Source organism: Hibiscus syriacus, unplaced genomic scaffold, assembly GCF_006381635.1.
Source record: "Hibiscus syriacus cultivar Baekdansim isolate YM2019G1 unplaced genomic scaffold, ASM638163v2 tig00113719_pilon, whole genome shotgun sequence".
In the NCBI taxonomy this organism is placed as follows: domain Eukaryota; kingdom Viridiplantae; phylum Streptophyta; class Magnoliopsida; order Malvales; family Malvaceae; genus Hibiscus; species Hibiscus syriacus.
Window position 1 is genome coordinate 1,066,677 of NW_024063467.1, and position 71,613 is coordinate 1,138,289.

Here is a 71,613-nt window from a genome sequence, read left to right on the forward strand (position 1 = left end):
TAATAAGGATTTATTGTTAATATTTAATTATTTGATACTAATGATTTAAAATAGTTGATTTACTAAATATTTAATTATTTGATACTAGTAATGATTTGATACTAAAAATCATTGTTAAGGTTTAAAAAAACTAGTCTAATTTCAATAATAATTTGTAATAAATAGCAAACGAGTTTACAATTGTTGTCGATGCCGGGGTGTTGTTGAATGATAATGTCGGGGCGGACGTCTGATACGTTGTGGTCGTTGTGGCTCAGGAGTATTGTACCCATCCCCCTCATTCATTGGGGGTATTTGAACTGTCATGTGTTCAAAGTCATACGTCGACGAAAACGTAGGAGAATAGATGGGTGCCTCAGGCTGCACAAACTCTGGTATGTATGCCGGGACAGTAGAATCATCAACTGCGTGATGCAACGATTGTGGTGCGCTATTATCCACATCGGTCATTTCCGCTTCAGGTTGTAGAGATGAACTCCCACTCCCACTCGGTAGAGAGTATTCAGCTTTACCAAATCTTTTCTTAAACCTCAAAAATTATCGCCTCTCTACTATTGTTGTGAGGAACGACTTTCCATTATCCAAAAAATAAGCAAGATAAGCCGAAGTCTCAAAATTAAAGTCGTCGTCTTGAATGGCGTCAAGAGTTGGCATGAATGAAGCCCTATTATTCCAAGCATTAATGTAGGTTGCATGCTTCTCAACCCAATTAACGCTTTCTTTACGACGACCATCAAATCTGTGCAGGTCGTCATGCGTCTCAACCCAATTCACTGGACGACGACCATCTAAGTTTTGGAGGAGGTCATGATCCCATGGACTCCGCGGAATAGGTTGGTGGAAGTGGAATTGCCTCAGCACTCTATCCCCAAATTGGATCTCAACAAAGCAAAATTGATCAATGGTGTAACAGCACACCAATATTGAAACCATCTAAAATATCGTGCGGTATCAACGCAAATAATTCTTCATTCATGTATGGTCTCCAATTAAACTGTAAAATTACAAAAACAATAAATTTATTTAAATCAAATATATAGTTAATTTAAATAATAATTAAAAATACAGATTATGCATACCTCCTTTTTGGCCTTAATGTCGATCTTCAACCTGAACTCTTTAATGTTGTTGTGCACCAACCTGTGCCTTCAATTTTATGCCTCCATCTGTATATCAATCAAAACAAAAATAGAGACATTTTGTTCAATAATTTTAATCAAAATAAATATTTTTTAATTAATATTTTATATTAAAATAGAGGATTCATATTACCTTCCGGCAAGTGGAAAGTCAACCGCAGTCCGACTAATCGGTGTCAAAAACGGAAGTTTATGCCAAGCCCATGATTGTAGCAGCAACAGACATCCACCGATTTCTACTGTATTATTATCATTCACGACTAATGACGCCTTGCACATCTCACGATACAAGAATGCCAATATCGTCGAACCCCAGCTATGCCTACAATTCTCAAAATTTGTTAAAAAAAGAAGATATTGAGTGTGAACATAACTACCGGATTTATCAGGCATCAAAATTCCCCCAATCAATTGTAATATATATGCTCGTGTTGCATATATAATTTCGTGCTCCGTACTATTTGATTGAAGTTGAAATTCATTCTTCAACCATGACAACCTCACCCGCCACCCTTTACACTCTGGTGGTACGGGAGCTTTCCCAAGAAACAAGTTGAAAAGTTGTTCCACCTTATTAAACTCATGTGACATTACCACTGGCATCCCATTAGTTTGGACCCCGAGTTGCATTGCCACATCCTCCAAAGTTATCGTGCATTCGCCACACGGCAAATGAAACGTGTGCGTTTCTGGTCTCCAACGTTCAATCAACGCACTGATCAAACCTGGGACCAACTTGTAATCTCGCACAAATGTTATATACCAAAATCCAGCCTCTTGCAAATTTTCTTCTATCAGTGGGTGTGGCTTGGGCACTTTATGTAGTCGAAGACGAAGGACTCGCTGCTCGTCCTCCTACAATTAAATATTCAAAAAAATTATCACAATCATAAAATAATATTCAAATATTTATTAATTATAATTCATTAAACAAATATTTTATTCACCATTATTCCCAAATGACTTGAAATATGTTCATTGTCAAGCCTCAACAGTGGAATTTGGTCAGCCATTGGAATGAATCTGTAAAAAAATTAAACAACAATATTTAAAAAATCATTTAATATAATCTAATATAAACTAACTAACTAATTTACAACACTAAACTTTAATATAATAACTTATAATATAATAAACTAATAAACTAACAAACCCTAAACCCTTAAACAACTAATAAAATATTTTTTTATATAACTAAAACTAACTAATAAACTATTTTTTTCATTATAATATACTACTAATAAACTTACTAACTAATTTTTTATATAATATATATTCAATAAACAAATATAACTTAACTATTTAACTAACACAAACTAATTAAATAATTTTTTTTATATAACTAACTATTAACAAAACAAACTAATTAATTATTTTTTAACTATATAACTATCAAACATATACTAATTAAATAATTTTTAATTTATGTATACTATAACTTAAACTAACAATCATATAACCCTAAACTAATAAACTAATTAACATTTATAATAATAAACTAATTTAAATATAAAAAAATTTACCTTATCTCCCTTTCTTCTTCTTACTTTCCTTTCTCCCTTTCTTTCTTTCTCGGCTGCAATCTCTTCTCCCTTTCTTTCTTTCTTTTATGTTAGATCTTTCTTTTATGTTCTTGCGATTTGCACACCCCATATATAACCGGCTGCCTCAATTATTTCACCAACAGCAATGGTTCAATTATTGTACCAATCACGACTCAAATGGTTCACATGCATGCATCAATAGCTGTAGGCATGCAGCGGGGAGCAGGAGGGGAGCACGTGAAGGAATCTTGGCTGCAAGTGCATGCATGGTCTCGTGATCTAGGAGCGACCTAAGGTCGCCGGGACAGCGGGGAGCAGGAGGGGAGCACGTGAAGGAATCTTGGCTGCAAGTGCATGCATGGTCTCGTGAGCTAGGAGACCTAAGGTCGCCGGGACTACATGGCGACCTACAAGGTCGCCGGGACTGCATGGCGACCTACAAGGTCGCCCAGACTGCATGGCGACCTCTCGATTGGCTGGCTCGTCTGCATGGCGACCTCTCCTCGTATAAGACTGCATGGCGACCTCTCCATTGGCTCGTATGGCTCGTATATGCCTTGTATGGCTCGTATGTCACCCCGTATGGCTCGTATGTCACCCCGTATGTCACCTGGATTGCATGGCGTCCTACAAGATCGCCTGGATTGCATGGCGTCCTACGAGATCACTGTAGAATTCACCCCATTTCAGCAATTAATCTGGGATGTGCATTATATCGTGAATAAAAAAGTTCGAGAACATTATCTCGTGAATTTACCCGCGGTTAATACTTAAATAGTCCCATCACTTTGAAAATGATTTCTTTATCGTCCTATAAATGGGCCTACAAAGAGAAACGACAAACAAAATGTCAATAAAATTAAAGATCCAACAACAAAGGCCCAAGGCACAAGAGTAGGCTTATACCATTCACAAAAGAGTGGAAGAAGTAATCAACAATGAGTTAATTTAGTAGGAGGATCCAATTTTGTTTTATAAGCCAAGTAAATTGGATTAGAAGATGGTAAAATACACTAATAGTCCCCAAACTATAGGTACGACTTTGTTAAGTCCATTAACTATTAAAAGTTATAAAACGGTCCACAGACTATAGAGTATTGCTTTGTTGAGTCTCTCGACTATTAAAAGTTACAGAATGATCACCCAACTATTCATTATATTTCAAACTCGTCATTTTTCGTTAAAAAGTTGACGATATTCTGAGCTGAATATTAAGTTGGTGACTGTGATATGGTAAAATTTGATCATAGAATCTCAAACGACTATCATATCTCAGTCATCATGTTAACGTTCTCCTTAGAATACCGTCAGTTTTTTAACAAAAATGACGAGTTTGGAACATTATGAATAGTCATGTGACCATTTTGTAACTTTTAATAGTTGATGGACTTAATACAATAACATTTTATAGTCAGAATATCATTTTATAACTTTTGATAATAGAATTACTTAATAAAATAATATCGTATAATCAATAGACTATTTGCGTACTTTACCCATTAAAAAATTGTTTACAGAAATGAGTTTATATAATATCTTATCCATGAATAAGATATTAATAATTAAATAATGACAGAAAAAGTAACATGAATAAAAAGAAAGTTAAGTAACAAAATATTAACAGTTTATTTATAATTTGGTATTTGATTTATTGATAAGTAATGTAAACTGAATACTAACATATTTCTTTATAAGAATGATTATTCTGATTTAATTTTCTCCACTCCTAACCTTTATTTTATAATTAGAAAAGATGATAAATTTCAAACTCTAAATAAAAAGTATCAAATTCACCTAATTACTAAAATAACAAAACTATCGTAAAATTGATTGGGTTGAGAAGATCATCTTTATCTCTACAGTACCCGATTCAGATTAATCGATTCAATCCAATTTCAGTAACTATATGTAGAATAGTTCAAAACTCGAAGCTGTCTGTCAAATCTGGCCAGCTCCTTACATCTATTTCGTTCATTTTCCGTGTAGCTTGAAATTAAGAGGCAACTTCTATCTGGTGTAGGTTGTAAATGACGAGTTTCTTTGTTAGTTTTGAGAAGATAAAACAAAACTAGAATTGAAAGAGTAAACCGCAATTAGATACATGAAATTTCAATGCAAGTTCTTTATCAGGTAAAAGCCATATATCCAATAAAAAACAAAAATAAAAATATTTGCACGAACCAAATTACCTCAATATTTAAAGGTGTATTAAAAAATTCATGACTTGGTTGACCCAACATGCCGGCTCGTCAACCCAGTTAGAAAATATCGGGTATTTGTAATGAAAATACCCGATTTTTCGGACGGTATCTCGCCCGCTATTTTTTTAGGTTTTTAAGGTTCGGGTCACAACATGTTGCTTAACCGGTTACCCACTAACCTGAAACCCGATTTCTTATATATATATATATATTATTAAATTTTTTATTCATAATTATCAAATTATTTCACTATAATATTTTAAATCTCTAATTTCTTAAATTTTGCCACAACAACATTATAATGAAGACCGAGGTGGATAATTTGCGTTGCGTTACTTTGTCCTTCCCTTCCCTATAAGCTACCATTTAAATCTGAACACCGAGGTGGATAATTTGGAAAATTTGCATTGAACTCCTTTAACTTTTAAAATAATTTCAACAAGGTGCCCTAAATTCATATAAAACAAAATCTTGTAATTATTTAAATTTGCGTATAACGAGTCAAGCTCACGCCATACGTGCATTCACAAACTTTACGCGAATGTATCTTTATGAAGATTTGATTCTTCAGTGCAATTTGCCATGGAAAATCCATAACAGACCAAATCGTGTAATTATTATAATTTTCTGGGCAGAGAAAAAGGAGCGGCAGACGTGAGATTCCTTGTCGAGAAAGGCAATTGTTGATAAGGAAATAAAAATGAAAGTTCCTTGTGGAAGAAAGAAGGTCGAGTCTCTGAATAATTAAGAGAGTGCAGTGGCCACTACGCCACAAGCTTCAGGTTTTATATTCATAATCTTATGGATATGTTTTAATAATTTGATCCCAAATCCAGGATGGTTAGGGACAGTGTAATCTCACATGTGTCCTTGTTCTTGGTGCCATAAGAAAGTGGGAGTTTTCTTACTTGCAATTTGCAAGCCATTTAATTTTGGTTTAAGGGTTTAGGATATAAATTTTTTGTTATTGTAGGTAATTCGATTTATCATTTTTGTTCTTATGTTTTTTTTGTATAAATTTAACCTTCGAAGTTGTTTGGGGGCATAAACCTAGCTCTCGAAGTATGTTAATTATTTTAGCTAACAGAATTGTGAGTCTTCTGCATTTGTCGATTAAGGGATTAAATTAATATATTTACTAAACACAACAATTAGGAAAATAACTCAAAATTTTATTATTTATTTCAAACATAGTATGATTCTCTCAAAATATTTTGGATTTGAACAATTTTTTTTATGTGAAGTGCGTGTGCATTATCAATTAAAAAATTATGAAGATATATTATTTTATATTCATCTCAAATTATTTAATAATTAATTACCTTTAATCACTTTCTAAAATTAGTGAAATTAAATTTTAAAAAATAAATTTATAAAATTAAAATGGATGTAATAGATTTGTGGTAAAAATATATCATATGTCTCTGTAATTTTAAAAAAATCAATGTGACTCTCGTATTATTTTTTCTTTCAATGTGACCCCCAACTCAAAAAATAAACCAATGTTTTCTTTTGAAAAACATTTTTCGTTATATGACTATTACGATACTAATGTGGTAGTTTTCGATGCTGGCATGATAATTTACGGTACTGATGTGATAATACATCTGTTATATTTGAATTACCAATTTAATTTATTTGTCATGTTATTTATCAAGTTATCAATCACCGTAGACTATCACATGAACATAGTGAACTGTCATATCAAAACTGTAATATCAGAACTGTGATAATTAACAAAAAAATATTGATCAAAGATCGCAATAAATTTATTTTTTAAATTAAAAAATCACATTAAAAAATAATAAGACAATCACGTTAATTTTATTTTTTAAAATGCACCGGCCTCTAATATTCTTTTTCATATATTTTTTTTTACAGACTTGTTAAAGTCAAACTAAAAAGAAGCTAAGAAAGCTTCCTACAGGCTGGATCAATCGCACCAAAAAGAAGCGTTGACCATAAATTACAATAATAGCCCTATTAGACTATATCTAAAAAAGCCGACACAGGAAGCATTAAAAAAATGGTCAAAAAAACAATAGACACCAAACTTCTCCGAAACAGAGGCTGTGTTCTGCAAGAATCAAAGCCGACCGCCAATAAAAGTCGTGTTCCTCTGCCGTCACTCGATGGTAAAACATAACCCAACCCCAATCCACTTTCCAAGAAAACCCTCCTCCTCCTCCTCCTCCTTCTTCAGCCTGTATAAATAACCAACAGGCGATTCGCTTTATTCAAAACAGCCCAACCCACAACAAAAAGCTTTCTTTTACGGAATCACAAGGATATTTGTTTTTCTAATGGCTGGTGTTGGTAAAGCGGTTCCGGAATTCCAGGACCTGTTGCCGGTGATGGCGGAGAGGCTTGGCGGAGAAGGGCTGATGAGGGAGCTGTGTAACGGGTTCCAACTGTTGATGGACAAGGAGAAAGGGGTGATCACGGTGGAGAGCTTGAAGAGTAACGCGGCGGTGCTGGGGTTGCAGGATTTGAGACACGATGAGCTCGTCAGCATGGTGGAAGAAGGCGACACCGACGGCGACGGAGCCCTCAGTGAGATGGAGTTCTGCGTGTTGATGTTCAGATTAAGCCCTGAATTGATGCAAGAGTCGCAGTTATTGCTGGAGGAGTTTCTTCAAGAAGAGCTCAAATCCGCTGCCTTCTATTAGGATTTTCTCTTCTCCCTCTTTTTCTTTCTGATTTATTATCAATAATAATTCATTGCAATGTCATCTATTGATTTTAATATATCTTATTTAAATTTTCCCCTTTCGTTTTTTAATCTTTAATCGGATTTAAATTTATTGGAATTCGTAATTTTAAAATTTTAATAATTTAATTAAATCTTAACTAATAAGAACACTTAAGTCCCATTAAAATAAAGAATAAACCATTTGGAATAAAACTGTTTGATAACATTATTTTTGCAATTTAAATGATTTGTATTATTGAGTTATTCGATTATTTAAAATTATAAAATGATTGTTTGATTATAGATGTATTTTGTTGAGTCTTCCGACTATTAATAGTTTTATAATAGTCACCCAACTATTCATGAGTTATAACTTTATTATTTTTTTGTTAAAATTTTACTGTTGTTTAAGTTGAACGTTAACAAGTAATTAAGATATGATAAAATATTTTCAATAAAACACTAAACAACTTCGAAGGTTAAATTTGCTATCACGTGTTTAGTGTTTTATTGAAATATTTCTTTCCAAATTTAAAATTGTCAAAATTTTAGTATTCAACACTCACATTAAATCAATTTGATAGCAAATTATTTAATTTTTATTATTGAATATTGACTTTTGTTTTAAGCTTTTTGGTCATAATTTTTTTAAGTGTAATTTGACTCTTAATTTTGACTTTGATCTACAACTTAATTCTTAGTTTTTTTATAATTTTAAAATAAGGATTAAAAATTTTGTTTATAAAATAAAAACATTTTAAGAGTTAAGATTTACATTTCAATAAATTTAATACATTCAAATATTTAATTTAAGTATAAATTCAGGAGACAAATTACAAATAAGAGTCTAATGCCAAATTAAAGATAAAAGCTAAAGTCAGGGACTAAAAGATACATTAACCCAAAAGATTCGACAAATTGGTATCCCGTTACATAGAGGTGGCAAACGAGTCATTCGGATCGGATTTTGGGTCGGGCCATTTTCGGGTGGGTAATTTCCGATCTAAGATTAAATTCGATTTAATTTTGTTCAGATCGGATTGGATCTAGTTCAGGTGAACGATGAATCGGATTGGGTTGGGTGATTATTGGATCGACTATTTTCCGGTTTGGATCAATATCAGATCAATTGATTTTTCGATCGAGTCAATATCGGGTCGGGTCAATACCAGGTCGGTTGATTTTTGGGTCAGGTTAATCTAAATCAGTTAGATTTTGGGTCGGATCAATATCAAATCGGTTGATTTTTGATTTAGGTTAACTTTTAAATCAGGTCAATTCGGGTTGAATTGGTTACGAGTCTAATCAAAATCAAGTATATATAGAATAATTGATATATACTTGTAAAAGCATGTCTTCTTATCTGTTAATTTTATCATTTAAGTTTAATTTCAATTATCAATTATTCAATATTTTGAATTAAATCATCATTTAGAGACGATAAATCGATAATTTGACACAAATATGATACTATAATACGTGTTAGAATTTGTTATCAAAATTTTATATTGATCTCGTACGAAAAAGTTTATAATGAGAATTATTTGATAAAGAAATAATTTTTATTAAATTTTTTATTTCCAATTATAAATTTAATATTTTTTATTAACTTTTAAAAAATAATACATAACTTTATTTGTTAAGTTTTATTCGTAACATAAGTAATTTTTATATTATTTTTATTATAAACATAATATTATTTCCTTTGTTTTAGTTATTTTCTATTATTTTTATTATAAATCTAATATTTTTATAACAAGTAAGATAAGTAAAATTTATTTATTATTGTTTTCAATCTTACAATTAGATTCTTAATTTTATATTTCTCTTAAACTTTCTATTATTTTATTATAAATCTAACATTTTTAATAAATTATCAATTTTATTTAAATTAATTTATTATTGAAAATACCTTTTAACGTTTAATAATTTTTATTAATTTCAATTTGTTCAGGTTACTTTCGGGTCCGGTTGTTTTCGGACCGAGTTTCTTTCAGTTAGGTTTAATTTCGGTTCGGGTTAATTTCGATTCTGATTGATTTCGGTTTTGGTAAATTTTGGATCGAGTTTGACTCGGATGAGTATAGGCAGACTATCAAATCAAATTTAATTATCATTTTCGGGTTAATATTGAATATTAGATCAAGTAAATCAATTAGGAGGTTTGGGTCAAATTTACCAGGTCTATCATTACATTGCCTTCGCTAGTGTGGACATACCATGTTCTGTACAACTTCAACTTTATTTAAATATTTGAGCTTGGTCTGTCGAGTTTGAGGCAGTCTTCATTAAAAGTAGGATAAATTATGTGTTTATTACCTAAGTTATTAGTTTTGGTCAATTTGAGTATTTAAATTTTTACTTTTATTTTTAATTTTTTAGTTTTTGTTTAATTTTAGTACTACACTGTTAAAGATTTAACGGATAAACTCGTCGATCGATGCGTCTAAATTCGTCGGTCATTGCATCCATCGACCGATGAAGCTTAAACTTTCTAATTCACTCCTTTTAGACCCCTAAATTTATTTCTTCGGAAAATACCTTCATCTCCCCAAATGAATGATGGATTTTTCGATTTCTTCATCTTTTGATCTCCATCGCCAATCGTTCGATGGACCTGAAACTGGACTATGTTGATCGACTCCTCATTCTCTCATGGTCCACCGTTCGAATTGGTCGTCCATCTATCGAAACTATACCCCGTCAATCTATCTGTCAAGTTTTTAACGACAGGGTATTAAAATGAAACAAAAACGAAATATTATATATGGTTTTAAAAAAAATTAAGTGCTAACACGGATCAAAACTGATAATTTAAGTACTAAACACGTAGTTACCCTTAAAAATATAAGAACTAGTTGAACTGATCAGCTAGGTCACCTTTTATTTTGATATATTAATTTCAGCGGCTCTCTCTATTGTAGAATATATGCTGTAAATCAAGTCACCTACTTGAGGCAGTCCACGATATATATATATATATATATTATAAAAGATTGGGAGAGATCATCTAGAATCGAATTCGGGATTATTTACTATATTCGATATGTTCATGTTTTACTATAGAATAAAATGGCATTTAGTTTCGACATAAATAAGATTAATAAATAGGGACAGAGCATAATTTTATGCATACACGAGATTTGGCACGACCATCTTTCTCATACGGAGTTGTTGAAAGTTGTCAAAACGTCAGGCAAGAACATGCATGCATGCACTACTTGTACTCATGCAGCTCGGACTGACCATCGAAACTCGGATCCCACCACTGTTGAATCCCATGAGCTCGTTTGAAATCCGGGGACTTGCTCGAGTTTATAGTGAGATTGGCGGACAGAAGCAGATGCAGAGGTTCCGAATCCCTTTTCAGTAAGGAATTCAGTGTTGCAATCCTCTCGATTTTTCCGGCACGGAACTCCTCCATCTTCTTCCTGTGTTCGAAATAGCCGATATAGCCGGAGCATATGGGATCTGCAGGGTTCACAAACAGGTATGGTACCCATTTAGAGAGTAACATAAATGGACCATCTGGTGGAAGACTCCTATAGTGACCCTTTGCAGTTGCGAGTCCGGCTTTAAGTAAGCTGGTCGTAATGCGAATCCCGTCCTTCAGCTTTCCGTCCTTGATTATTTCGATCGAGGCAGGGAACGGTGGATTGAAGAGGTAAGCTTCAACACTGTAACCCATCTTAGTCACATTCTTCCCAACAAGCAATGAAATAGCTGATCCAAGCGAATGGCCAGCTAACCAAATACGTGAAGTACCCGCAGCAGCATCGATTATACTCCACACAGCCTGCATTGCGAGCTGATAACGAGAGGTTTCATGAAGCCGATTTCGAACACACCGGATATCCAACCTGAGATCACGAGACATAGTGTCGGGCTTATTTATGGTGCCCCGAAACGCAACAACATAATCAGGAGCATTTTGGACCGAATGGTTGCAATCGGAAGTAAAAGGCATGAGTTCATAAACGGCACCGAAAATGGAGTTATCAGCATCATCAACAAGAGGACGGATCAACCGGAAATTGAAGGAGTCCCACCAAGGCGGCGCATGAGCTTGGGAACCTCGGCGATTCAGCTGGCGATCATACTCTAGAATGTACACTCCCCGGACCAAGCTAGCAGCAACTGATCTTCGGTGATTAAAGTTATTCCTACCAAAAGTAACACAAAAGAACATCTCATATATCACTATCAAATGCCCCCAATTCGACAAGGAATCTATCCAATAAAACCTTATCCCAATCGTGTAATGTTCATTCATAGCTACAAGAAGTGATTACCAGTCAACAGTAGTGAGATGTGTAGGCCCCGAGAGGCAAAAAATGTGCCTTTCAGATAACGGTTTCCCTTCCTCTTTCACTTTGTTCTCTTCCATAAATCCTCAAACAAGGGTAATGAATTGCTCTGCATCGAAGTAAAAGAATATTCCCATGGTTAATTCAGTAACCCAGATTCTTTTCTTTTCCCAAAAATAAAGGAAACCCCAAGCTTGAATCTGGTAAGTTTATGAAAAACCCAATCTTTATTTCCCTTTTCTGGGAAAAATCAAATGGAATCCAAGAAAGAACAAGAAGAAAGAGAAGACCCACAATTGGAAAATGGGAATCGTCGAACTTCCGAGACCGATGATTCGAATTCAATTGCATTAAAACACTAAAGTAAACAGAGAGAGAAGGAGGAGTTCGAGAAATTGAAGGGAAATCAATTTACCTCGATGAAAATCAGTGAAGAAATCCAAATTCACCCATTTCTCCTAAGAAATAGAGAGAGTTGGCGTGCCGTTCTTCGATGTTTTCAACATACAAATTGTCAAACTTCCCTTTATATGGCAGAATGTATCCAAGAGCTGAAATAGTCACGGCCTCTAATTAAATTATACTCCAAGAGGAAGTTGCACCGAAAATAACAATTAAAATAAATTATAAAATATTTTGATCTAATTTTGAAAAATAAAATAAAGGACTGTTCAATTTTATAAAATCAAAGTTATTTTTTTATTTATTTAGAAAATAAAAGATGTTGAAGTGAACGTCCTTTGTTATATAAAATTAGAAAATGAAACAAAAAGAAGTTAAAATTTGTAAAACTATGGAATGAAGCGAAAAGAAGTTAAATTTTGAAAAAAATATAAAATAAATTATTTTTAGTATTTTTTTAAAAAACTATCTTAATATTTTAAAAACAAAAATGATAAAATTTAAGTTTTTAGCCCATTTTACACCGTTCAAACCTGTTAACTTTTTTAAAAAAATTTAAGGGTAAACTACAGAATATACTACTAAACTTTAAGCGCTAACTTATCTAGATAATCAAAATTTAAAATTTTGACAATTTAAGTACTAAAGTTTACCTTTAAGTGTAATTATATCATTTCGTTGTTAATGATCTAACGGGACGATGACATGGCAGTCGTGTGTCGTGACACTTCTAACGTGGCTACCTCACCAAAACGAGTTATTTTGGCATGATTGTGTTTGGTGTTTAAAAAAAAACTCAAAATGACGTAGTTTTATTAGTGAAAATTTGGTAAAATTCACCAAAAAAATCTTAAATTCCATAAAATCTCAAAGAAAACTCAAATTCTTGAAAAACCTAAAAAGACCATAAACTCTAAATTGTAATCCCTAAATTCACCCACCATCATTGTCGATAGCATGCTATTGTCGTCGGACAGAAGCCTCCTCCTCTTACTGTAGACGTTATTCTCCATTTTTTCATTGATCAATCGTCGTTCATGGTTCGATTAGAATATTTTACATTCGACGTTTAACGATCAATTAGCACATCGTTCACCAATTTCCAGTGACAACAGAGTGGGGTAACTAGTTGTAAGGGTCCGACAACTAATGGTGGGCAGTGGGCGTTTATTTATTGACGATAATTGGTGAAATTAAGGATTCAATACTTAGGGATTTGGGTTTTGGGGAAATTTAAGAATTTTAGGGGTTTTGAAAATTTATTTATTTATTTATTATAAATCATATATATTATAAAATAATATTAAATAAATGATGTTAATTCAAAATGTTATTTAATATATATATATATATTAGTTTTGTTAAAATTATAATAAGTTTTTAAGTTAGTTTAGGGTTGGTTGCTTTTTATTATGTCCAATAGATCTCTAGTTCAAATATCATGGAAACATTTTGTCCATTAATAAAATAATGTCGTTTTGGCCTTATGAGCATCAAAATAGTCGTGTCAAAATTATGTCATTTTTACAGAGGTAATCATGTCAGCAATATCACGATGCACACTTTTCGTGTCATCGTCCTGTTAAATCGTTAACGGCAGAATGATATAATTGTACTTAAAAGTTAACGTTAATGCTAAAATTGACAAAATTAAAAGTTTGATGGTATAAACGAGTTAGCGCTTAAAGTTTAGCGGTATCTAGGATAGTTTACCATAAATTTCAATGATATTTTATTTTGAAAATAATCGAAATCAACACTGCTCAACTAGATCAAGCTACAAATTGAGGGACATAATACATTAAAAAAACGTTTTTTGTATTTTTTTTATAAATACAAGGTGAATAAAAGATAATATATATTTAAAAAAATTTAATCATTTGAAAACAAATTAATGTGCATATTCCTATATACAAGATGTTTGAACCCAAAACTTCAAGTGATAATAACAAATCTCTTAATTATGAATGTCGAGATAATACCAAAAAATCATAATTAATATTTTATCATATCGTTGTCATCGTTATCAAATATTATATTTTAAAATATTAGTAATAACTGGTAAAATTAAAATTAAATAAGATGTAAGAAATAAAGAGATTTACTACATTTTTATATAAATTTAAAATAGTTAAATCAAAATGAAACCAAAACGTAATATTAGATATGGTTTTGAGAAAGAAACAATAATTGAATGACCAAAATACAATAAAAGTAATAATTGAAATACTAAACATGTAGTTTATCCTTTTTCTTTATAAGAGTATCATAATGATATAATCGTCATTTTCTCTCTTAATGTAAAACGACCAGATTCGAATGAATATAACTTAAAAGGATAAGTTGATATGTTCAAAGCTCTAGACCTCATCATCGAAGAATCGATGAGGTCCTATTCGTTTCTCCTTGATTCATTCTCGACTCCCATTATGAGCATGAATCCACACATAAATTTACGAGGTGCGAAATTAATGAGATATAAAATAAGATAATTAATAAAAATTATATATAAAAAATTTTAAAATTTTCAAAGAATACGATCGCACTCCCTTGATCCATTCCTGACCGGAAGCTTACATTGAACCCAAGTTGTTTTTAGTCGCTAATTAAATTAATAAACATGGTTTTAGCCACACAATCAATCAACTTTATACAATGTTCCAACAAAACATTAATCAATCAATCAACCCCTTCACTCAAATCGCTGGGATTATTCATGGTGTAATGTACCCTCAATAATTCAATTAAAAAAATACTTATATCTCTGAAGATCTCTTCGTATTTAAAAATATTTTTCGAAGGTGAACACACATATTAATTATTAAAATATTTTATGAGTTGGATATAAATAAAATTTCATGATAGACTCTCATAGTAAAATGAACGACTAATATAAAATAATTCAGATTCCAAGATGAACATGTAGCCACCCTAAGTATGCTTTGCATCCGCCACTGTCAATGATTCCTCAAATTAGATACATATTTCAATAGTATTTAAAATATTTTTATTAATATTATGTTTATAATATCTCTAATATTATATTTTAAAGATGATATCTAACAATCTAGCTCATGAGATAAATTTAATCGAGAACATTTGATTAAGATAATGTAAATTTAATTCGAGTTCGAACTTTATTCTTATATGAGAGTTTAAGTTGCGAGCTCATGACAATGGAACTATCATAAATTATTTAAACTCACTCAAATTATGATACTTTGATTATCTAAAAAAAAATGGTTGTCCCTTGTTCCCATATGTAATGGGGTAAGGGGGAGGTAAGATAATAGGCTGCCCCCAACCTTCCGTAAGAGACCTCCGAATTATGAAATACCCTCCATGAGACTCGATCCCACGACCTCAAGGTTAAGAACCTTGTGCCCTACCAACTAAACTGGATGGTCATTTCATCTTACTTTGATTATCTAGAAGTTGAAAAAAAACAAAACTATTATTGATGCTTGCTATAAAATTTGATCATCATATGAGAGTGAGTTTCTAACCCTAAACAAATTTCTTAAAATATATTAAACATTTATTTTTAATAATTAAAAAATTAATTTAAAGTCCAATTATATATTACGATAATAATAAAATACAAGATATATTTTCTTATAACAATAATATTAGAAAAAGAGTTCTATGAATTTTTATACAAATAGGTTTAATTAAATATTAAAAACCTAACTTGTTAAAAAATAGTAGATATTTAAGATAATTTATTAAAATTTGTTTTTAGATAATGTTGTACATCAACCAAATGATATAATTTTATATTTTTATCGAATAAATAAAATAAAATAAATAAAATATTACAATATCTGTTATAACATGTCAAGTAGTATTATATTTTAAAATTTATTAATTTTTTTAAAGGTTTTATAATAAATTTATAGCACATTTCGATAACTGATTTAGAGTTCTTGAATTTAATTTCAGGAAAAGGGTGAAGAAGGGATAGAGAGGGAAAGACTGCTTAGGGTAATCAGATTTTTACAACAATTAATTTTTTAATTAATTTTTAAATATTAAAAAATATGTCAGGTAACATTTTTAATAGATTAACGGTTAAACTTAACTGTCCGTCATGGCTTAACCCATTTTGAATAATAGAATGCAACATTACAACACCAAACTGTAACAAAATAAATATGTCAACCTAGACGTCTAACATTTACAACATTACATTTTTAGGTATCCCGATCATTCTGTTAAGTGACACATGTCACGCTCAAATAGAAAAAAAAGTATAATGTTAGAAACATTATACACTTAAATCGATCGAAACATGTGCCTATCTAAACATAATCTTACTTAAACATTTGACATTGATCTTAGAAAAAAACTAAGAAATTAATGCAACACCAGCAAAACTAACAGAAGGACAATGTAGTGCTGTTATTTAACTCCAATCTCGTGGAAATGAAAGAGAAGAAGCTGATGACAACACATAACTGTACGAGTTTTTCAGACCCTAAACCACATTTAATTAGTAAAAGGTTTAGGGTATAGTTAAACTCAATCAAAACCAAACGATGGAAACAATTATAGGCAAAGATATCATAAACAATACATGAAAACCTCAGCTAAATCCAATAGTTTCGTAGAATTGCAGCTTCAACCAAGTAGGTTCATTCTTAGCTCCACTGCACCTCATCCAAAACTGGATTATATCATCATCGGCTCATCCAGTAATTTCATGTCAATTAAATTAAATTATGTAAAATAGAAAGGCTGAGAGGTTAATCAGCTTCTCAATCAAGAATTCTCTGAAGCAGAACTGACATATTAAGCTGTGTTGTAAATCTTAATAGCCCAAACGTTATTTAGAAAGTACCACTAATAGAAAATGATAAACATAAAACAAAGTACTTAAAACATATCAGCCATACAAATTATCATATCATGTATAAAATATTCTAGCATATTAACATGAATGTCAATGTGGAATACCAAGTATCTATCTATTATCCATCTATCAAATCACCTCTAATAATCGGGGCAAACCTTAAGCCTCAAATCATAAAATCAACTCCTCTATGATGTAGAACTATTGTATAACCGAACAACCTCTCAATGGTTAAAGACTGGTTGTTATTCATAGACTAATAAAAAGAATTATAAGCATACAAAAGAATGACCAAATCTTCAATATAAACAACCATTATATAGCACGAACATAAAGGGCACGAATAACATAATGATTTCACATTTGAAAGAAGCAGTAATGAAACTAGTGTTGTAAATTCAATCAAGCCCCAGGACTAACCATTCGTCATCTTCTAAAACAATCTACCAAGACTACCATCCCCATGAACATGAATTAAGATAAAGAATAAATCAATCTACAGAGTCAGCTGAATTGTGGAAAAATGAATTCATATTAGTGTATGGAGAATTAATCAGGGAAGCAACAATCTATCTACACAATTTACAACAATCTTAGAAAAACGTAAGAAATCCATGCAACACCTGCAAAAATTATCAAAAGAGGAACAATTTAGTGCTGTTATTTAACTCCAATCTCCTGAATATGCAAGAGAAAAAGCTGACGACAACACATAAACTGTACGAGTTTTTCAGACCCTAAACCACATTTAATTAGTAAAAGGTTTACTTTATAGTTAAACTCAATGGAAATGAAAAAATAAAAACAAATCCGGGTGAAAAAAAATCTTGAACAATACTCGAAAACCTCAGCTAAATCCATTAATATCGTAGTATTGCAGCTTCAACCAAGTAGGTTCATTCTTGGCTACACTACACCTCATCCGAAACGGGATTATATCATCATTGGCCCATCCAGTAAAAACAATTAAAACAAATGATGTAAAACAGAAAAGCTCGGAAGTTAAATCAGCTTCTCAATCAAGAATTCTCTGAAGCAGAACCGGCATATTAAGCTGTGTTGTAAATCATCATAGCCCAAAACATTATTAAAATTAAAAAATTGAATCAATCTATTTTGTGTAATTAAAAAATTGTTTTGGATTGGCTCATATCAAGAAATTCAACCATTTTTATCTTCGATATGCTTCATGGATTGCTCTCAGAAGCGCGGATAAAACAAACTTAATCATCGCCAACACCAATTTGAAAAATCAAATCGAAAGAAAAAAAAAGATTTAGCGGGTGATTTTAGAGAATATACCATTATAGGAAACGTCCCCACGTGTAACACCGCCGGATCAAATATACGCCTCGATGACTGGCCTAGTTTCCGGTGGATTCGTCGAGAACAAGCTAAAGGTGTAGTGAGGCAAGAATAAAGTTGGAGATTTAGCCGCCGATTTGACACAGAAGAGCCGGTCGATAAGCGAAAGCTATTCCGCAACACGTGAAACGGCATGAATCTAGCACCAACATTGGGGCTTTGATCTTCACTGATAGAGATTCAGATAAGCCCGGGAGAGTTCGTGCAGATGAAAAATCAAACAGTATCACAAACTATAACATAAATGCTTACAACTTCTAATCTAACGAATACGAAACAATTGAGTGGAGAACAACAAGACGATGAAGCAAAGTACGTGGCTTTGGGAGCTGCTTGTTGAAAGTTGATAGTGTTAAGTGAAGAGGTGAGCTCGAATCATTTATATAGAGAAAAATTTCTTTAGAAACCCTAGATACGTGATTAAAAGTTAAAGACCCTAAACCATTAGTTCGTTTGTGATCTGGGCCTTAAACTTTAGGCCCATAACCTTTATATTTGGGCTCTTCAGCCCAGATAAAGTATAAGTGATAATTCATACATGATTTATACGCAATGCGATTCGTATAAGGAATTTATTTATTTTTTAAAAAAATTGACAATAATTTTATCCGTTTATTAGTTTTTACATTGAGAATTAAAAGTTTAATATTCTAATTTTGCTAATATTTTATGTAATGAAATTAGGGTTGTTCATGGACGGTTAATATTACCGCTTAACTTAAACGGTCGGTTAACCATTATAATGGTTATGAATTTTTTTAACCGTAACCTAACCATTAAAAAACGGTTAATTGTTATTAACCGTTCGATTACAGATTAATTGTAGGTTAACCTATTAAAATTATTTATGTACAAATTTCATTAAATATATATAAATTAGAAATAATAAAAAATTATATTAAATTATTTGTGTAAAGATATAATAAATTAGAAATATATTCGTAAATTTAATTTACTAACGGTTAAACATCATTTGTAACAGTTTAATTAATCGAAATTGTTTAGTATTTACGGTTCGATTAATTAACATATTAAATGTGATGGTTATATCAATTAACGATTACAATTTTTTTAACCCTAAATGAAGTGACTTAAGTTCTATCATATTTTATATGATATGCTTTATTTTTTAAACATGTATGAATTAATAAGTATTTTTAATCAGGTTAATTTGAGCCTAACATTTAACATCAAAACTAAATAATTAGATAAATACTGAAACAATGGATTACTTTAAGTATTTAGTGAAACATTTTAACATTTAAGGATTAATTAAGAATTTAAGGCATAGTTTAAGAGTATTTAATGAAATAAACCCATAATTGATCCGGTGACATTTGAAGAGCCAAGTTATTAATATTTTAAACATGATGCATTTATATTGATATTTAACACTAAATTTTATGGACGAATTATGTTATTTCAGTGATTAAAGGATTGTTAGTATTTTTTAAGGTATCGAGTTCAACTATCGTGAATGCTAAAATTATAAACATTTATCATTAAATGATTTAAATTTTTTAAACATATATCACCTTGTATTTACTATAAAATCATTAAAAACACTTAAATATATTATTAGACTAATAAAAATATTTTATTAATATGATATTAATACCTTTTTATTAGTTTGATTCGAACCCAGTTTGCTCAATTCGTAATCGTCAAGATTTAAACTCTTAACTTTGCTTAAGAGATATAGTACCTCATCCGACTAGACCAACTGATTGTTTATAGATTTTTAATTATTTGACGATATACGTTTTTATACTTTTATAGGCATCGTAACTAAATCTAAGATCTTAAAATGGCTGTCCCTTTTTCCCATATATATGGGATAGGGGGAGGTAAGATAGTAGGCTACCCCCAACACTAAATTGAGAGCAGCTTCCGTAAGAGACCTCCGAATTATGAAATACCCTCCGTGGGACTCGATCCCACGATCTCAAGGTTAAGAACCTTGTACTCTACCAACTGAGCTGGATGATTACAAAAATCTCTTAACCTAAGTTGTTTGATTATTAAAATATATTAAAGATGATTAAAATATAAGAATAAGTCTTTTGATCACTTAATATTTAATAATGAAAATGATAATTTGAGTATGACTAAGGACACTCTGTGTACTTTACCCGTTTTAAAAGGGTTATTTAGCCAAATGGCACAGATTCCAGATCGCCGGCACCAGCCCAAAACATCACTCTGTTCCAGTCTTGTCTGTTAGTTTGAGTTAAAATTTGTTGATTTTTTCAAAAACTCCGAAGGTGATGGTTAAAGGAGATAATATAAGAATCCGATAGTGTGTGGATGAATCCCTTGTCGCCGGCAAAACTCTAAACATAATCTTTATATAATCTCAAACCACTTATCATCTACTTTGCCGCCACTTTCAAATGTTTGTTCTTCTTCTCATCTTTTTCCATCTTCGATTCCCGGTTTTCTCTGTAATCAATTGGGGAAGTTTCCCAAAACCATGAACAACGCCGATGAGCCACTCGTATCGGAGCGACCCGTTAAGCCCCGACGATCGAAATCTCGTGAGGTTGCCTCTCGGTTCCTTTCCTCGCCTTCATCGATACCCAACCATGATTCCGGCCACCACTCTCCGAATAAAGCTTTATCCCCTCTCCGACGTAAGTCGACCTCCGTGGATACCAGAAAGCAGCACCGCAGCCTTGATGACCCTTCTGGTGGGTTACTTGGAGATCTTTGGCCTTCTTCCACCTCCACTACTAACTCTTCTTCTTCTTCAAACTCGAAAAAGCTTGATACTTTGGCCGATTATCTTGGAAACGAGAGGCTGAAAGATTTCATAGAGAAGAAAAGCTACGAGAAAAGAACAAATCCCCAACCCTTTTCACTCACCAAGCAAACGAGTCACACTGAGTTCAGTAGGTTTACTGAGAACGACAAGGAAGTTAGTGCGAAAGAAAATCATAGGCCGTCCATGGGTGGATCTATGAGGTATACGACGAAACTGGGTTTTGCGAGAAAATCGTCGTCGTCATCTTCCTCGACATCGTCTTCTTCTTCTACGAATATTGTGCCCGGGATATTCTGTTGACGAGAATGCTCTTTATAAAAAATCGGCATCGTCGTCTTCTCAGAGGAAACCGGATTTTTTGACCGATAATTGTGTTATTGATTCTGAAGGGGAGATTAGTGATCAATGTTCGGCCTCGAAAATTGATTCTCCGGCTTTAACCATAAATAATTCTTCGCCGAGTTCGAGAAAATCTGGGATAGAGGTATCTTCCAAGTATTTGAAAGAGGTGGCAACGAGGAATAGATCAAGAGGAATTACTTGGGATTCAAGTAATCCCCATCCGGTGTCAGCTGATGGTTCTCTTAAGATGAATAAAAAGTTCGCCATTAAAAATGTCATACGGAGGACTAATTCGCAAGGTGCTTCGACGTCACAGTGGGCGTTGTCGCCAGGGCGGTCGGGGTCACCTACCATGTCGGTTGAAAACAAGGGCAAACTGTTGTCGCTTTTTGAACTTGAAACCGCCTACTAGTCCTTCTAGGACCAAAGGTGTGGAGAAATTCTTGAACCTGGGATTAATGGGTTTGTTCAAGAGTAAGAAGTCATCTGCTCTACAACCGGGTTCAGGTTATGTCAAAAGTGTCCATCAACTACGATTGATCCATAACCACTTGATTCAATGGCGGTATGCAAACGCTAAAGCCATGCCGTGAACAGTCGCATAAACAATCAAGTTCAGGTATGTATGTATGCCTTGTTGTTATCACACCAGCTAAAACTTAATCCTTTATCGATTTTTGCAGAACTCTCTGTTATATGGGTGGAATAGTGTTACGAAACTGCAACATTCAGTGCTACAAAAGAAATTAAAGCTTCAAAAGGAGAAGCTTGAGATGAAGTTGGACTTTATACTTCAATCTCAAGTCAGTGCCTGCTAAATCAGCTTTAATCATACTTACAATAGAATGTTTATATAATTATGCTCTAAATCGAATTCGTTAATCGTATATGCAGATGAAGGCATTGGAATCCTGGGCAGATACGGAAAGGCAACACTCATCAGCCATTTCCATGACTAAAGAATGTCTGCATGCTGTTGTTTGCAAAATGCCTCTTGTGGAAGGAGCACAGGCCGACACACAATCAGCTTCGATGGCACTTCGACATGCATCCGATCTCACCGCATCCATCAAGTCGATGCTAACTGCTTCCTCACCAGGGGTATGGAGATGTTTCACATTTTCATATATGCTAAACTAGTGATCTGTGTAGCTTTCTAAATGACCCTTACCCTCCAAATACTATCTCAGATTGAGAAGACCGTGTCATTAGTTTCGGAATTAGCAGAGGTGGTTACACAGGAAAAGCTATTGCTAGAGGAGTGCATCGAACTTTTCAGGATGATATCTATCCTAGAGGTAAAACTACAAGATCGATTAAGCCGAAAAATCATGACACGTAACACCATCGTATAACCATATATATTTTGGTAGATTATATCATGTTCAGAAACCGAGTATGATGATAATCTTGCAGATTCAGGAGAGGAGCTTAATGTGCTATATTATTGAAGTCAATTCACAGCAAAGGCAGATACAAGAAGTAGCATAAGAAATATTTCCTTGACTTTTCATTCACAGACTTCTATAAATAGGGGCAAAAAGAACACAATTTATATGGTTAAAAATAATTATCACAATAATTTTTTAGGGCAAAATATAATAATGGTCTGAACTTTTCTAAAACTTTCATTTAGGTCCCACAACTTTATTGCAAACGGACTAAATGTTGGAGGATTGTAGTTCAAGTTTTAAAAGTTGGGGGACCTAAATGAAATCTTTAGAAAAGTTCAGTGACCATTACTATACTTTACCCTAATTTTTTATGTAAATGTTTATATATGTATTGTTGCTAGCCTGTTAATTGAAGAAACAATGACCTAGCTATCAATCAGGACGAAGCCAAGACTGGGAATATAATAACTATAACTATCCATGTTGATTTGGTTGGTAGCAAAAGCTGAAATTTTAAATAATTAGTGCTCTACCAAAACGTGTACCTTAGTGCGCCTCCATTGATGAAGGGGCTTGCTTTTTAGTCACCGTTTTCTGATCCAGGGAGGAATGTTCATCGACCCCATCGAGGCTGAAGAAAATGAATGATCTGTTCTCTAGTTCATTCAAGAGATATTCGGATCTCAAGCAACAAGTTCACTTCGATGACTTAGAGGCCGGGAACGAGGCGGTGAACCTCGATGAGTTCTTCGAAGATGTAGACAATGTGAAGGGCGATATGAAAGTGGTTGAGCAGGTCTTCAATAGGTTGCAACAATCGAATGAAGAGACCAAAGCTGCTCACAGTGCTAAAGCCGTGAAGGATCTTCGAGCTCGAATGGACTCGGATGTTGAGCAGGTCTTAAAACGGGTCAAAGTCATAAAGGGGAAACTTGAAGCACTTGAAAAATCAAATGCAGCTCATCAGAAACTTCCGGGCTGTGGTCCTGGATCATCAGCTTACCGAACCAGGACATCTGTTGTTAGTGGCTTAGGCAGTAAACTAAAGGCTATGATGGATGATTTTCAGGGTTTAAGAGCAAAAATGACAGCAGAATATAAAGAAACCGTAGAGAGAGGATACTTTACAGTAACTGGACAGAAAGCAGATGAAGAAATGATCGAAAAACTGATCGAAAGCGGAGAAAGTGAAACGCTCTTGCAACAGGCAATTCAGGAACAAGGGCGGGGGCCAGATTCTGGATACAATTTCAGAGATTCAAGAGAGGCACGATGCCATGCAGGAAATCGTAAAGGGGTTGATCGAGCTTCATCAACTATTCCTAGACATGGCGGTCCTAGTGGAGGCACAGGGCCACCAACTGAATGACATCGAGAGCCACGTTGCTCGCGCCAGTTCATTTGTCATGAAAGGCGCCGAGCAGCTGGAGGTAGCTAAAGAATATCAAAAAAAGCTCGAGGAAATGGGGTTGCATTGCCATTGTTGTTGGTGTCGTTCTCGGTTTTATTATCTTGTTACCAATTTTCATCAAACATAACTAAGAACACAGAAAAAAAATGCTCATAGTTGGTAACTTCGATTTTAAGTTTGTTGTTTTTACAAAACTGTGAAAATTGATTCTTTATAGATATATGATTAATAAAGTATGAATACAGTTATTTGCACTTGGAATTCTCCAACACTTTACAACTATCATGAACACTGCTTTTTCCGAAAATCTTCGGGTAGCAGACCTTTTACCAGTTCTTGCAGCCTATTGGCACCAGGGCCTGGTGCGAACACAGAATCATTGCCGCGTACGGAACATGGGTCAGCTCCACCCTCTGAACTCCCGATATACCAAGCTCCGGGAGCAAATCGGTCAGTGCGGCCCAAAAGCTCTTTATCAATTTTATCCAACACTGGATCGTTCTTATGGAACTTCCGGGCAAAGGGAGCGTTGCTTTTCACCATTTTGTCTAAGTCTTTCATTGACAAGGATTTTGGGTGTTGCTTTGGAGGAGTGTCCCAACCAATGTAGTGGAGATCATGACTTATTGCAGTAACACGAAACTCGTCGGTGTTGCAAATAACGGTATGAAAATAGCCTTCCGGAGAGGAAACAAAATTTGTATAGTACATAAGGATGGTCCGTGGGTGGTTATCCCACCCCCATATACAATACTCAACAAAAGTTCTAGTAAGCGCTACCCATGCAGAACCTGCAGATCAAGCAAAGCAAAGCAACAACTAGACATTTTTTTCATTCATTCATAGAGACGAGAAAATCTCATACAACAGACCACAAAGGCAAAAACGAAACTGATCTTAGAAGCCGGCATTCAGAATCCCCGAGAAACATAACTAGCGAGCATATGGGAACCCTAAGACAATATTTGATTGTTCAGAAGCTTCTATCACGAAAGAAGAATTCTGGGACATTTGCAGGAAATTATGATTCTTACAAATCTTGGTGGTTGCTTTCTGATGGTACTAGCTAGCTTAATTATTGGCAGAACAGAATGAATGATTTCTTTCTTTCTTTATGTTAATGTAAACTTGCTTAATAGACCGAAAGATATAAATACCAAAAGGAGCCAACTTGATATGGGACATTCTCAAATTCGTTATTTCTAGAAAGAAATGGACGTTTATCAATTTTTATTCGAGATGCAATGGAGTATGTTATTACCGCATAATATGTATAACAGCATATTGATCTCTAGCACTGCCAAAATGATACATAAAGGATTGCATACTTCAAGTTTTGCTCACAAGGAATTTAGATATAATGCTTAAAACCGGAGTCTAGCTGCATCCTAAACTGCATCCTAACTGTGCTCTAGTCTCCTTCATCTCACAGGTTGTTAAAACTGCATCCTGGGAGATAGCTGCTTGGTGATTCCCAAGCAGCTTGTTCAAGCTGATTTCTTAGCATCAGGCAATCATTGATTGTGAAAGATTTAGCTTACGGTTCAAGAGGCTGGCTTTGCAAACTTTTAGTCTAGTCTCGGGAAATAGCTAAGAATGGAGAAATAGGCAGGTGAAAGACAAAGGCGACCTAAACCTTATGCTTGAAATATAAATTATTAAAATTTATCCTTATCCGGCACACTAATATGCTGATACCATATCAGTCCATGACTATAAAACACCATTTGAGATTTCAAGATAACGTGGTTGACATAAATCAAAGTGGTGATGAGCAAGCAATCTACCTATGATTAGAGAAACTATTATGTGATCAAAATGAGGAAAAGGGAAGAAGAATAAAAACCAACCTGTATATAACTTGAAAGATGTGGGCAGTGATCGGCGTTGAGTGGTCCAAGCAATGTAAGACTTTTTAGACAAGTAAAGGCCTGGATCAACAATGATTGGTTTTCCTCTCAAGCTCCTGCAAAAGCACGTAAATACACATGTAAAGTGGATGACATTAAGGTATAAGGAAAGGGATATTTCAAGTGTATCATGTACTCTAGTTCTTACAGCTTCCAACCAGCGATCTGTGTATGTTCAATGAAATTGAGATCTCTTGACAAGTTGGAGAAAACATGCAGCAAATCTGCACAATCAGAACGCGTATCAGATATTCTTCGGTAAGCAAGCTAGAAAGACCACAAACAATTTAGCTGACCGTTTCAGAAAACACTCCACAACAACAAATGCAACTTATAACCATCCACTCTGTTTAAAATCTTTTTCACAGTCTAGACCTTAAGTTCAAAAAGTCTCACAGAATAATGAAAGAAGCTCAAGGGGGTAGCAAGCATGTAATTTTGTTCGACTCCATAAAAAACTCAAGGAAATCCAATAAAATTAGGTGGAAGCAAGCAAGGTTCACAGTCAATTTAGAGCTAAAATTAATACTACAAGTATGTCATTGTTCTCTAAACCCTTTATATAATAATAACAAGGAACAGCCTCGATAACAAAAAGATAAAAGAGCTGAAGTCTTAGCACTAACCATCTTGAGTCACAAGGGGATAATCAGAGGCACTCAGGTTTAGAAACCAATCCCACTCCAAGCTCTCCTTCAAGAGTATTGCAATTGATTGAAGGGTACAGGCAATCATGGTGGGACCTTTGTATGTTACCAAGTTCGATTGCGCCATCACGCGCACATTCTCGACTTCGCGAAAAGTCGAATCGATCTTTACCATATTACTCAATTCCATCCCTTCACGAGGAGGATCGTCGAGATCCAAATGCAGGACATACTGATTCCTGGGGTGATACACTGCCTGCAAGGTCCTCATCATCCTATGACTATCACCCTTCGTCCCCGAAATAAGATATGCAAGTCTAGGTGCTTCCATGTTTGCATATCCACTCGTGTTAAACGATTTCATTAAATCCGATTCTACAAAATACCCACTAGAGTCCTCTGCTCTAGCAAAGGAAATAGTGTCGAATGGCAACTGATCTCCACTGTAAGGAGCATTGTATTTGTAAAACCAAAAAATGGCAGAGAAAAACAAAGTAATCGATACAAGTAAGCTTGCAAGAAATGGGATAATCCATTTCTATAACTAAACCCCCTTCCAGAATGCGAATTGACATTTTTCCTCACACTTGTCAATGGATTGTGTATCAACACAAGTTTCCCATAAAGCTTTCTCATTGTCGGCAAAAGAAACCAAACTTTCCTGGCCTCTAGATCCAGCTAAAGAACCCAATAAGGTTAAAGAATCAAGCAAAGAAACCCACCAATATTATTTGGAAATAGGACCAAAAAGATGCAGGGAGGACCGGAAAGAGTACCAAACCGCCTTGTTAAAAAGTATGGGGAACATTTAATATGAAACCAAGTTCTCTTCGAGAGAAAAACATGGTTTCCAAGCAAAAAGATCATTACTTCGACACTATCAATAGCGAAAACATGGGCTTGACCAACTGGGAAAAATAACAGAGCAGATAAACCCAGAAGGAAAACAGTAACCGACACAAACAAAACCAGGAAAAATATATATAAAGCAGTTAAATTTAGCAAGTAGTGAATAAAGGTCAGCTTTTTGATGCTATGGTGCCCCAAGATCTATTCATTAAACCAAACCCAGAAAATATGGGATGAAGAAGCAGAAAACAATGGTATTTTACTAAGAGAGACTTAAAATTATTGGATACTTGAAATACACGAGAGATATCCTCCAGTCATACACCGATGTAGTTGTCACCGAATGATTATCGAAATCGTGTGGGATCGCAATTCGAATCTTAGGATTCACGGAATATAAAACGTCACTGTCAGATTGATCACGATTTCATATAGTTTTTTATCGTCGGGGGCAAAGGGTGGCTGAGTTTAGAGGTTGAAATGAATGTTTTTAAAATTTCGGGGTTATTTTAAAATTTATGTGTGTTTTTTTAAATATAATTTTATTTTTTAAAATTTTAAATAAAATTTTAAAAATTACCAAATTGTTAAACCTGTCACTTAACGAAAGAAATTAACCCTTTTGACGGTCTAGACATCTAAATTGATAACGTTAAGTACCAGAATCATTCAAAAAATAATTTAAGCACATATTCGTGAAAAACACTATAGTTTAGTCACTTATTTATAATTAAGCCTGTTCTTATAAATGAAGAAGATGACAATATTCTATCCCATGCTGAAGACAAAAAACTTGGGTCAAAATATATATATGCTCAGTGGAAAATTCAACAAATTCTGTGGAAAAAATAACCCAAATTATGTTATCTATAGACTGCGTTGATTTTGAACAAGAGCTCGGAGCTCCTGCCATATATCACCAAGCCCAAGCACCTAGTCAAGTGGCGTGGAGGACTTTGAGCAAGAGGGACCAACTTGAACTTTGTGTAAAAGTTAATGGAAATTGTTGGAATTACAAGATTGTTAGCTCAAAACCATGCTCCAATGAACCAAATATAAGTATTTATAGACATACAGTTGGACAGATCAGATGATTCAGGTTTAACAAGACTGGTTCCAAAATGTTCACATGGAGACGAGCAACGTGAAAATTTATAAAGCCACCAACTGGAACAGGAACTTGAAAACATAAAGTCGATCGGTTGCATTCGTAGCCTCAACGACCTGAGCCTAGGCTTGTGTCTGTTTTATTGCGCGAACCTCGGCTAAGAACGAATTGGCTCTTTTGGTGACTTCGTAGTGTTGACAGCAGAGCTACTTGTATAACAGGTTGTAAGCTGGTAAATCTTGTATTCTATGCACATCATCCAAAGACAGTTCTCTCTGCAGTTGCGTGCGTGTTACTTGTAAAACCTCCTGCTCGAACGAAAATTCTCGATATGATCACGAAGTTTACCAATATTTGAACGTGAGAAGGGAGAGAAAAGGAGGCAGAAAGTACATTGAACTCCATGTAGGAAGCTTGCATAGCAAGCCACTGAGCATCCATCAATTCAAAAGCTACACAATATAATATGTCGAAGGCTTCTTCATCTTCTGCAAAATCCCAAACATTCAAGATCGTGAGACCGAATACCGAGAACCGGAAAAACTAAAGTCGGCTTCATAGTTCCAACCACACTTGAACTTAAAGCACTCAAATCCTCGTTTCTGTTACCTCCTAATAGTTTCATGAAATTGTATCCCGGTAGATTTTTTGGTGTTTCTGCAAAAAGAGAGAGCATCCGATCAACGAAAATGACTGTGTTCTAGCTTAACAGACCCTCGAAACCTAACAGAACATCCCAAAGCATGCACTATCAAATTCCATGAAAATCTTAATTAATAAATCGTGTCCGATCAACGGATATATCACGATGAAGATAATCAGAACAATTGACAGATCACTATATAGACCAGAGACGGATTCAACAAGTTGTTAATATAGAAAACAAACCTGAATATAAATCCAACATCTGAATCAACATAAAAGATACATTGATACCAGCAACAGCGAACGGGTACTCCCAAGTAGCCCTGTTTCCATCTTGCTTAAATAATAACCTATAAAAGGATGCCTTCATTTTGTATTTTTATATAATTAGTAAACAAGACAATTTTCTTGCAAAATATAGACACGAAGAACCAAAGACGAAAGAGAGGGCTTACTGGATAATTTTTGCCAAAATACAGCAAATTTTCGAGCGAAATAAAACCGCAACCCCTAAGGCGAGAAGTTCGATTTCAGACAAATAAAATTAATGTATGCTATTTGTTACACATCCTTTTCGAGTCTCCTAGATACCTCTATGTACAGATAGCAAGTTAAAAAGTCGTAAAACGAAAATGACAGAAGCGTACCGAAAATCGGTTGATGGATTAACACCTTGCCACCCCATCTCTTTCCACTGTTCAGAGATCAAGCCTGTTAGAACAACATTGGGAAAGGCAATGTTCCACAATTTTATGAGAGCTTTCTGTCACACCAAAGGATCATGAGATCAATAGTCTTCTAATTTATATGGCATTTCAGCTCTGTATAATCATGTCTGCTCATAGTTAGAAAAGATAGAAAACAATATGGATGTTAAAAGAATGAAGAAAGTGCCTGATGGTCGGGATGAGTCTCGTCAAAGGGAACGTGTAGTCGTTCTTGAAGCCTTCGAAGTCTTTGTTGCTGATCAGAATTAGTAATAAAAAAAACTATATCAATTTTATTATTACTGGGGCTGAGAATGGAATGAAGATGTTTATATGTATATGTAATATATATGTACATACACATATGATATATCAATACAAATCGGCCTAACAAATTATCCCGGCACATCACTAGACTGAATACCCCAGAAACGATGGCAAAAACCAGTTCAGTTCTTCTCAAGCAAGTCCGATTTTCTATCGTAAACCGCATGAAATTGGTTACATGTTTCGAAGCATTCACCGTCTTGTAACGGAGTACCTAAATCTTAATCAGCCCTAACTTCACATTGTCAATTACCTGAATAGGATTCAAAGTGTAGTCAAGAAACTTCTCAGTGCGCTTGCCGAAGCGATTGAAGAGCCCTCCTATCCATGATCGTGGTCCAACCATAGCATTAGTTACAAACTGAATGCTGAATGCTGATCAGAGAATTTATCAAGAAAATATACTCACTAAAACATTGAGCTAACTGTGATATGAGGTGAGTGGAATTGTGTGGCCATTCCAACTCTAGACGGGCTTTCTTTCGTCTCCAGTGAACTTCATCCTCATCAACCTACATTTAAATTTTAAGCAAACCATTCAATACCAATTAGTTGCACTTCAGGTTCAAAATTTGGAAGCTAAACTTTGTAACTAAACTCTTAACTATTCATTATGTAATGTAAATGCATTCACTCTGAACAAGAGACATAATCATTCACCGCAGAAATGGAAGAGTTTTCCATGATTAAGATTAATGACAAAAACAGATTAAGCTAACAGATATGTGCAACTAATACACTTATAATTACTCTGTGAAGAGAAGAGCAAGAAGGAAAGCATTGGCGACGCTTCCTTAATCTCATGAGAGAATCATGAACAAAAGGATTAGATTTTTCACATTCCTTTTAACCAAAGGAAAAATGGGCACCAAATGATTGCAGTAAACTCATGCGCCCCCATCCAATTCAACCCTTGTCATCATTAGAGATAGGGCGACTGAATATGATAATGACACAAACACAAAGTTTCCCAGAAAAAAAATGAAAAAGATGAATCATTTATCATCTCAAGAGCGCAATCAAAGGCCACTTTTTGCTGTAAGAAACTTTTTTTGCACCCCAAAAGAACAAAGCTTTGCAATTTGTAAAGCAAAAAGTCATCAAAGGTAATGTCCTTTTGTCTCTGGTTCGACAACGACATGAAATACAAGACAAAAGGTGGTAAAAAAGAAACCTTTTTTGTTACCTCGAAAGCGATTCTCTATCTGTTATTTCATGTGTTGAGAACAAATTTGGGAGATGGTTTGGTTGAGAAGAAGGGCCCGATTGCCTGTGAGGCAAAGGAGACGAGGAAGAGGAGGAAGAGATGGAGAATGGCAGCATGTTATGTTGTTGGAAGTAATTTGGATACATCATCATAGGAAAGATGCATGTATTATATTTAATTTATCAGTTTTAATACTTAAATTTTTTATTTTTTAAAAAAATTATATTTAATTTTAATTTTAATTTCATTTTAATAACTCATCGTTTTTCTTAACGCATTTAGTACCTAAATTATCAATTCTAATCCTTTTTAGTATTTAATTTTTTTTTTTCAAAATTTAGCATTAAATTTTAAATGGAGTACAAAAATGAAACAAAAACTAAACTTTAAATATGATTTTAAAAATATTAAAAATTTAAATATTAAAACATATCAGAACTGATAATTTAAGTATTAAATACATAATTTACGCTTTGTCGCCTCTATCTGCCACAAAGTTCCTAATCATTTGCCTTCATCGTAGCACTCGGTTCGGGTGTTACACATTTTTGTTTGTTGTCTATAAAACAAACTCAAGTTTCATCTTCAAATTGATATGAAAGAAACAAAATGGAAGAGGAAAAAAACGTTTGATGTACTCTAAATTATTTGATATTAAATATTCAAACATCTTTATATAAACTCGAAATCTCTAAGGGTGTTTGAAATAAATCGTTTTATGCATCTGTTCATTTTAGTATTCATCATTAAAAACTTAATGACACCACATTTTTTATGAGTAAATTACATCGTTCATCACTCAACTATCTTCTCACTCCTATTTTGGTACTAAAGTTTAAAAATTTTCAATTTAACTATTTATCTTTCAAATTGTTCATATTTTAATAACTCTAATTTATTTTTTTAATAATTTTTGTTACATGGCATTCTTTTATTATTTTATTAATATGTAATTAAAAATAAAAAAGTAAATTTGAAAGTTAGAGTGATTAAATTAGGAGTAATTTGAAAGTAAGTAATTAAATTGAAAAAATAAACTACTATTGTTTATAAACTATGATTTCATTTATTCTGGTTTTGAGGGAATACACTAGACATCTGTTTAATCTCCCTGAACTTGATATTCTGAACGTTTTCCTCTGAGCTACAAGCTACCTGTCTGTATATGAAGAAATGTTAGTGGAACTTCAGCTCATCTCGGGAACATGTATATGCCTGAAACAATAAGGAAATTTTCTTCTTTGCCAGGTTTACTTGTCATTTAGCATTCATTTAGTAGTTTTGTATTACTAAGCTTCTAAAAATTCTCTCTTTTACTCACCATTTCAGGTTTAAAGATTTGATCCAATACAACTGTTGACCTCAGTATTGGGAGTTCCTTCGGCTTTGCTTGTAGAGTACGGCACAAGTGTAAGTAGGGGGCAAGTAGGCCACATTTGATTTTTATACTGAGTCTGGAACTCATATGATTTTAATTCTGTATGTAATATATGAATGATTTTCTGAACTTGTATGTTATTTATAAATTGTTTTATGATTTTACATGTTTAAACAAAAAAAATTAAATTTTCCTGGATTTTTACGATTGGTCATTCCTGTGACCCTTCGGATTGGATCGGGTCACCAACATCAGTACGAGGGTGTTACATAGGATTTTGCATTTTTTTCCCAGCGATTGTTTGATTGCTTGATCCTTGTTTATATGTTGAGCAGTTTTAGTTTGTTTTTGCCCAATGTTGAACCGAAATGTGTCAACTTTGTTGCCTGTTTCTGTTAAATCTGTATTATGTTACTGAAACTGGCTATGTTTGTAGGTTTTATAGATGCTTATTCCATGTATGTTCATCCATGTTAAATTTATGTACATAAAAGAAAAAGAATGGCCTGAATAAATTTGTTTATAGCATAGTACGAAGCAACCAACAATTGCTCTTCTTGTTCAAGTTGTTGTTGCTCAAATTTCTCCATGTGCCCGAGCTGCTTGCACAATGTGCATCGAACTCGCCGTTCGAAACCGGTAAATGTTTTCGATGATACTTTTATCGGACCGGGGATCGTTATTCTCTCTAAAGGATTCAGCTTCGAGTGTAACATCACTATATGGAAGTTCAATATAAGGTGGTGGGTTAGATTACTTATTTCTTTGCCTGCTGCTGCTAACAACCACGAAAACGCACGCAGTCTTCCGGTTTCACGAACTACTTAGTAGGGGTGAGCGTTCGATCGAGTCGAGTAAAAAAATTCAATTTATTTGAGTTAATAAGTCTTATTTTATAATTCGGAGTTGACTTAAAATTTTGTCAAGTCGGGTCGAGTCAAGTCAAAATTTTCAATTTCTTTTTAAATTTAATTGTAAATATTTACAATATTATGACATTATTTGATTCTGATTTAAATAATATTTTATAATCATATACAATATATATATATATATATATTTGTATTTTTTTCATTTGTGATTTATATATATCATACAAAATCAAGAGACTCGACTCAAACTTAAAAATCAATATATTAATTGCTAAAAAATTTGAACTACTTAAGTTGTATTTGAAATTTTTTTGAGCCGAATTTTTAAAAGTATATCTCAAAATCAATTCAAATCGAGTTTTTTAAAGTCGAATTGAGTAAAAAAAATCAAATATTCAAATGAATTAGAGTTTTGTCACCTTTGCCACTAAGTTCTGTTTTGTTTTACTGTTTATTAATATTTCTTTTTATTAATTTATACAGACAATAATGGATCAGAAATGGGGTCAGTGCTTCTAGATCAAGGTTTCAATCTTATGATCTTATCCTTTTATTGTTTAAAGGGTAAATTACATATTTAATACATAAATTATCAGTTTTAATCTTTTTTACTACTTAAATTTTTAATTTTTCAAAATTATATTTAAACTTTAGTTTTTTTCATTTTAGTATCCTATCATTAAAAACTTTTGTTTTTGTTTTTATTCCCATTCAAAATTTAACTTTAAGCTTTAAAAATTAAAAATTTAGGTACTAAAATTAATAATTTAAATATTAAATTCGTAGTTTGCCCTTGTTTAAAACAGAATGTGCTTTTTCCTTCTTCTCCAATCAGCAAAATGTGCTCCATTCCAAGGAACTTTATCTGATCCCCTTGGAATATTTTTTTTAATTTTCTTTGTTGTTGTTAATTTCAAGCTAAAAGCAAATCAAAATTAATATTTAAAAAATCATATGAAAAATAAAAAAAAATGAAGTCCCTCGACTATTAAAAGTTATATAAATGGTCCTTCGACTTAGGATACTGCTTTGTTAAGTCCCTCGACTATTAAAAGTTATAAAATGGTCCTACAACTATAGAATGTTGCTTTGTTAAGTCTCTTGGCTATTAAAAGTTATAAAATGATCACTCAATTATTCATTATGTTCCAAACTCGTCATTTTCTGTCATAGCCAACAAATTTACATTTAACTCAGAATATCGCCCATTTTTAGCAGAAAAAGACGAGTTTGGAACATAATTAATAGTCGGATGATCATTTTGTAACTTTTAATAGTCGACGGACTTAACAAAACAACATTATATAGTCGAAGGATCATTTTATAACTTTTAATAGTCAATAGACTTAATGAAACAATATCATATATTCGAGGGACCATTTATGTACTTTACCTAAGAATTAAACCATTTTAAATATTAATTATAAAGAGATTCACTAAAGTACAGTTTGGTAATGTTTTCAAATTAATGTGTAAAAATTTAAAAAAATAAAGTGGAAACGGTGGTTTTAAACTAAGCACAAACATCCTTAAAAATAATAATTTAATACAAATTGTGGTTTTAAGTTAAAATTTCTAGTTTTTTTCATTCAAACTTTGTATATAGAAGCAAATTTATATTTTTACCCTTACTAATGCATTAACTCCACTCAATTATGTATTTATATTTTATTTTAATAATTTAATACAAACATCCTTAAAAAATAATTTATTGCTTTTAATAATTTATTTTAGTTATAATTTAAATCTTTATAATTCATATATAATAATTTATTATAGTTTAAATTGGTATAATTCATATATAAGTATAAATATAATTTAAAAGTTATATTTTTAATTTACAACATAGTGTCTATAAGGGACATTTTATCTTTTCAAATCAACTTTTTAATAACAATCTCAAACAGTTAAATTTTAAACCGCACTTTTGAATAACAATTTTAAAATTTCGTCTCTACGACACTTTTAAAAATTATTTTTTAAAAAAAGTAATACCAAACTAGACTTAAATATTATTATCAATTATTTTAGATTATAATTACATATTTAAAATCATTACTAATTTATTCATAATTGCCTTCTCTGTTTTAGGGTTTTCTTGATATTTATAACCACATACTTTATATTGCCTTGTAAAGTGACATAGTAATTAATGGAAGTAGAGGAAGCAGTTCTTTTATTTTCCCCAGAGAATTGAACTGTCTGCTCCCACTTTCATCACTTTTCAAGGCCACTCCTCCTAAATATTCACACCCAAACCACCAATCATTCGTTCATGCACATGCCGTCTTCCATGAACCCGAAACTCAAGCTTTAGTTTTTATTTTTTGTGTTTTCGAAGAATGTTTGACTTTCTTTTTGGCTGGAGAAAAGCTTCAAAGTGGTAATGGTCTGGGGGAAAAAAGCTTGTTGGATATGGTGTTTTTTATTAGTTTTTATTCATGTGTGTTTTTGAATTTGCAGTAAAAAGCTTATCAAGCATGTTCAGTGTCGCTTGAAGCTGCTGAAAAACAAGAGGTTGACGATGGTGAAACAGCTGCGGGAGGATCTTGCTCAGCTCATCAAACTTGGGTATGAAGAAACTGCTTTTAATCGGGTAAGGGACGAAGTTTATCAACTCCTTTTTTTATATATCCTCTGTTTTTTATTGTTAATTCTTTGAATTTCAGGCCGAGCTGCTTCTTAAAGATGAGAATATAATGGCGGTCTATGATCTGTTGGATCACTTCTGTGAATTCATCAACCTTCAATTATCATATATTCGCAGACACAGGTATTTTCAAGTATTTTCTGTTTCGATTGTTCAATTGTCATGTTTCTGACTATGACGAACAATTATGGTGTTTTAGGGACTGTCCTAATGATATCAATGAAGCAGTTTCGAGCCTTATGTTTGCGTCTGCAAGATGTGCAGAACTTCCCGAGCTTCCCGTGATTCGGAAGCTCTTCGGGGAGCGTTACGGTCACCGGTTCGCGACGGCGGCTGTCGAATTACTTCCTGGGAATCTGGTGAACCGTGAGGTTGTCCGATTGTTACTCTAACTTCTGGTTCTTTTATTATCATTGGTTAATATAAAGCATTTGATGGAAATTTGTCTGCAGATACAAGAAAAGCTGTCAGTGAAATCGGTTTCGGATGATGTAAAGAACAGATTGATCGATGAAATAGTTCGAGATTACTGCCTGCAGCCTGGAATTTCGGCACTTGAATACTTCCCCGAATTGGAACGCCAGGTAACTAGTGAGATGGAAGTTAAGTCCATGCAGGTTGAACCATTGCAACTTCGATCGACATCGGATTGTCCGGATGATCCACAATGCAGGGATATCGTCCCGGTTTGTTCGATCACTTCAGAACAAAAAGATGATGAAACGATGAAAGTGACATCTTTGTCGGACAGTTTGCCTCCGATCTCCGGGGAGCTTGTTGTCTACCTTGATGACATAGAGGAGTTACAATCTTCCGTTAGAAAAGAAGCATATCGCCAGGATCAGAGACTATTCAAGTTCAAGTCACTCCCCCTGCCTACAAGAAGAGTGGTTATGGACGGAACGGACGGTGACGACGAAAGTTCGGACAACGAAAACCACGACGAGAAGTCGAAGAAATTAATGTGGAGGTCATTCTCTCTTATCATGAAGGATACCGATCACAAGATTTATTATGAGAATCACAAGCGTAAATCTCATCACTACAGAAAGCTCCACAGTAAGAAAACAGTAACAAAAATTAAAACACCTTATGCTCTAAAGAGGCCTAAACAACCTTGCCATTGCCAATGTTCGAGTGCCTTACCGAGCGCGGGCTGGTCCGAAACAAGAATCGTTCCATATTCGAGGGCCGTAACGATGCCACAAGAAAGGCCGAGAGGGATACACAGGTACAGCATCGTTCGGTCGAATTCGTTGTCCGTTCACAAACCGAATCACGTCCATCCTATGCTGCCGGAGTATGAAGACATAGCGGCCAAATTCATGGCTCTCAAGAAAGATCGTCTGCAACAAAAACAGCGATGAAGAAACTAAAGATTCTCTGGTATTCTTTTCTTTTCATTTTATATCATATGATCATAGGGACAATGGTCACTTGTAAACTGGGTCGGGTCCAACAAGCCCATAACTTAATACCCAACTTAGTTCACTAATCTTTTTAATCCAGATTGGGAGTGCTTCTAGAACTGGAAAATATGGAAGGATATGAGACCCGAATTGATCCAATTGGGTTGGAATTTTTTTAAAAATAAAATTCGGGTTTAGATCGGGTCAGATAAGGTTTGGATTTAGGGTGAAAATTGTCTGGCTTGAAAAAATTAATATTTTTTAATAAAAATATTATTTCGGGTCGGGTCAAGTTTATAATTTACTTAAATATTTACGAATAATTATAATAATATCTCTCTATATATTATTTTTTCAATTAAATTCCTATTCTTATTGAATAAAAGTAATATTTTCTAATAAACATATTATTTCGGGTTGGATTTGAGTCGGGTAGATGTTATTTTTTGGATTGGCTTCAAATTAGGTGAATGACGTATAATTTTCGGTTCAGATTGAATGGATCGAAAACCCAAATTGACACGACTCATATCAATCCCTACTGAAAAAGTGATTTTTCATCCCATAAACAATATTAAACACCTACTAAAAAAGTGATTTTCCATACTGAAAAAATTTCGAATTAGGTGAATGACGTATAATTTTTGGATTAGATTGAATGGATCGAAAACTCAAATTGGCACGACTCATATCGATCCCTACAGAAAAAGTGATTTTCCATCCCTAAACGATATTAAATACCTAAAAATTTATTTAAATTATGATTAAAAAATAAATTTTAACCTAATTTCAGCTCAAATTTCGACCTTTTTACGTGGAAAGTCACTTTTGGATGAACTTTAAATTTCTACCTCAAAAGCTCTATCATAATTAAATTGTTTTGGCACTTAAAAATGTTGGAAATGATAACAAATTAACATTTCACCAACAACCCACGTGACTAACATATTGATATGACATGGAAGTTGAAATTTGAATTAGAACGAAAATGAAAATTCATTTGACCGTGTCAAAATTTTAATAATATATCCAAGTATAAATAAACTTTGGATTTCTGGTTTCTACGTATTCGTATTTATTAATCTAGATCGACTTAGATCTCACATTTACTTTTAGTGAACTTATTTTTCAGCAAAATTTTTCTATATACATAAAAACTCGAACTCGAGATTTACTTAAATTATATCAACTTATTTACCACTTGAACTAACCTCTGTTTATTTAATATGTAATATATAAGTGTGAACACACATGTACCCTATGGACAGGGTCGTGGCTGGGGCGGCTCGAAATGTGCAACCGTGCAGGGCCCCAAAAAAAATATACATTGTGGCGTTTTTTCAATAAACGTCACTATAGATTGACCTATTGCGACGTTTTTAAAAAACACCACTATTATTGCGGCTTTATTGATAAAACGTCATTATAGATGGATCTATCGCGACGTTTATAAAAAAACGCCACTATTATTGCCTCGAAATTGAATATATCTAAAAATAAGGGTTTCTTTATAAAAATTTGTACAAGGTCCTCGAAAACCCTGCCACTGCCCTGCTTATAGAATCCACCTACTTTGTTTTGTTTTGTTTCAAAGCAATTGTGTGTGTATATATGGTGAATCAAAGGTGGTTGAGATTAGAATTATTTAGAGCCCTAATATGATTTGAGGACACGTGTGCACTTATGCATGCTCCCATTTTGTTACCAATTCTTGGTGTCTCCAAGTCGAGAGAGCCTTAAAATCCATGTAACATTCATGCATGCTGTCCCTATAGAGGGTTTGAAAGTGCTTTCGTTTGAGGTCAAAGACAAACATATTGCTTGTGTTTGGTCTTTCGAGATATTTTTAGTCTTCTTTGTCATACACTCATGATTGGATTACACGTGTCTTTCTCACATGATCACCACGTTTAATGGAAACTTCTTTCCATTTCCATCACCATACCAAACTCTCTGTTTTTTTAAACTTCTTCTAGAGTTCCATATGCAGTTTTGCACCAGATGGATGTATGTAACATTTTATGTTCGAAGATAAATTTATAAAATTTTAGAAGATAAAAAATTGTTTTTAGTAAAAATACATAAAAATTATAAAATATATAATTTTAAATTTTCAAAAGAACGATGGCTCCCACCCGCCCCTAGTTTTACACCCACTCTTGTTGATGGAGAAAATCAATTTGAGGCGGGTTATGGGTAATTTTATTTTTAAACATTTCTATTAAGGGCTAAGTGATATTTTTGTAGGTAATTTATATCTTAAATTATTTGATTTGATTTAATCTTTTATTTAAATTACGATATTTTTATTTAATCTAATTAAACTTTAACTATTATTATTTACACAGCAGCAGGCTTGGCTTGGTTGTTGTATGCTAACAGACACGGTTTTGAATCATGCCTCGAAATGATTAAGGGTGTGTTTGGTTGGGGGAATGTGAGATTCCCATGGGAATGAAATCCACATTCTCCTATTTGGTTGGCCGGGAATGTCATTCCCGGTAATCTTACATTACCAATAATGAATTTTTTGGGGTATATTACCAGGAATGTCATTACCTCCATTTCCTTAGATATTGTTGGATTACCGGTGTTTTGGACTAAAATATCCTTAATTTTTTCTCAAAAATATAATTATTCTGTCATTGAATAATAAAAATTATATGAATGTTAAATTAAAAATTTATCCTTAAACTATTTTAGATTTACAAAAAAATCTATAATTTAAATTTTATATGAAGTTCAGGGGTTAAAATAAAATTTTACCTTGTTATTAAACCTTTTTACATTTTCAATTTTGTAAAAAAATATGTAAATTTTATGAATTTAATTTTTTTTAAAGAAAATATATAAATATTTTCTAACTTGTTAAAAAAATAAATATATAATAATGACAATTTGGTCAAATATACATTCTAATAATCTTTTATTCCTTTAACCAAACACGGTAATCTTATATTCCTGCTAAACCAACCAAACACAAAATACAACATTCCCAGTAATCCTATTCCCTGATAATCTTTTATTCCCACCGATAATCTTACATTCCGTAAACCACACGCACCCTAATAATTAATTGATTTAATAAGACAAAATAAGATTTAAATTCAATCTTCATGCGCGCGTAGATATATATCACCTCATATTATTTAAAACTAATAAATTTTACATTAAATTATAGTCATTAAATTTAAATAAATAATTTAAATTTAGTTAAGATTTATGACACATAAATAAATATTTTTAAATCACAGTTAAACAATATATTTTTACCCTAATTCCAAATCTCAATTCTCAAACCCTAACCTTAAAAAAAGTATTTTATTGTAAGTTAAAATATTTATTTATGAGTTAAATCTAATGACTATACATTAATTAAAAAGTTTATTAGCTTTGTACAATATAAGTGGATCATTAGATGAGAAAAATTAAGAGATGAGATTAACAGTAAAAAATAAGAATATATTCACTAGAAAATGATAAAAAGTTAATTGCAGTCTTTAATTTTCCCCAATTAACGATACTAAAATGTATAAAATTAAAATAGTTTTAATATATATATATATATATATATATGAGATTGCGTGAGTGGGCAGCCAATGAGTATGGCCTGCGTGGGAATAGAACCTTGGCCTCAAAGCAAAGATATTTTTGTTTTAGAGCATTCCCTTGAAACTTTGGCCGTTCCTGTCGTTGATAAAATTTAATGATGATGTGGGAGCAACTGATTGGTTGGACCACCGGTAAGCCCATTTCCACCGACTTTTTACAGACGTTTTTGCCCTTTGAGTTTGTCCCCAACTCAGACCATGAGACGCCTCCACCTTCACATCCCCCAACAGTTTTAATCCCTTCTACTACGTTTTCTCTCAGATATTTTGCCACAACTGAATAAAATAAATTATAAATTGTTAATGGATTCCCTATTTTAATATTTATCATATAATTTTTGTTTTATTCAATTATTCATAAAATTTTTAATTATACATCAATTATATATAAATATATTTTAAATCAATAAATTATATTGTTTCGGATATTTTCCCTATGAGCATTTATTCGATTCACCGAAACAACAACAAAAACTTTATTCCCATAAATAATATATTTTAACAAACATGGGTTGGTTCAATTGTTTAAATAGTGAGGAGTTTGATATCATTTAAGTAAAGTGTCGATTCAAATTATTGTGTATGCAAAAAATCTATGTTGGGAGCTTAACCCATTAAAATCATATGTGCGACGCTGACGGAATTAATCAAGAAAGGCAATTAAAAAAATAATACTTTTTAATAAATATGATTTGATTAAGATAATAATAAAAAAGAAAGTCAACCTCGCGTGGGTCCTCCAATACCACCCAAGAACTATGAGACTTCTATAAATTCTGCACTTCTCTCGGATGAGTGAAAAAAAAAATTCCCCTGCATTTTTTCTTTGAAACTCATCCCTTCTCACTGCAACACGTCTCGATTTTAGCTCCTCGTCTCCGTTTCTATTTACTACACTCGATTTATACATTTTATCTGCTAAGATCTTCCCATCTGAAAGTTATCAAAGTTTCATTTATATAGAGAAAAGGTGGTGCTTATCGGTATCAATGGATGCTTCAAATAATAGTGGAGACGAGACAGAGAGGCGTCAGTGGAAGCCAGTTTCTGACGAAGCTTCCATGTCGAAAAGGCCTTTCAAGAAGATCCGTAGCCCTGAACGAGAAACCCCTTTCCAGTTCTCGCCTTCTTTAGCTCATCCGTCTTCTTCACCAAATGCTCCTTTGCCATCTTCGAGTCTGGCTTTACCTTTTCCTTTTGATGCATCTCAACGTTATGGAAACAATCCAACTCTCGTGCCGACATTCCGACCGATTTTCTCAGCAGAACCGTCTCTGTGGCCTCAGCAACAGCAGCAGCAGCAGCAAATGGTTCAGTACTGGAGCAGTGTGTTGAATTTGAGTCCGAGAGGGAGGTTGATGATGATGAGCAGATTGGGGCTGCAGGATGGGACAGGGAGACAATTGTTTAGGCCGCTGGTGAAACCGATAAGTGCTACGAAGCTTTACCGGGGAGTGAGACAGAGGCATTGGGGTAAATGGGTAGCCGAAATCCGTCTTCCAAAAAACAGGACTCGTCTTTGGCTCGGCACGTTCGACACGGCCGAAGATGCCGCCTTAGCCTACGATCGAGAGGCATTCAAGTTGAGAGGAGAGAATGCAAAGCTCAATTTCCCCGACCTTTTCCTCAGTAAGGACCAGAATCCCCTACTACAACAACAGGAGGATCAGAAGCCGCAGCCTCCAGAAACCGAAAAGTTACAACCACAGGCAGCAGAGCCCGAAGAAGAAAACGTCTACACCGATTCGGGGATGACTACGGAGAGTTCGGGTGCCGGGGAATGCGTGTCGGGTTCTCAGGAAATGGAATGGGGAGCCATGGCAGAGGCGTGGTTGAATTCGATTCCAGCAGGCTGGGGACCTGGTAGTCCAGTGTGGGATGATTTAGACACCACAAACAATCTTCTTTTCCCCTCAAATCTCCCTTTCACAGATCAAAATCAACAACAACACAATTCAACTCCTCCTTCAGCTTCTTGTCCAACCTTCTTTTGGAAAGATCAATATTACTAAGTGAACCATAGCCATTCTTTGCTCGCAGATTTCACTTAGAATTAGGAGATTTTTTCACCACAACCGATCGACCTGCGGTGGCTCATTGAGTAGCATCGGCATCTATTAGCTGCAGCCCCACCATGATTCATATATTCCCACGTGCAAAAAGGTTGCGTATTTTTTTTCTGGCCTTTTAGCAGTGACAAAACTCATGTCTTCCAATGTCTTTAAAGCTTTAGGTCTTGCACGATTGCACCATGTTTTTTTTAGTAATAAAATCCAATTTGAGTTGAGGAGACAGTTTGGTGATCTCCTTCTCGATTGTGTCCCACTCCATTTGAGCATACATTTCACAGTTTGTTTAAATTCTTGTCCTTTGTAACAGTAGATGTAATGCATATTCATGTTTACCATTTACGCTTACGCATCATAATCTTGTTATTGAGAAACGTTTTTCACATTAATTATGGACCAACTGGCCATGCCCTGGGGAATGAGATGATGACGATGTTCTGAATGTTGGGACCAGTCACCACTCATGCCATCACATATGGGAACCCATATTTCTTAGGACAAATTAAGTATTTAGTATCTAAACTATCAGTTTTGATCTGTTTTAGTATATAAACTTTCATTTTTTTTTCAAAATCATACTTAAAGTTTAGTTTTTGTTTAATTTTAGTATCCATCCAAAATTTAACTTTAAATTAAAAAAATAGAAGTTTAGGAACTAAAACGGACCAAAATTGATAGTTTGAGTACTAAACATGTTATTTTTTTTTAATCTGGAGTAAGTACTAGACATAATTTGTTCAAAGATAACTCTCAATCATTTGACATTGAACGCTTATACCCCTGACATTTCTGGTGCTCGAACCTAGGACTTCAAGGAATAACAATAAAAACTAAACATTAGGTATGATTTTGGAAAAATTAAAAGTTTAGGTACTAAAGCATATCAAAACTGATAATTTCAGTATTAAATCCGTAATTTACTCTGTTGCTTAATACCCAAAGCAATCACGATGTTAACTCAAAAACATTGATAAAAAAAATATATCCTGGCTTTTCTTATAAACAATTGAAACTTCAAAAAGAGTAAAATTGGTATTTTTATTTTATTTTATTACCTTTTAGGGGTCGGGTGGACATTATGAAAAGGATGGACAAGTTGATAAAATTGGAATTTGGTAAGAGTGCATTAAGGATTATATATATCATGTCATATAATCCAACAAAGATTTCACCACACCAACTATGTCGATAAATCTAAGAATTTTGCTCGGTTTTATCTTGGAGCATGCATTTTCTGGACTTTTGGTGCATATAAACCGCAGGTTTCATTATCCATGAATCTCCAAGGTGGTCGGTCCTCTCATGGTGAGTAAAAAAGACATGTTTTATCTCATCTCAAGGAATGTTTATGTCCATTGTATGTATTTTCCATCACATCTCATCGAGAGATGCATGTGTTAGAATTGACGTGAGTTTTAGATTAAAGCTTGGTTTATAATATTTGCATGTGTTTAAATGCTTGAATAAAATCAATATATTGATGATCGTTCACATGTTTATTGCATTGACAATCTTAAGCGTCTAAGTTCGTTTCCTCGTGGGATTGATATCCTATAGCCATAAATTATTTATTATATTTGCATCGACAGTGTACGCTTGCATATTTTACGGTGATATTTTCAACCGATCATTCTATAAAATCGAGTCAAAGAATCGAAATTTGTACTATTTAAAGCGAATAAAAATGAGAAAGAGGTGGACGAGAGGAGACAAGAATGTCTAATGGAGAAATCAATGAAGATAAAGCAATGTTAAAACATAAGTTGGACTTATAATATTGAAAATAATCTTATTGATTAATCGAATTACAATGAATTACAAACTTTGTAGCCTGGTTTTGGTAGTGTCGCACTTGTAGTCTGGTTGAATTTACTCTTTTTTTTCATTTAGATTTAAAGAGATTTTTAGCGAGACATTCTTCCCGATTAATTATTAATAAAATGAATTCTTATTGAAAAAAAGAATTTTAATTAACTTTTGTATCGTCTTTATTAAAATACATCAATCAACAAAGTTTTTTTATTATTATAATAACAAATTACCTAGACTAAAATGAAGGAAAAGAATACTAACAGCTAAGCTAAGGGATTAATCAACAATGTACTAATAGACTAAAATAAACTTCAAGAAATCGGCATTTGGTATCAACACAACGGACATAAATGACTTGTTTTCAACCACTCCACAATGCAATCGTAGTGATAAACATGGCCGCACGGCATTGAAGAAACCTCGTCCTGGTCGGAGAACTCATCCAAACAGACGACGCATTCTTCCCTTGAACTCGAATCCTCTCTCAATTTTCTCCTCTTCTTCAACGGAATATAACCTTCATCTTCGTAGTCATCGGCCCTATATTTGACCCTTTTCAAATCCTTAATAGACGACGTACTCGCAGGCGTGAAGTTTACCGAACTCGCCATCGATTCATCAACCAACTCATCCAATTCGATGACGTCATCGGAATCCACCTCAACGTGTAGCTCGACTCTCAACTTCATTACTTGACGTTCAAAGACGTTCATCGGCAAACCATCGGCATGGCGTGCATAAGACAAGATATCAGGAAAAAGGACAGTATCGATGAATTCTGGGGTCGCTCCCGACTCGGCGATCATGGATTGTATGGCGTTACGAGCATTTTCTTCGGATAAAAACAGGTCATGATAACCAATGGTGGTGCGATTGAAGGTTTGCAAGGTTATCTCCGGGTAAAGAGATGAAGCGTAACGCATCTGTATTTCCAAGTGAAGAAGACGAGGTAGGTTCATAGAACGAACAGGTTGTGGACAACTCTTGTACTCATGACTGATATTCAGGGAGTAACGGAATGCCATGCCTGGATTTCTGGGTTTTCAATTTTGATGTGATTTTTTAGGGTTAATGTGTGGCTTCAAGTGAAAGAAAATAGGGTTTTGTAGGTATTTAACTTAAAGAACATTTCCAATAAGTCGGTGACGTTACGTTATTAAAATTATTAAGAAATGACATTTTGATTTAGGGTAAATTACGTATTTAGTGTCTAAATTATCAGTTTTGATCCGTTTTAGTATCTAAACTATCATATTTTTCAAAACTATACATAACGTTTAGTTTTTGTTTCATTTTAGTATCCAGCCGTTACAAGTTTAAAGGACGGGCTCACCTGACGTCGCATCTATAGTCGTCATTCGTCACATCCGTCGACTGATGAAGCCCAAACTTTTCAGCCCGCACATTTTCAACCTCTAAATGTGATTTCGACCTCCATTTCACCAAAAAATGTCTCAATCTCCCCAAATCTACGATAGACTCTTCAACTTGTTCATCCTCCAATCTCCATCGTTAACCGTGCAATGGGTCTGAAACTAGACTATGTTAGTCGACACATCATTCTCTCGTGATCCACCATTCGGATTTGTCATCCATCCATCGGAGCTATGTTGCATCAGCCTGACCGTTAAGTATTTAACGACACGGTACTAAACTGAAACGTAACATAAACGTTAGGTATGATTTTAAAAAAAATTAAAAGTTTAGATACTAAAACGTATAAAAACTAATAGTTGAGATACTAAATAAGTAGTTTACCCTTGCATTTATTTATGTTAGCATTATTCACCCTTATTTTTTAAAAGCAAACTCATTAAATATCAATTAGACAATCCGCCGATTAAATAGGCCTTCAATTTTTGTGTGTATATGTAATAATAATAATAATAATAATAATAATAATAATAATAATAATAATAATAATAATAATAAAGATAATGTTGCATTAACCTTTGTATCACACTTTCTAAATATACATAAAAAATAAAGATATTTATATTAACAATTGTATTACAATTTTTTATTATATGAAAAATAAAGAGAATGTTATGTTGGCTTTTTTATTACAATTTCTAAATATATATATATAAAAATAAAGACAATGTTATATTAACATTTCAAAAATGTTTAATAATATAGGCAGAAATCTTTTTTTTTCTTCGAAAAATATTTTTCTTTAAAATCATATATATTTTGATAAAATCGGTGTTGTTCGTTTAAAAATTTTAAACCTAACATCAGGATATATTCATTTATCGAAAGATATGTCAACAACGTCTTGTCAATGATTAAAAAATAGAGTTTGTTTTCAGTGCATGCTAATTATCCTTACACCATTCTTCGCATAGTTATTTGGCATTATTAAAATTATAATTAACTTCGAAGTTTTTATTAGAGCCAATTTGGTATAACTTTTGAAAATTAATTTTTAAAAGTATTATAGAAACGAATTTTTAAAATTGTTGTATAAAAGTGCAGTTTAAAATTTAATAGTATAAGATTCATGTTAAAAAGTGAGTTTAATAAAAAAAGTACATTATATACATTATGTTGTAAATTAAAATATAACATTTAAATTATATGTACACTTATGTATGAATCATATTAATTTAAAATATAATAAAAATATAAAAATACAAATAAAAAATATAATTATAATTATAATAAATATATACTTTATATAATTTACTATTAATATTTTAATATATAAATAATAAAAATTTTATTTATTTTTAAATAATTAAAATAAATTATTAAAAGTAATAAAGCTTTTAAGAATATTAGTGTTAAATTATTAGAATAAAATGTAAATACATAATTGAAAGCCCATGTATTAGTAAGGGTAAAATTATAATTTGATTCCAAAGAGGAAAGTTGAAAATGAAAAAAATTAGAAATTATAGTTTTTGCGATTGGTTTCAAACCACCGTTTCTACCGTATTTTTTTCATTTTTTTATTAATTTGACATTAATTTTAGGGTCAAAACTTTACGATTTTTAACTAAAATCGATAATGTCTACTATCATATGATAAGCTCTTTAAAAATTCAACACATTTCAAATCATCGAAATATGACTTTGACAGAAAATATTATATTAACACATTTCAAATCATTCAAGTGTAAATTTGACGGATTTCGACCTAATCTAATTTTATTGGGTTGAATTTAAAAAAAAATCAAGATCGGGTCAAGTACGAGTTTAGATAAAAAAATATTTGATCCATTCAACCCAAAAAAGAATATAATTATATTTTTTAATTTAGGGTAATTATATTAATACACATCTGAAATGATCATCCAGCTCAGTTGGTAGAGCACGAGGTTCTTAACTTTGAGGTCGTGGGATCGAGTCCCATGGAGGGCATTTCATAATTCGGATGTCTCCTATGGAAGCTGCTCTCAACCTAGTGTTGGGGACAACCTACTATCTTACCTCCCCTTACCTGCCATTATAATAATACACATCTCTATATTATTTTTTTCAATTAAATACGTATGGATTTTATCTCAAAAGACAAGTCGGATTTTTTTATCAGATAGAGTCATTATAAAACTAGATCGGATCAAGTTTCAGATGGATAATGTATTTTTCTCGATTGGACCAGGTTAGTCGGAACCTGATCCAAACCAATGGTTGCCCATCCCATCCTCAACACCAAAGCTTTTAAGATTTGCTTTCAGGGATTGAGCTCTTTATAATAGGTTGATTTCCAATTAAACTCGAGAAAGAGTAGATTGTCTTTATTCGATGTTATGGTTTGTAATGTATGCTCTAAATGATCGTCTAAGATTAGACTGAGAGACTGGAAGAAAGTGTATTCGTTGTCCCTATAATTGACCCTTTTCAAAGCTTTAATAGACGACTTACTTGCAGGCCTGAAATTCACTGAACTCAACAGCGATGCGTCAATCAACTCACCGATCTCATCATCGAGATCAACCTCAAAGAGTATCTCGACTCTCAACTTCATTACTTGACGTTCAAGGATCATAGGCAAACTATCGGCATGGCCTGCACAAAAGAAGATACCAGGAACAAGGACAGTATCAATGAATTCTTGGGTTGCTCCCGAATCCTTGACCATGGATTGTATGATGTTACGAGCATTTTCTCCGGATAAAAACTCATCATGATGACTGGTGCTGGAGCAATTGAAGGTTTGCAAGGTTATCTCCGGGTAAAGAGATGCGGCGTAACGAATCCCTATTTCTAAGTGAAGAAGACGATGTGGGATCATAGAACCAACATGCTCTAAACAACTCACGTACCCATGACTGATATTGAGGGAGTAACGGAAAGTCATGGCAAGATTTCTGGGTTTTGAATTTTGGTGTGATTTCTTGGGGGTTAATATGTGGCTTCAAGTGAAAGAAAATAGGGTTTTATATGTATTTAAGTTGGGAATCACCAAAGGTCCAAAGCTATCATTTCTTGAGCCACAAGATATAAAAAATGACACATTTATTTGTTTTCGTCAACATTATGTACCCTTATTTTAAAAAAAACAAACTCTAGTAAACTATTAAATTAGGACTCAATTGTAAAAAAATTATAAATTAAAGGGTCAAAATAAAAAAATTCATGCAAAAAAACAAAACACAGTAATATCATTCCAACATAGAAGAGGAAACATCTTGCACAAATTAACAACACAAACTACATTCAAACAACAATGCTAAACGCACTCTCTCCTTTGGAGAGGGCTACATTGATCTATACTATAATCACACTTGCACACTGCAAATAGTAACTAAAACAAAAACAATTGAAAAAAACATAAAGAAAAATAAAGAGCCCTTGGATGCTATTATGCTGTCCAACGATCCAGTACCTTTTCTTTAAGAAAAACAGAGACAAAGATCACTTTTTTGTGTCATGAGGAACACTATAAAGGAGAGCCTTCTGGCTGTGTCATGGACCAATTGCTGCTGCTGCTTTTTTTTATCAGAGTTTGAAGTTGAGGCGAGAGGTGTAAGTCGCTTTTGGCGACCAGTTTCTGGGAATCACATCCCTTGCTGAGAGTGTTCTTCCTGTTGATAATGTTGTCAGTTTCACCGAGAAGGGCCCTTTCAAGGGTCCCCTGATGATGCACCAATTTGCTCCCCATACATGGTTCATCTCTAACCACTCATTGGAATTTGCCTGCAATTGCCAACAACATCCTTATCTCAATATCCATATCTTTCAAGAAATTACCATTTATGTGTATGTTCTTGGACACGGACGCATGATTTTACGTCATGGTTACGAACTTAAGAAATGACCAAAAATCTAGATTCATGGACTAATGTAGACTTAAAAATTTGGAACTAAAAATTTCCATTATCCTCTGAAGAATGTAAGCCTTGGGTGTGGACTGGGGGTCCCTAAAATCAATCATCACATGCAGGGGGGAGTCAAGATTCAAGAAAGTACTTAAATAGATTGAAGAAAAAGTAAGGTTTTGAGCATTTTGCACATTGGAGCCATTTACAGAAAGCAAGGGGGCAATGTTTTCTTAATAAAAGTGGCATATATGTTGGACTAATGGAATCTAGTTAAGCAGACAAATCTAATATTAGGAACAAGCCTACCCTTAAACATGGGGTTAATAATATATAATAATGGTAGGACTTTAAAAACATTCTGCCATTATCCTTTTGAAGGTATGGACACCACATTGATGTTCATATTTTGAACAGCTTTTTTTCATGTAACTATGAAAGTGCTTTGTGCTTTGAAGGTGCAGCTTTTTAGCCCTAAGAATTTTCCTAAAGTCAGTTATCTTATAATTTTCTTAGTCTATATTTTTTAGTTTCCCTCCCAGTTCTAAGGATTCGCCCTAACTAATCCGGAGTGACCCACGTCACACACTTGATTTTGGGGTGAGTATCCTAGGAAAGATTTTATGCATACATAATGACTCAAACTAGAAACATGCTTAAACGATATCAAACTGATCACCACTTAAACCAACCTCGTTGGTTATTTTCTTAGTCTATTGATAATGATGCACAAGTTTTAAGGATACTCAAATTCGAGACAATGAAAATAACATCTTTTTTACCACTTAAACCATTCAATGAAAATAATGAACAAAACCAGTAAAAATTATGGGAAAAGCGAATAGGGCTTACTTCTCTTATATGCATTGACCCAACATCTCCATCAACATCCTCAAACTCCACCAGAAGAGAGAGCCAATAATCAGTGGAGCCTTCATTGACATGGAAGGCAATGTTCTTTCCAGGGTATTTACATGGGGTTCTGTAGTTTTTAACCAAAAGTTAACCTTTTGTATTAATTATAGAAAATCGATAAAAACAAAGAAGAAAATGGCAAAAATAGAAGAGACAGTGAAAAGGAAAGGTCCCTGCAAAGCAAAGTCCAGAAGCACATACCTTCTGTAAACAACTGGTAGTTCGCCTCGGTTCCTGAGCTGCGAATTCTCGCCGGTTATAGCCATACGGCCAAAGGCCGCACCACTTAAGTCGAAGTGCGTGCGGCCATTGGCGCAGTACCCGCCGGGACACTCGTCAGTTACAATGATGGTGACGGCTCTCCTCGAGCATATGCTCTTGTCTAGGCACTTCACTTTGAAGCACGCTCCACACCCTTCACCGTTCTTGAACAGCACCGGGCTCACCGCTCCCACTCTGGCCCTCAGCGGCTTAACATCAACTAATGACCCGTACCCGCATGCTCCCCCTACACAATAATATCCCATAAACAACCCATTATTACTTTCCAAAAAAAGTAAAATTAACCAAAATTTCGAGTTGGTTTGGAAGTCTAGTAGTCTGCTGAACAAAGAAAACCCAGTTACAGATCTAAAATAGCCAATGGTGGACACTTACCGTCGCTTCCATCGCCGTCAGGACTGCCGTACCAAGTGGCGGTGGCAGGTTGCCAATGTAGGTCCATTTTTTTCGGCGCCGGGACCTGACCAGACACCATTGAACACTGCAACAACGCTAACCAGCATAATGTGACAACCCACCAACCGCGGCGCTGCATTGTGTTAACAGGCGGCGCCACCACTTGTGCAGCCTTAGTGGGCGGAAAAAAGTAAAGTGAAAGGGAGAAAAGTGGGTGGGAAAAAATGCAGGGCAAATAGTAGAAGCTAGTTTCTGCCGACAGTTTGTACTAGCATTGAATCTTTGAGTGTCTTGAAGGCAGTCTTGGGGAGCTTCATATAAGAAGCAGAGCAAAAAGATTATTGTTCTCATATTTGGTTAAAGTACATAAAAAGTCACTAAACTATGTTTAAATAATCATTTTGATAATTTAATTTTTAAAAGTTACAAAACAATCGTTATACTCATCGAACTATTATAAAATGATCATTATTTTTTATTGAACATATTCAGTATTTTTTAATAATCTAAGGTGATTATATAATAGTATATCTTCAAAGTCTTTCTCAGTCATTGATAATATATAGTTACATGCGCAACTACTCGAACTTAAAACTCTTAAGAAGAAGAAGAATCTTTTTCATCATTGAGGTCGTGTGATAAATCCATGACAAATCGACCAAATAATGTAGTAGAAAAAAAATCTTCATATGTTGTACCCTTGGGATTATTCTTTCAAATAGAGTACTTTGAACATTAACGCATGAAAGACGTATGAAGTAATCGATGCCTTCTGCATAGTTTGAGGAAGATACTAGAACAGTGGATGTCTTCTACATGACCTGAAAAGGCATGGGCGTGCATCGATTATGAGAGAAAAAAAGACGTCGAATCTTTCATGCGTTTTCATAAAGACATTAGATGATCTATTAATCTTTATTCGTTTTATTCTAATTGAAAAAATAATTTTTCATATACCCATATTTGAGCAATTTTGCCATGAATTCATAAATCAGTAATTTTTAATATAATATGTCCTGATATTTTCTTTATTTTGTGTGACAATGGGATCCACTAGGTTTGGATTTATTTACGTTGATGACACTGTGGCTGCTCGGGTCCACCGGCGGGTAAGGCGTTAATTCCGCGTGATCGAACCAGCCGGGGGGTCATTTTGGTTATTTCGGCATTCGACCGTTAATATTGTTGTCGTTATGTGTGAGGGTTTATTTTACTTCAGAGGGCCACGTGATGGTAAGTCTTTAGGGTCTTTTAGGGTATTTAATGGTGTGGATTCAAACTATGTCGTATTGACACTACGACATGCCAAAAATATTTCCCCGTAAATTACACAAATTATCTCCTGATTATAGAATATTATTTTATTAAGTTCTTTTATTATTAAAAGTAATAAAATGATCATTAATTATAGAATGTTATTTTGTTAAGTCATTCAACTATTAAAAATTATAAAATGATTACCCAACTATTCATTATATTTCAAACTCGTCATTTTTCATTAAAAAATTGGCGGTTAATGTTCAACTTAGAGTACGATCAACTTTTTAATGAAAAATGATGAGTTTGGAACATAATGAATAGTCGGTTTACTATTTTGTAACTTTTGATAGTCGAGGGTCTCAACAAAGCAACCCTCTATAGTCGATGAACCATTTTGTGACTTTTAATTATCAAAGACTTAATAAAACAGTATCCTATAGTCGAGGGACCATTTGTGAATTTTACCCAAATATTTCTCGTAATTTAAAATCTTTTAAGGTCCCTAATTACTCAAATCCAATTATATTTAAAATTCAGTTTAATTAAATTATTAAATAAAAGATTAAAAAAAACTACTAAAATGTATCCTTGGTATTGTCCATGCAATGTGAAAAGGATTAGCATGTTCATGTTGACCTACTTATATGAATTTAAATTATATAATAGGTGAATTGAGAGTTTAAATATTACTATATTCAATAGCTCATATATTTATGCATTATGTTATTTCTTCTAATTTAAATATATCATACGAAAATATATATTTTTAAGCTTCAATTAAATTAATATGATTATAATTACAAACAAAATTGATCATTTGGAACCTATTCATATTTAGACCGAAATAGTTATGAGTTGAGCCCACGTGTATAGTGGTATTTTGTTTTATTAATATAGGGTAAGTATAAGATAATATATGTTTAAATATAATTCTCAACTTCTCGACATTGAACGCTCACACTTCTGGTATCTGTTGTGCTAGACCTCGGGTCTTCAAAGAATAACAACAATTCTTTTATCACAAAAGTCACTAGATCCGTGCATGTATAGTGGTATTTATAAATATTGTAGTAACATATTTATTATAAAATAATGTATTTTGTTTACAATATTGACAAAGCTAAAAAGTAGATGGGCATTCTACGCACTAGCAAAGACAAGACCTATGTGCCCAAATCTTTCTGAAGAGGAATTTTTGCAAACAAAAAGAGACAATTCTCCTTTTTGTACAAAATATATGGTTTCTATATCATAAATAAAGATGTAGATTTGGCCTCAAATGAGAATAAAGCTGTTTAGATTGAAAAATAGTAAAACACATCCTGACCTAATTTTCATATACATAGTAAATATTTATATGAAATATTTATGTACACTTATCTATCAATATGTACAAGGATGGCAACAGGTCGGGTTAAAGTCAGATTTTTGTCAATCAGACCTAATTCAAAAATATGTGCATTCCATCTGAACACAACTCGACCTAAAAAATTATATCTTACATCCGACCCGAAAAATATATATTATTCATCCAACTCCGATCAGATCCGACCCGATCTAGTATAAATTAAGGATCTAATTAAAAAAATAAGAAAAATTTTAAGAAAATTATATTATTATCCTTGGATCGGGTAGGGTTGGAGTTTTTTCACCCTTCGCTCGAACCCGACTTGACTTGACTTCACCCTTTAAAAAATCTGACCCAACCTGATTTGAACATTAATTTTTTTAAATTGACACGATCGGGTCGGAACCCATCGGATGATCGGATGCGGGTGAAATTGTCATTCCTAAATAGAGAGAATCGCCTCAGTGACCAAAAAAAAGTTATAATATACGATTTTAACCAACTTTTTTTGGATTTGCCAAAATGACCAACAAAATCGCAACGCGAAATAAAAATCGCAACGCGATCCCCAGAATCGCAAATCAGTTTCCAAAATCGCAACGCGATTCTTGAAAATCGCGATGCGATAGTACAAATTCGCATTGCGATTTTCCATAATCGCAACGCGAATATGAAAATCGCAACGCGAACACATAAATCGCAACGCGTATCCGTAAATCGCAACGTGTATCCGTAAATCGCAACGCGTATGGGTAAATCGCAATGCGTATCCGTATATCGCAACGCGTATCCGTAAATCGCAACGCGTATCCGTAAACTGCAACGTGTATCCGTAAATCGCAACGCGTATCCGTAAATCGCAATGCGTATCCGTAAATCGCAACGCGTATCCGTAAATCGCAACGATAATCCGTAAATCGCAACGCGTATCCGTAAATCGCAACGATAATCCGTAAATCGCAACGAGAATCTGTAAATCGCAACGATAATCCGTAAATCGCAACGAGAATCTGTAAATCACAACACTTAAATTTTGGGTATATAACACTGAAATCATAAACTAAATCCTAAATCGCAACTCATTCCATCTCCATCTATCACTCTCTCCGGCGACATCCGTTCCTATATCCAACGACATCCTTCCCAATCCGGCAACAGGTTTTAGTTTCGCAGCTCGTCTGTTTAGTAAATTAATTTACAACCATGAAATCATCTAATGTTGATCATGTTTGGATAGATTTGTGTTTTGGAGGGTCATGGGATAATGTTCATGGTGTTTTACAATATATGCCTTTACCCATGAATCTTCAACTAAAATTGTCTTTACAAAAGTTAACTTATGAAACTCTAATGCTACGTGTTTCAAATAAATTGAATTTAGAGCCCCTAAGTGGATTTAGGCTATCTTATCAGAGAAATGGTAAAGTTTATTTGTTAACCGACAATGAAGATGTTGAACGATTCATTGCTTACATTAGTGTTTCACAAGATGATGTTACATTGTATGTTGTTGAACCTAGAAGTAGTATTGTTGGGTCAGTAGCGGGTAGTAATCAACTAAGTTTTTCTCAAAACCCACAACCTTTCTCTAATCCAAATCCCAATCAACTTTCAGCACCAAATTCCGGTTTTCGTATTGACCAGTTAGACGATGATGAGCCAACAGAAAAAATTGTGAGTACTAGTCAGTATTCGAAATTTGGTCTTGGTCAATATCCGGACTTTGATATTGGTCAATACACGGATTTTGATGATGTTTCAGAAGAAGAAACAGACCATGCGTGTAATGATATTGATATTGGTCAATACCCGAATTTTGATGATGAAACAGCCGTTGCCGAAGAATGTAATGTTGATGATAATGAGGAGGAAGTTACGACTGTGAATGAACATGTTGAACATCCATTCTGTAATTCATATAATCCTGAAGAAGAAAAAGAAGAAGAAAAAGTCCCCGAAGAAAAGAAAATGCCACGGGCGTATAACTGGAATATGCCAGAATTACTTCAGATACCGGAAGAAGAGTTGATAAAGAAAGCAGTTGATTGTTACACAAAAGTTATTCGTATCAAGAAAGATGATTGTTTTGATACAAAGGAAGACTTGAAGATAGCTTTATATACGAAATGTGTGGAAGATGGCTATCAACTAAAAGTTAACAAATCAAGCAAAGATCGTTTCGAAACAAGGTGTATGATTGACAAAAACTGTACGTGGCGTATGATTGCAAAGAGAATAAAAGATTGCAAAATGTTTCAAGTTAGGACTTTTATTGATAAACATACATGTTCAAGAACCCAAGTTTTTCCTCACCATAGACAGGCAAACAAAAAGGTGTTGGGTGGTTTTCTGGCTGAGTTAATGTTTTTGAATGGCAGGGTATATCGGGGACATGAAATTATGACTGACATGAATGCTCGGTTCAAGATTAGTATATCATATTCTCAAGCTTGGAGAGCCAAATGTTATGCCTTGGAATTGTTGAGGGGGTCGCCAGAAGCATCGTTTGCCCAACTGCCGGCTTATTGTCACAATTTAAAGCTGAAAAATCCTGGGTCGGTAACTCATATCAAAACAGATAGAGATGGACGCTTTGAGTTGCTGTTTATCGCCATTGGTGCTACGGTTAGTAAATCAATATAATTTTGTTGACTCATTTTTGTTAGTTACATGCATTTCACATTTAAATGATTATATTTCTTGTGTATATTATTTTGTAGATTCGTTCGTTTATTACTTGCATGCGCCCAGTTATTATAGTTGACGGAGCACATTTGAAAGGTCGATACCTTGGAGTAAACTTATTAGCAGTAGCCATGGATGCTAACAATGGGATATTGCCAATAGCTTACGGGGTTGGCAAATCTGAAACCTCTGATTCATGGACATGGTTTATGGGGCATCTTAGGGATTGCATAGGTCCTATTAGCAATCTGACAATCATATCCGATAGGGCAAACTCAATTGACAACGCTGTTAGAAGGTGTTTCCCAGATGCTTTTCATGGACTTTGTGGTGTTCATTTGTATAGAAATCTAAAATCAAGGTCTGCTGGTATAAAAAAGCACAATGGACATACTGGAATGCTGTAAAAGCTTATCGGGAAGTGGATTTCAATAAGCATATAAATTGTTTAAGACGTGTTTTGCCTCAGTGTGCTCAAACACTAGAAGATGTCGGGTTTGAAAGATGGTCAAGAGTACATCAACTTGGAGCAAGATATGGTTTCATGACGTCTAATAGTGCAGAATCAATCAACGCTCTAAGTCGTCATTCCGGAAATTACCCATTACTATGTTAATGGAGTTTTTTCGAGCCTCTATTCAACAGTGGTACTACAAGAAAAGAAACCATGCAGGTATTATTTCTTTGAATTCGTAACTTATCATATTTATATATTTTACTAAGTATTGTTTATTTAAATTTACAGGAACATTGGAACATCGTGTTACACCATGGACTGAAAAAAGATAACGAAACGTGTTGTGAAGTCAACGTCATGGAGAGTTGAACCATGTTCAAACACTTTGTTTCAAGTACTGGATAATAACTTAAATGGGCTAGTCGATCTAAATGCAAAGACGTGTAGTTGTATGAAATGGCAAACATCTGGTTATCCGTGTGGCCATGTTATAAAGTTGCTCTTCATTTAAACCAAGATGATTCAAGCGCATACGCTATGGATTGCTACACTACAGAAGTTTATCGACAGACTTATGCCGAGATTGTCTACCCTATTCCACATCCTTCTGAGTGGGACATACCAGATGACTTACAAACAGTTTTGCCACCAGCCATGGACAGAAGGCTACCTGGCCGACCAAAAAGTCACGATCGTATACCGTCTAAGGGTGAAGAGAAGAAGAGATCGACATGTAGTCGGTGCAAGGAAAGTGGTCATACAAGGTTGACATGTGGATCACCAGTGCCATCAAAATCATCTTTTCCTCTACCAAAATATGGATCCTCATCAAAATCCAAAGCTCATATGGTGTCAAGCAAAGGCAATCATCTTTAAAATCCCAATCACGATTGGCTTCACCTTTTGAGACTGTTAACTTAGGTGATTTTTAAATGCAAACGTTGTATTATGTGGATTTTATGTGTGAACTTTTAACATTTTCAGTTGAATTAATGACTCAGGCCAACCATTTTGACTTAACCAACTCTTGTTATTCAGTTGTTATCACTATTAGGCATGCATTTGACTATCGCAACACGGAAAATACAATCGCAACGCGAAATGAAAATCCCAACATGAAAATCGCAATGCGGAAATGAAAATCGCAACGAGAGAATCGCAATGCGAAATGAAAATCGCAATGCGAAATGAAAATCGCAACGACAGAATCGCAATGCGAAATTAAAATCGCAATGCGGAATGAAAATCGCAATGCGAAATGAAAATCGCAATGCGAAATGAAAATCGCAATGCGAAATGAAAATCGCAATGCGAAATGAAAATCGCAACGAAAGAATCGCAATGCGAAATGAAAATCGCAATGCGAAATGAAAATCGCAACGAGATAATCGCAATGCGAAATTATAAACGCATTGCGATTTTCATTTCCGCATTGCGATTTTCATTTCGCATTGCGATTCTCTCGTTGCGATTTTCATTTCGCATTGCGATAGTCATTTTTGCCTTCAACATAATGCAGATTGAAATCAACAAAATCAACCATTACATTTCAATCAATTAAACAAGCACAAATAAGAATTATGTTCGCATCAATTACACAAATCAACTTTTACAAATCATCTTTTACAAATCAATTAAACAATCAAAAAATAAGCAATAATTCTTATTTCCGATCATCTACTATTGAATCAACTTTACAAATCAATTAAACAATCAAAAAACAATCAATTAAACTATTGAATCAACTTTTGCAGCTCGACATCATTTTCACGCAGTTCACTTCTGAGATTAACCTGCAGAAACCAAACATTTGTTCAAACAACACTTTCTACGCAAATTATTGAATTCTAGTTAATTAACCAAACATTTTCATTTATAAGTATATAAACTTACCAATTGTTTATGGACATTTTTATAACGCGGATGCAGGTAGGCAGCGTCTCGTATATATCGATTTAGCCATATAATGCCGAAACCACAAGCCTACTGCAGCTTTATCTCTATCGGTGGGAGGTAGATACTTGATGCTTCCCGTCGTCAAACGCTCCAACGCCAAGCATACGAGAGGACCACAATCTCCTCTGGCTCCGCTCGTTTGTTGTGGCGCGGTCTCGTCTCTAATAACTGTAATATTGAGCTTCTTTGGCTTCTTGTTTCCAGAACGAGTCCAATAATTGATCGCATCCAAGAATTTAGCCAAATGAGAGCTCCATCCCTTAATAACATCTCTTAAATCAGCCAATGATATGTAATTTATCATGCTGTCATACACTATTGTCTTAAGGGATGGGAGCTGAAGCTCGACGAGAATCCAATGTTTACGTTCCAAAACAGGGATAAACACCTGCAATCATAAGTAATAATTCATTCATTTGCGCACTTATTTCATAAAACCTTTAAACTCAATCTAAAATAAATACTAACCTTATCGACCTCCCACCATGCAGGATAAAGTTTAGCTTGTCCATTGCCCAAATCAAATGATTCATCTCGTGCATTCTTCAAGTGAACGGCGTGAAAAGACGTCGGCATTATTGTATATCGTATATTTTTATTTTTCTTAAGTTTTCTTATTATTAGAAGACGTGTCACCCACGCATCGATATGCTGTTTTACAAAAAAAGACATATATTAGTGACTTACATAAATTTAAAAAAAAAATTAATCAAATTGAAATATAAGAAAAATATAAGACTTACCCCCCCATCGAAATAGCCATTGTCTTCGACCCCTAATAATACGCCCCACCAAGGCCGTTCAAGCAACAAAAAGATATCATCGGTGAGCTTGCATATGTCAGTGAAACACCCCTTGCTCCGCTCATGTAGATAAAATCAACTGCGGTCTTAGCCCAAAGGGTGTTATCCAAAATTGTGTCCGGTAGTTGTTCCCTCTCCTCTTCAGATACCGGTATGGTACTGGCCGGTAACTCATACGAGAGCCAACTTGAATCCATCATGTCCGGCACGACAGAGGGTTTCTCAAGAAGCCTACATATGACGCCATGTGAATCGGGCTCTTGAATGGTGGGAGGGACCTCTTCAATGATGACAGTGGCCTCTTGAACGGTGGGAGGGGACTCTCGAGGAATGATATGGGGGGCCTCTTCAACGATAGGAGTGGACTCTTGAGGGATGACAGGCGAGTCGGGCTTCTTCTTGCGGTGTCTTCGCACTATTGGGGTGTACGGAGACTTAATAGCACGTGCACGCTGTCTGATGCGTGAACTCCGTCGTGCAAGCATAACCCGACGTAAAGCATCCACTCTATCGGGCCGCTAAATAATTAAATACAAAAATCAGTAAATAAACAGACATGATATTTAAACAGTGAAAACAAAGACAAATATGTTTCAAACTTGCATTGTATTCACCCAAGTCATTATTCTATCATAGTTCACAAAATGCATCAGATAACAAAGAAAAATATGTTTCAAACTAATACCCTGAAGTTAGTATTTGTCTTTGTTTTGTCTATTGGTTGAAGTAATGCAATCCATTCAAGTTTCAATTTGCAGAAGAAGAAATAGTTTACTTTCGCAACACGAAACTTAAAATCGCAACGCGAAACCAAAATCGCAACGCGAAATGAAAATCGCAACGACAGAATCGCAATGCGAAATGAAAATCGCAACGAAAGAATCGCAACGCGAAATGAAAATCGCAATGCTATTTCTTCTTCTGCAAATTGAAACTTGAATGGATAAATTTACTTTCAACCAAAAGACAAAACAAAGACAAATACTATTTCACAGTGTTAAAGAATACACAGTTTAGCAGAATTGGCAGCAACCGAACAAATTTACTTTCAACCAAAAGACAAAACAAAGACAAATATATTTCACAGTGTTAAAGAATACACAGTTTAGCAGAATTGGCAGCAACCGAACAAATTTACTTTCAACCAAAAGACAAAACAAAGACAAATACTATTTCACAGTGTTAAAGAATACACAGTTTAGCAGAATTGGCAGCAACCGAACAAATTTACTTTCAACCAAAAGACAAAACAAAGACAAATATATTTCACAGTGTTAAAGAATATACAGTTTAGCAGAATTGGCAGCAACCGAACAAATTTACTTTCAACCAAAAGACAAAACAAAGACAAATACTATTTCACAGTGTTAAAGAATACACAGTTTAGCAGAATTGGCAGCAACCGAATAAATTTACTAAGCAATCTAAGTGAAATGGCTAATCTAAGTGAAATTACGAGTAAATTTATCATTAAGTTAAATATGGAAAATCTTAAACTTACCTCGTTGCGTAGAGTATGAACCTCATTCTGCAACGATACTATCATCTCACGTAGAGCGGCAACCTCACCATGTAAAGTTGACACCTCCACACGCCATGCACCATCGTTATCGCGTAGAGTACCGATCTCCTCACGCAAGGCATTGACCTCATCACGTAACTCCCTTGACTCATCCCGTTGAGGTGGAGGTGGAGAACAGGGAGATAGGAGTCGTGGCATCTTTGCCGGTCGCCTATCATGAGGTGATGGTGGAGAAAAGGCTCGATGATGTGACGGGATAGGTGATGGCTCTCGTTCTAGAGATGTATAGTCGGGTCGATCGGGTGATGGCTCTAGGTGAGGTGATGGCTCTCGAATTGGAGGAAGTGGATGCTGCTCATCATCCGTGCCATCAAAAAAATTCTGACTAGCTTGCCACCAATCAGTGGCAAGCTCTTCCTCCGTGGGTGTCAGTCTTTGTAATGGAATGTTGGCCTCCTAAAATATAAAAACTCAAACAAAGTTAAACGTCTACTATTAATAACTTGTTTATATATTATATGAAAGTATTTGTGTTAACTTACATTATTTATTGTGGCATATGGTATTAAGTCTTCCCATCCAACAGAGTTTTCCTCTTCCAGGAAATAGCCCTGGGAATATCATTTGACGTTTTTATTGCATATGTATGCATGCTGGGGAAAGCCTCGAATATCCAAATCTACAAACAATATAATAACAAAATTAGTAATTGTTAAATAATTAATTATAATTTTAGAAACATTATATAGAAATTCTTACCTTAAAGGCCCAAACAAAGCCTGACAAAGTGTATTTGGACCCATCGCCCCGCAAACTTTTGCGGTCATCAAAGGCAGACGACAACTTAGTCCAGGTAGCTTTCCATATATACGAACCCCACGGAAACAGATTCCATGCATTCAGGTCCTCTACCAATATTATTAGCTCCCGATGAATAGGTTGTCTGGCCTCTCGCCTAAAAAGCCGGCATACACAAGTAGTAGAAGGCATACTCGGACAACATCGACGTCTTCCATCCGAGTGAAACCAGCTTTCTTATTAAATAATTTCTTCAGGTCGTCGACATGTAGGTTCGGCTTCTCCATTGACTCATCCGGAAAAACCCGGGATAACCATGATGGGCGGGCGATATGACGAGTGTACCGGCCTACATCATCGTGTCCGAATCGTAGACCAGTGATTAAGCAGAACTCCTTCCGCCCAAAGCAAGTATACGCTGGTGGAAAATGAAACCATATCTCTTCCTCACCACGTTGTATACTGTCGGGTAGATTTGATGTCATGGTCTGAAGCCACAAATGGGTCAAATTAGCATCTCCACCCGGATGCTGTACTCTCAGCCATGGCCCGAAGCAGGTTTCCTCAAACAATTGTCTTTGAGCAGGTGAAAGCTTCTTTGCAATTGTAGTGGCCAGGCTGACTTTATTTCTCAAGGTCAATTGAGCCGAAAAAAATTTCTACAAAAACAATAAACATACCAAGTTAGATATACCAAAAACTACACTGTGAAGATATACCAAAAACAATAAACATAAAAAGTAGTAGTTTATTCTTGAAACTAAAATTTGCAACACTGTTTTGTCTTTTGGTTGAAATGAAAATCGCAACGAGAGAATCGCAACGCGAGATGACAATCGCAACGAGAGAATCGCAACGCGAAATGAAAATCGCAACGAGAGAATCGCAACGCGAAATGAAAATCGCAATGCGATTTTGGTTTCGCGTTGCGATTCTCTCGTTGCGATTTTCATTTCGCGTTGCGATTCTCTCGTTGCGACAGTCATTCTCTCGTTGCGATTTTCATTTATCTCGTTGCGACTCTTCTGCAAATTGAAACTTGAATGGATTGCATTACTTCAACCAAAAGACAGAACAAAGACAAAGACAAATACTAACTTGAAAATCGCAACGAGAGAATAGCAACGCGAAATGAAAATCGCAACGACAGAATCGTAACGCGAAATGAAATCTAAGTGAAATGGTTAATCTATTATTGAAATGACCAGTAACTTATCATCAGTTTCAATATGAAAAACCTACAATAATGCAAACATTTCAAAATAAAAATAATTAAAAAAACTAACCCTCGGAGGTTGATTTTCCATTTCTGAATATTGTGAGGGATTTCTGACCGTGAATGGTTGTGAGGGATTTCGTCGGAGATGGGGACGGAAATCTTCGGAGATGGGGACGGATTTCTTTGCCGTAGAGAGTGAGAGATGGAGATGGGACTGAGTTGTGATTTTAGGTTTTAGGTTATGAGTTGCGATTACGGGATTTTGTCTTAATATTCTTTTTGTAATTTGAAAATAAAATACGCGTAGCGATTATAATGGCGCTTTAAATATCGCGTTGCGATTTACGGATACGCGTTGCGATTTTATGTATTATCGTTGCGATTTACGGATACGCGTTGCGATATACGGATACGCATTGCGATTTACCCATACGCGTTGCGATTTACGGATACACGTTGCGATTTACGGATACGCGTTGCGATTTATGTGTTCGCGTTGCGATTTTCATATTCGCGTTGCGATTATGGAAAATCGCAATGCGAATTTGTACTATCGCATCGCGATTTTCAAGAATCGCGTTGCGATTTTGGAAACTGATTTGCGATTCTGGAAACTGATTTGCGATTCTGGGGATCGCGTTGCGATTTTTATTTCGCGTTGCGATTTTGTTGGTCATTTTGGCAAATCCAAAAAAAGTTGGTTAAAATCGTATATTATAACTTTTTTTTGGTCACTGAGGCGATTTTCTCTTCCTAAATATGGATGATATTTATTTTCATACAAAAATTGCAAAATAAAAATAATTATTCACCCATTTTAAAAGACGTCAAGAGTTCAAATAATTGTCTTTGCGTATGGAGCAAATTGAATTGGGTGGGTCGTCTCCTTATTAGATCTCATAAAACTCGATCTGAATTAATCGACCAATAAATCAGATACAAGTGATTAATTAGAAAAAGTGGTTAGGCAACATTTGGCAGTAATGATATTACTTCCTCCATTGATGTTTATATGTCATGTAGTAGTGGATTCGGCAACTTCCATTTGATAGTATTGCTCGAGTTATGGGGCTGAGGGTTTACTCCATGAACTGCTGTAATGAAAAAACCTTATCAAAGAAGATTTTGCATGAAATACGTTGTTTGTCCCAATCTGAAAGCTTAAACACTCCATGTGAACATTTGCCGGCGTATGTCTTGTTCACAACCATCGTCCCCGGACTAGTCTCTTCACACATATTGGCTACTTCTTATTCACTTTCCTCTATAATATATATTGATTGCAGTATGTATAGTTAATGCTCTCAAAAGAAGATTTGTATGGATATCTCTTTATTAAAGAAACTAATTGACAGAAGAAGGAAATTATTCAATCTTTGACTCGGTCGGAAGCACTTTATCGTTATGAAAACCATTCAACAAACGACACGAAATTGGCAGCCAGAAAACAGGGCGTCATTAAAGCTCATCTTTCTGCCATCTTCACTGCATGATGGGTTTGAACTTTAAACAAAAGTACCCTCATTTGCTTACTTTGTAATGGGGATGTAGACACCAAATTTCGTCTCATTATAATATTTAATATAAAACATATTATATATATATTATGTGTTATATTACTTATTTATTTATTTATTGTTTAGTTACATTTGCAGGCCCTACAATAAACACGAGGCCCAACAAACCAACTCAGATCAAGGTTTCCAGGAACCCTAGCAAGCAGCGCCGCACGGAACTTCCCAAGCCCGGATTTCACGGATGCATATCCCATCTTCAACCACTCCGATTTCTCCGGCGCAAGGATTTCATGGAGATAACAAACCAACAAACAACCGAGTTAGAATTCTAATAAGGATCAAACTCTAAAATCATAGGCTATAAATCCCATGTAACTAGAACACTCATGGGGGAGGTGACACGCAAAAATACTCAGAGTTTACAAGAAACGCGACGGAAATAAGCACGATTACACGCACACAAAGCCACAAGAAAATCATACGAAACACTTAGAGAGATATACGAGCAATCAAGGCATTTGTAAAGTGTTTTTCGAAAAGGAAATAAAAGGAAGGTACATTTTTTACATTTTTGTTCGTTTTACTGTCCTTGCATGTTGATTCTTGTTCGCGTTTTGGCTCGGAAACAATCAAAATCCTCTCGGCTGAGGACCGAGGAAGAAAAAATACAAGGGAGAAGAACAAAAGGATACGAGTAAAAAAGATAAACGTGGTTTCAAGTTTCCTTACACTGTTCGACGGGATTCAGTGCCAAGGAGAGCCTTGGTGCTCCATTTCTTGCGCATTTGAGCCCCGATGATAAACTCAAGAGAATCCCAGGAAATGGGTTTTACCAGAGAGCATTTTCTCTGTTTCGTATTACCGCGTTGAAGTAAAATATGGTACAATAACCTATTTCAATTTTCAAATCCCAGTTTTATTTTTTTTAATGTAAAAGAATGCCAAAAGAAAAAATCCAAACGAATCACGCGTGAAAATCAAAGGATTTTTTGAGTTTCATATAATTTTTGGGTTAACTAGGGAATGCGTCATTAGAGAGTTCCATATTGTAGCTCTGGAGTTATGTTTTTATTTCTTTCAAGTTGGTCACTAATTGCATTTGTTTTTACTTTGGACTCTCTATTTTACTTTTATTTTAATTTAGTCATTTTTGTTTTATTTATTATTTTTTCTTTCATGGTTTACGTTTAAATATTTTATTTTATTTTTAGTTTATTCTTATTCTTATTTTATTTTTTCACTAACCCTTTTAATTTTTATTTTATTCATTTTATTTATTTTCTTTCTTTCTTTCTTTATTATTTTTGTTTATTTTCTTTTTTACTAACTTTTAATTATCTCTGTTACTTATTTTATCTTAGAATTTTTTCCTCGTATTTATTTTTATTTTATCATCTAACCTTTTTTGGCATTTTCAGTGGTAATTTCAATCGATCAAAGGTAATAATTCGAATCGAATATTTCAAGTTTTAATTTAAATTTCTAATTTTCGCAATTAAGACAACTGACAAATTAATTGGTACCGAAAGGGCGGTTCAATGGTGCTAATCCTTCCTTGATTGTAACCGACTCCCGAACCCGACACATTTCTGATATAACGCAAATCAGGTAAGATGGTGTCCGACCCATCTAAATTCGTTTTAAAATGGTCGGTGGCGACTCCCTAATCAATTAATCAAGTCGAAGCCCAATTCCGGTCCCCAACCGAAAGACGGTTACGACAGCTTGGCGACTCCGCTGGGGACAGGTAAGTGAGTCAGGCCGAAATTAATTTTCGGTTGTCTTTTTTAGCGAAAGTTATAAATTTTAATTTTAATTTATTTATTCGATTCTAATTAGTTACCTTTGATTATTTTTCAAGTAAATAGTTGTACTGACGTTTTTTAATGATCTCTGAATTTTCAAAATTATCATCTCTAGCTCTATACCCGAGCTTCGAACCCTATTTAAGTGGGGGTGAAAGCGACGCCTTCGTGTGAATTTATTCACCGTGCGGGCCTAGCAAGTAGCCTTCGAGATTCATATACCTTATGTCTTCGTGTGAATTTATTCTCCGTATGGGCATAAGGGAATGTTTCCTCTCGAGTTTAACTTTGTCCACACAAGCCTGTGATGGATTTAGGACTAAGGGTCTGGTAAGCCTAAGGAGGCACCAGCAAGGAGAACTCGAGTACCGTTTTTTTAGAACCTAACTCGGGAGACTACAAGGAGTTAGAGCCCACCTCAAAACCTCATTTCAAACCCTAGGATGCCGGAATTATTTCCTGCTTTACTTTCTGTTCAAAGCATGCGAACTAGACAAATATGCGGTTAGGATTTGTGTGGAATTAGCATGCGGGATAGAGATCATGTCCGGGTAGGAATTAAAGCATGCGGGGTAGATATCATGTGGGGTAGGATTTTTCGTTTTTATTATTGTTTTGATTTATCTCACTAACTCTATTTTACTTTTGTTCTCTTTTATTTTGTTTTCATTATTTGCATCATTTAAAAGAGGTGTTGATCCACCAAAAACTTGTTTGTTAAAATATGAATAATCTGCATTAATGGACAAAGGGGTTGTAATACAAGAGATAAGAACGCAGGGGTCCGACTATGGTCCGAAAAGGCTCAGAAAGAAAATGAGGACAATTTGCAAGACAACTATGTGTCACATTCATGGTGCTCACAATCAAGTACATCAAAAGTTAACTTTTCAAAAATGGGTTGACAAAGGTGGTAGGGGCAAGACGAGAAAAAGGTTACTGACCTCGAGAGTCCATTCAAAGACAACAAGAACAAGATGGCAAGTCACTGTCGACAAATTCAAGAAACAAGCAAATGAACTTCGAATAATCCATTTGATGGAGGATTTCAATGGAATTTCCGATTCAGCAAAGGATGAAAGCCAGAGATGAAGTCATTCGACACTTTTTGGGAACCAATACAAAAAAACTCAACATTTTCACGGTTCATCCAGAGAGGTCGGAGCGGTTCGACAGGTTATTCAACCGGTGAAAGACGAAGGCAAATGACTAGTCAACCGGTTCCGGACCTAGAGGATTTAGTCTGGATGTACCTTTAAATATGTTTATTGTCTCTTAAAAGATAAAACACTTTTGTCCCAATAAAGGTTATTTACAATAACATACATGTTTTTGGATCAATGCCTCGAACATTTCATGCATTTTTTCATTTTGCATATACATTTCATTTTTTAAGTATTTTCATAAACATGAAATCTCTTCATGGAGAATTCAATGAAGTGGTTTTAACCACATGACACCATATGGAAGCAAGATTGTAACATCATAAAAAAAACTATCACAACGAATGAGCCCAATCAACTGGTTGTACGACTAAACCTGCCAAGATGATATGAGAAAAAAGTCCACATATCCTAAGGGCTACAATGTTGAAGCTATTTGTAGTTGCCACATAAGATGCTCCAAACATTCCTCTGAGAACTATAAGGCGCTGAAGCGCAAGATCCAAAACCTGATGGATTCAGGGGCATTGACAGCCGAAGAAGGGGGCATGTCATATACCATTTGCACTTAGAGGATTGTTTTGTTTGAACACGTCACTGATATTTCATGTTTGCTTAATCTTTTAAACGATTGAATTTATGCTACTTTCTAAGGTGGAGCAATTGAACAAATTTTAATCTTTAGTTCTTCGAATATTAAATGAATTAAGGATTCTTTTAACTCTTCAAGAATTATAGATTTTTGACATATGACAAGATTAGACCTTTCTTATCATGTCTCAAACCCCAAAATGAAATACCTTGATCATTACCAAAAAGACCAAATTTTGACATAACTTCCCTTTGAAATTCTTGAACATTGTCTTTATCTTTTTGATACACCCATACCTTTATTTGAGTCAAATAAAGTCACACCATTGTCTTTTTAGACTCAAAATTGACATTTTAATACCCAAGGCATTGAGTTGTTCATTTGAACATGAGCATTCTTCTAAGACACAATTTGGGGCATCTCGTCGGGACATTGAGCCTGAACAAGATTAGCCTGAACATTGAGATATGTTGGGAGCAATGAGCAAAAAAACAATTCATTCGAAATAATTCTATCACGCATTAACTACACTGTTTTCATGTGAATGAAATTAATCCTGAAAATCTATCCCCCTGGGGATACCTCTTCTGTGAGGAATTCCATGTATGAAATGATGAACGACTTTCTTTCTTTATCCCTTTAAAACAGGAGAAAATATATATCCTTTGTGTCCCCTTTTGAGCATGTAGTATTTTTCTTCTGATTCAACCCTAACCAAGGATCACCCTCCACATTGGGGGGCAAGGTGGAAGAAATCTACTCACATGAGTGAAGACATCAATCAAAAGGAGACACAAAAAGGTGGACCAAATGGCAAGTGCGAAGATCCAATCAAGAACAAAAAAGAAAAGAATCAAAAAAGCAAAAAAAAAAAACAAAGAAAAAGAGAAACAAGAACAAAAGGAAAAAAGAGCAAAAATCAAAAAGAAAAATGGACAAAAAGCACATGCAAAGATTCCCTAAAGACAAATGGCACATCAAGCTTCAAACTATGAGATTGATCAAGCACAATCATTCCCAAATCTCTGAATCACTTCACTCGAAGATCATGGAACATCCAGAGAAACACATATGAGCAGATCCAAATTGAGCAAGACAGGATTGAAGGCATCAAAATGAATTAATCCTTGGTTCAACACCCTAAAACACTTGTTTGGGCCTATTTATCCTTTTCTTTCATAACCATGAGCCATGGCCTACATTACGTGCCTTAAAAGTCCCTTCTAATCATACATGGATTTCTAAACAAAAGAGACTATCTTCAGATTTCATCCCGCCCATCAGGATTAATCTTTGTTTGCAAAAAAACAATGTAATTAATGCATGGTAGAAAAAATAACAAAGGGTGGTTCAAGACGTAAATCATGAATAACGTCTTGAAACTAAAGGAGGGTTCGAGTTGAAAACCTGAAAAGGCGGCTCGAATATAAAAATTGTGCAATTGAGGCGATCACGTAAATTCCTTGATAAGGCATCGCACAATCCGAGTGTGACAACAAAGGTTGGGAGTCAGGGAACACTTCCAGCAGAGGAGCATGCAAGCTACCCCATCAATCTTTTGAGCATCCAATGCCAAACCTTTGAGCATCAAATGAACAAAAATGCCAAACATTTGACCAAACACAATAACATGATACTTTTTTATCCTTTCTTTACTTGACCATAGCTTTGATCTTGGCACTTGTCAAATGGCTATAATTTATTGAAGGATTAACATTTTAATTAATTCTTTGATATCCAATGAACTTTAGTTTTATGATTCATCTCAATTGTAAAACCGGGAGAAGGGCAATATTTTCAAAACTTTTGATTAAACATTTTTTCAAACTCTTTTAATTAATATTTTCAGAACTTTGAAAATAAAAGAGAAAGAAAAACATTTTTTTTTCAAACAAGACAATCTCTCTAGAGTGGATCTTGGTAAATGACATGTGACTCTCAGACACAAAACTCATGCTCAGAATCAATGCTGAAACAAGAAATGAGGAACATTTGGGGCATTTTTGGGGATTCA

The 71,613-nt window shown here is 34.3% G+C and overlaps 7 protein-coding genes, 1 long non-coding RNA gene, 6 other non-coding genes and 3 pseudogenes across 14 annotated transcripts; 5 read left to right on the forward strand and 12 right to left on the reverse strand.

Annotated features, from left to right (window-relative positions):
• Positions 1-6,967: 6,967 nt before the first annotated feature.
• Positions 6,968-7,612, forward strand: LOC120186793 (calcium-binding protein KRP1-like). The gene has a single exon (XM_039190642.1). It carries the CDS (start codon positions 7,188-7,190, stop codon positions 7,551-7,553), a length of 366 nt encoding a protein of 121 aa, XP_039046573.1. The 5' UTR covers positions 6,968-7,187; the 3' UTR covers positions 7,554-7,612.
• A 3,052-nt stretch (positions 7,613-10,664) lies between these two features.
• LOC120186792 (GDSL esterase/lipase At4g10955-like) lies at positions 10,665-12,391 on the reverse strand. Its single transcript, XM_039190641.1, has 3 exons — positions 12,299-12,391; positions 11,869-11,992; positions 10,665-11,739 (listed from the first exon to the last, which is right to left on the reverse strand). Exons 2-3 carry the CDS (start codon positions 11,961-11,963, stop codon positions 10,794-10,796), a joined length of 1,041 nt encoding a protein of 346 aa, XP_039046572.1. The 5' UTR covers positions 11,964-11,992; positions 12,299-12,391; the 3' UTR covers positions 10,665-10,793.
• A 4,282-nt stretch (positions 12,392-16,673) lies between these two features.
• LOC120186803 lies at positions 16,674-16,780 on the reverse strand. The gene has a single exon (XR_005522239.1). It is a non-coding gene; the product is annotated as a small nucleolar RNA snoR97 (small nucleolar RNA).
• Positions 16,781-17,016: 236 nt separating this feature from the next.
• On the reverse strand, positions 17,017-17,109 carry LOC120186802. Its single transcript, XR_005522238.1, has one exon. It is a non-coding gene; the product is annotated as a small nucleolar RNA Z223 (small nucleolar RNA).
• Positions 17,110-17,784: 675 nt separating this feature from the next.
• LOC120186804 lies at positions 17,785-17,892 on the reverse strand. The gene has a single exon (XR_005522240.1). It is a non-coding gene; the product is annotated as a small nucleolar RNA snoR97 (small nucleolar RNA).
• A 233-nt stretch (positions 17,893-18,125) lies between these two features.
• LOC120186800 lies at positions 18,126-18,218 on the reverse strand. Its single transcript, XR_005522236.1, has one exon. It is a non-coding gene; the product is annotated as a small nucleolar RNA Z223 (small nucleolar RNA).
• A 62-nt stretch (positions 18,219-18,280) lies between these two features.
• Positions 18,281-18,373, reverse strand: LOC120186805. Its single transcript, XR_005522241.1, has one exon. It is a non-coding gene; the product is annotated as a small nucleolar RNA U36a (small nucleolar RNA).
• A 190-nt stretch (positions 18,374-18,563) lies between these two features.
• Positions 18,564-18,710, reverse strand: LOC120186801. The gene has a single exon (XR_005522237.1). It is a non-coding gene; the product is annotated as a small nucleolar RNA snoR134 (small nucleolar RNA).
• Positions 18,711-20,975: 2,265 nt separating this feature from the next.
• Positions 20,976-23,173, forward strand: LOC120186646 (annotated as a pseudogene).
• Positions 23,174-23,642: 469 nt separating this feature from the next.
• Positions 23,643-24,550, forward strand: LOC120186624 (annotated as a pseudogene).
• Positions 24,551-24,610: 60 nt separating this feature from the next.
• LOC120186623 lies at positions 24,611-27,707 on the reverse strand (annotated as a pseudogene).
• Positions 27,708-29,102: 1,395 nt separating this feature from the next.
• On the reverse strand, positions 29,103-30,049 carry LOC120186644. Its single transcript, XR_005522216.1, has 3 exons — positions 29,816-30,049; positions 29,321-29,584; positions 29,103-29,235 (listed from the first exon to the last, which is right to left on the reverse strand). It is a non-coding gene; the product is annotated as an uncharacterized LOC120186644 (long non-coding RNA).
• A 106-nt stretch (positions 30,050-30,155) lies between these two features.
• LOC120186760 (ELMO domain-containing protein B-like) lies at positions 30,156-31,436 on the reverse strand. The gene is made up of 5 exons (XM_039190619.1): positions 31,357-31,436; positions 31,016-31,118; positions 30,860-30,960; positions 30,467-30,535; positions 30,156-30,335 (listed from the first exon to the last, which is right to left on the reverse strand). The coding sequence occupies exons 1-5, from the start codon at positions 31,408-31,410 to the stop codon at positions 30,156-30,158; spliced, it is 507 nt and encodes a 168-aa protein (XP_039046550.1). The 5' UTR covers positions 31,411-31,436.
• Positions 31,437-36,219: 4,783 nt separating this feature from the next.
• Positions 36,220-38,264, forward strand: LOC120186647. The gene is made up of 5 exons (XM_039190526.1): positions 36,220-36,446; positions 36,527-36,659; positions 36,733-36,836; positions 36,913-37,084; positions 37,166-38,264. Exons 1-5 carry the CDS (start codon positions 36,406-36,408, stop codon positions 38,078-38,080), a joined length of 1,365 nt encoding a protein of 454 aa, XP_039046457.1. The 5' UTR covers positions 36,220-36,405; the 3' UTR covers positions 38,081-38,264.
• A 4,458-nt stretch (positions 38,265-42,722) lies between these two features.
• Positions 42,723-43,745, forward strand: LOC120186761 (ethylene-responsive transcription factor ERF054-like). The gene has a single exon (XM_039190620.1). It carries the CDS (start codon positions 42,723-42,725, stop codon positions 43,743-43,745), a length of 1,023 nt encoding a protein of 340 aa, XP_039046551.1.
• A 2,201-nt stretch (positions 43,746-45,946) lies between these two features.
• Positions 45,947-46,639, reverse strand: LOC120186762. Its single transcript, XM_039190621.1, has one exon. The coding sequence runs from the start codon at positions 46,637-46,639 to the stop codon at positions 45,947-45,949; it is 693 nt and encodes a 230-aa protein (XP_039046552.1).
• A 3,687-nt stretch (positions 46,640-50,326) lies between these two features.
• On the reverse strand, positions 50,327-52,613 carry LOC120186665 (expansin-B3-like). Its single transcript, XM_039190540.1, has 4 exons — positions 52,454-52,613; positions 51,998-52,304; positions 51,734-51,863; positions 50,327-50,759 (listed from the first exon to the last, which is right to left on the reverse strand). Exons 1-4 carry the CDS (start codon positions 52,611-52,613, stop codon positions 50,562-50,564), a joined length of 795 nt encoding a protein of 264 aa, XP_039046471.1. The 3' UTR covers positions 50,327-50,561.
• Positions 52,614-71,613: the final 19,000 nt, after the last annotated feature.

Bases quoted from the DNA above. Each gene is read 5' to 3' on its own strand.
- LOC120186647 (XM_039190526.1), top strand. From the start codon at position 36,406: ATGTTTGACTTTCTTTTTGGCTGGAGAAAAGCTTCAAAGTG. The intron at 36,660-36,732 runs GTAAGGGACGAA...TTTGAATTTCAG, and splicing joins AAGAAACTGCTTTTAATCGG to GCCGAGCTGCTTCTTAAAGA. The intron at 36,837-36,912 runs GTATTTTCAAGT...ATGGTGTTTTAG, and splicing joins TCATATATTCGCAGACACAG to GGACTGTCCTAATGATATCA.
- LOC120186760 (XM_039190619.1), bottom strand. From the start codon at position 31,410: ATGAGATTAAGGAAGCGTCGCCAATGCTTTCCTTCTTGCTCTTCTCTT. The intron at 30,961-31,015 runs GTGAGTATATTT...TTCAGTTTGTAA, and splicing joins ACAGTTAGCTCAATGTTTTA to CTAATGCTATGGTTGGACCA. The intron at 30,336-30,466 runs GCACTTTCTTCA...TTGGTGTGACAG, and splicing joins AGACTCATCCCGACCATCAG to AAAGCTCTCATAAAATTGTG.
- LOC120186761 (XM_039190620.1), top strand. From the start codon at position 42,723: ATGGATGCTTCAAATAATAGTGGAGACGAGACAGAGAGGCGTCAGTGG.
- LOC120186793 (XM_039190642.1), top strand. From the start codon at position 7,188: ATGGCTGGTGTTGGTAAAGCGGTTCCGGAATTCCAGGACCTGTTGCCG.
- LOC120186665 (XM_039190540.1), bottom strand. From the start codon at position 52,613: ATGCAGCGCCGCGGTTGGTGGGTTGTCACATTATGCTGGTTAGCGTTG. The intron at 51,864-51,997 runs GTATGTGCTTCT...TAAAAACTACAG, and splicing joins CTACCAGTTGTTTACAGAAG to AACCCCATGTAAATACCCTG. The intron at 50,760-51,733 runs GTAAGCCCTATT...TGGCAATTGCAG, and splicing joins GGTCAATGCATATAAGAGAA to GCAAATTCCAATGAGTGGTT.
- LOC120186762 (XM_039190621.1), bottom strand. From the start codon at position 46,639: ATGGCATTCCGTTACTCCCTGAATATCAGTCATGAGTACAAGAGTTGT.
- LOC120186792 (XM_039190641.1), bottom strand. From the start codon at position 11,963: ATGGAAGAGAACAAAGTGAAAGAGGAAGGGAAACCGTTATCTGAAAGG. The intron at 11,740-11,868 runs GTAATCACTTCT...TACTTTTGGTAG, and splicing joins CATCTCACTACTGTTGACTG to GAATAACTTTAATCACCGAA.